We start from the raw sequence: 69,809 nt of genomic DNA, 5'->3' as shown, positions 1-69,809 counted from the left end.
CATGTCCCTCCCGCTCCTTCTCCTCCTACTTCTCTTCATTTATTTTTCCCTAAAGATGATATGGAGAAAATGATATCACTCATATGATATCACTCATATGATATCAGAGTGTTTAAAGTTCTTAGGTGCTGGTGCTGGGTTAGATTTTGTCACCCAGATTTTTCAGGAAGAGGCAAATTCTTTTTTTTAAATACATTTTTAAAAATCGTGTGTGTGTGGAAGACATACAATATTAAATTTACCATCTTAACCATTTTAAAGTGTACAGTTCTGTAGTGTTCAGTGCATTCACATTATTTGCGTGCTTGGTAAACTTTTAAAAGTCAAAGTAAAACATGCATGCAGAAAAAAGTGGCCTAAATCATAAGACATAGCATGAAAAATTATCACAGAGCGTTCACTCATAGGCAGCCTCCACTCAGGCTAAGAAATGGAATATTCCCAATACCCTCTCAAGTGCTGCTCAGGCCCTCTTCCAGTCATTAGCCGTGCCCCCAAAGGCAGCCTTTAAACTGACTTCTAACACCAAAGGTTAGTTTTGCCCATTTAAAACTTTTGAATAGGTGGAATCGCACAGAATGTATTCTGCAGCATCTGGCTTCTTTCAATTAGCAGTACGTCTGTGAGAGGCATTCATTTTATAGCGTGTGGCCGTGGTTCATTGATCTCCGTTGCTATATGGCATTCCATAGCACGAATATAGCAGTTTTATTTACCCATTCTAATGTTGATGGGCACTTGGATTTTTTCTAGTTTGTGGGCTTGTTACAAATAGCGGTGAATGTACATGTCCCTTGGAATGGAATTGCTGGGTCACAGGTTCTGCATGTGTTTGACTTTAGTAAATATTGCCAAATATTTTCTAAAGTGGTTGTACCAATTTCCATTCCGAAGAGCATTGTATAAAAGTTGTGTTGCTGTATGTGGAAGGAAGAATAATGCCCACACCCCTCTCCCTGCCCAAAATGATGTCCATGTCCTTGTTCCTGGAACCTGTGAATATGTTACCTTATGTGGCAAAAGGACTTTGCAGCTGTGATTAAGTTACGGATCTTGATGGAGAGAGATCATGCTGGATGACACAGGTGGGCCCGTGTCATCACAGGTTCTTAAATGTGGAACAGAAAGGAAGCGGGTCAGAGGCAAATGTGACCATGGAAGGGTGGACACAGAGATGCAATTTTGCCGGGCTTGAAAATGAAAGGAGGCCAGGAGCCCAGGACCATGAGGGTCTCTAGAAGCAAAAAAGGCACAGAAATGGATTCTCTTCCAGACCCTCCAGAAAGTAGTGCAGTTTCTGACACCTCCATAAGCCCAGTGAAACTGTGTCAGGCTTCTGACCCACTGAACTCTGAGGTAATAAATTCGAGTTGCCTGAAGCCACTAAATTTTTAGTAATTTGTTACAGCGTCAATAGGAATATAAGACTCCACATCCTCAACAGTACTTGATATTACCTTTTAAGTTATTTTTATTCTGATGGGTGTTTTATGGTATCTCATCATTGTTTTAACTTACATTTCCCTGATGAGAAGTGAGATTGAGCACCTTTTCATGTGTTTACTTGCCATGTGGATATACCCTTTTATGAGCTGCCTGTTTGCATATATTGCCTGGGTTCCTATTGGATTGTCTGTCCTTTTCTTAATGACCTGTGGTTTTGTGACTATTCTGAAGATACACTCTTTTCAGTTATGTGTGTTGCAGTTATCTGCCACTTGATAGCTTGTGCTCTCTTAATAGTGTCTTTGGGTAACAGAACTTCTAATATGGTCCAACTTATCTTTTTCCTGCATGGGCAGTGTTATTGTGTTTGAAATAATTCCCTATCCCAAGGCCAGGAAGATATTCTCCTGTGTTACCTTTTGAACCTTTTTATTTTAATTGGAGTATAGTTGATTTACAATGTTGTGTTAGTTTCGGGTGTACAGCAAAGTGATTTAGTTATACATATACACATATCTATTCTTTATCAGATTCTTTTCCCATTTAGGTTATTACAGAATATTGAGTAGAGTTCCCTGTGCTATATAGTTTGTCCTTGTTTATTATCTCTTTTATATATATGTGTATATGTTAATCCCAACCTCCTAATTTATCCCTCCCCCCCACCTTTCCTCTCCTTTGAAGCTTTATTGCTTTACATTTCATATTTGTGTCTCAGCTCCTCTGGAATTGATTTTTGCATATGGAGTGAGGTAGGCATCGAGTTTCATTTTTTGTCCTCATCTGACACCCCAGTTGATCCAGCTCCCAGCTCTGCTGCACTGCTTTTGTCTGTCTCTTGCTACTCTGTGTTACCACTGTTATCATAAATCAGGCATCCACATGTGTGTGGGTCTGCTTCTGGACTCTTCATTTTGTGTTGTCAGTCTGTTTGTTTATGTTCATTCCAATACCACACTCTCTTAAGTATTGTAGTTTGGATGTAAGCATGGATATCCAATAGAGGAAGTTCTTCCCATATTGTTGTTCTTCAAAATTAGTAATAGCATTTCTAATTTTTTTTTTTTTTTAGAATGGCCCTTTGTATTTTTTTTTTTTTTTTGCCTTGGCCCTTTGCATTTTTGCCTTGGCCCTTTGCATTTCCACACAGACATTTAGAATCAGATTGTCACTATCCACACACAACAAAAAATTGCTCAGATTTTGATTGGGAATGAATTGAATCTGTGAACCAATTTGGAAGACAATTGACATCTTTACAAAATTGAATTTTCTAATCTGTGGCCTTGCTGTAGCCTTATATATATTTTTTAAGAATTTAATAGGTTAATTTGTCTCAGTAATTTCTCTTGTTTTCTATATAATGGTCCTGCATATCTTTCTCTAGATTTGTTTGTAGAATTTGACTTTTTTTAAATCGAAGTATAGTTGATTTACAATGTTGTATTAGTTTCAGGTGTACAGAAAAGTGATTCAGTTATACATATATTCTTTTTCAGATTCTTTTCCATTTTAGATTATTATAAGATTTTGAATATAGTTCCCTGTGCTACACAGTAGGTCCTTGTTGATTATCTATTTTACTTATAATAGTGTGTCTATGTTAACCCCAAACTCCTAATTTTATCCTTTCCCCCCATTTAGGATTTGACTTTTTTTTTTTAATTAATTGATTTATTTTTGACTGTGTTGGGTCTTTGTTTCTGTGCGAGGGCTTTCTCTAGCTGCGGCAAGCGGGGGCCACTCTTCATTGCGGCGTGCGGGCCTCTCACTATCGAGGCCTCTCGTTGCGGAGCACAGGCTCCAGATGCGCAGGCTCAGTAGTTGTGGCTCACGGGCCTAGTTGCTCCGCAGCATGTGGGATCTTCCCAGACCAGGGCTCGAACCCGTGTCCCCTGCATTGGCAGGCAGATCCTCAACCACTGCGCCACCAGGGAAGCCCAGGATTTTACTTTTTTAAATGCTATTGCAAAGGGCATCAAATTTTAAATTTTTGTGTATAACTATTGGGTGCTGACTTATAATTATAGAATTGACCTTGTGTGCAGTGACTTTGCTAAATTTACTTCTTAATTTTAAGTTTATTTGCAGATTCTTGTATTTTCAACATATACAATCACATCATTTGTGAATAAAGACAGCTTTACTTTGGAAGAGCCACATTTGATGTAGGGGATATGGAAAAACTGGGTCTCTCATGCATTACTGACAGGAATATGAAATGGTGTGGCTGCTTTGGACAATAGTTGGCAATTCCTCAAAATATTAAAGTTACCATATGATCCAGCAATTCCAATCTAGGTATATACCCAAGAGAATTGAAAGCATACATTTACATAAAAACTTGCATGTGAATGTTTATAGTTGCATTATTCATAATAACTAAAAAGTGGAAACAACCCAAATATCCATCAACTGATGAGTGGATAAATAACATGGTGTATATCTATACAAAGAAATATTATTCATCAATAAAAAGGAATGACATACTGATCCATGCTACGATATAGGTGAAATTTGAAACCATGATGCTAAGTGAAAGAAGCCAGTCCACATGCTGTATCAATCTGTTTATATAGAAGGTCCAGAGCAGGCAAATTGGTACAGACAGGAAACAGATTAGTGGTTGCCAGGGGCTAGCGGTGTGTGGGGGTGGTAGTGGTGGGTGACTGCTAATGGGCTCAATGAGAGAGCCCGCGTGTCGCAAACTGCAGAGCCCACATGCCCTGGAGCCCGCGTGACACAACTAAAGAGAAAACCCGCACGCCGCAACTAGAGAGAAGCCTGCACACAACGAAGAGCCTACACTGCAAAGAAAGATCCCGCATGCCGCAACTAAGACCCCGTGTGCTGCAACTAAGACCTGATGCAGCCAAAAAAAATAAAGAAAATAAAAATTAAATAATAAAAGAAAGAAGGGCCTGATGTGTTAATGGAAGTAAAAAAAAAAAAAAGATGATACCAAGACCGTACATGTGAAAGGACAGAGGCTTTCCTGATGCCAGAGAAATTGGCTGAGGGACAATTTTGATGGAAAAGTCATGAGCATAATGATATACAAATCCTATTAGCATCATTTAGAATCAGGATTCCAGCGTTTGAATCCCAGCCCCCCTATTTGCCATCTGACTTTTGTCAAAATTTTAACCTCTTTGAGCTTTGGTTTCCTTTATTTGAAAAACGTAAATATCAATACCTACTTCACAGAGCTGTTTGCGTTAAATCTGAAAGTACACGAAAGCACCTAACATAATGCCTAGTACATACATCTCAAAAATATTGCAAAATGTACAATATTACCATTGGGGGAAGCTGGCTGAAGGGTACACAGGACCTCCCAGTACATTTTTTGCAATTTCCTGTGAATCTGTAATTATTTCAAAATAAAAAGTTAAAAAATGGAGTAGTTATCTTTTGTATGAATTGTGTTGTGTCACGGTGCCTATATATGTGCATATTTTATAAATAAATATATATATTTAATTTATTTTTTAAAACCAAATGAAGGAATCAAGGACCAGGAACAGAAGGAATTTTGTTACAAGGAGTTAGTTACACAGAAGTGAAATTGGAGTAGAAACTTTTGTTCTGAATCATAGAACCAGAGGGCAGAGGTAGTATGAAAAGACTTTAGAATCAAGGCATAGTTTAATCACTGAGCTTATCTGGGTTTGAGTATGTGGTTTGCTTATGGTTTTTTCCTGGTTCAACTTGACTCATCCATTCAGATTCAGAATAATAAACGTTTCCTCAAGCACGTACTCTGCCAGACATCGGGGCAGGCTCTTCCACCTTGCTTTGAACATGATTGCCACTGAGGCTTTGTGCATTTGGAGAGAAAGGCATAAAGGAAACCAACACTGCCATTTTAATTCAGTAATGCTATTTTCACTTCTTAGTTTTCCTAATAAATTTAAAATGTGTGGAACAAATTGGATGGGTGCCGTACCTCAGCTGGAATAACCGCAAGATTCCTCAATGCAGAATCCTTTTGGTTCTACTGATCTGGAGCGCTGTGAAAAGCACTGGAGTCCTTAACATGGTGGATAAGAAACAGAGGGTTTACTTTCCTTTATACTCTGTTTACAGTGGTGGTTCTAGGTTGCACTGTTTTGCTCAGAACAAGCCTATGCTAAGAAACTGGCGGTCTGGCTGATCACGGACAGAGTTGAAGTTCTGTTGCATCTATGGGCAGCCTTCAACTCCTGTAAATGGAGAAAGGAGAGCCTGAGTAGAGAGAACTCTGGACAGGGTTCAGTTCTGTAGCTATTTTCTCCCTCTAGTCTTTATTCTTTTCCTAAGGTGGTGTGAGAAAATGTATCTTTAGCCAATGTGAATAAAAAGAGATCCAATGTCTTTGAAAAAGAAAGCCAAACTATGAAAGCTCTAGTAAAAGTTAAGATTTCACAATTTGGAATGTCATCTTGACATGGAGCTTTAAAGGAGGCTTAAAAGAAGCATAGAAAGGAAAGATTAAAATTTTAAATATTTACCTTTATACAATTTATGAAAACATGTATAGGAGGCTTTGGGTAAGAGATTGGCAATTAATAAAAAAAAAAAGTATTTGTTCTTTTTACTGGAGAGTGGCAGTTTGTGGGGGACATCAACCTGGCTAAAAAAAAAAAACCCCAGAGATGAATGAAAACAAAGGTTAAAAATTTCTTTAAAAAACATTTTTATTGTATGTCTCCATTTTCAGATTCATTCATTTTTTATTATTCAAAACAATAATTAAAAGATCTGCCTTTTATATACTTTCAGCTTTAGGATCGTCCTAAAGAAAAAGTAAACGGTTCAATTACCAATACAAAAATTAATAAATGACACAGCAGCAAGCAATGTCAGGTGGGTTTTTTGTTTATTAGCAGTTTTTTCCCCATGATACTTATTATGTTTGTGTTTCAAGAGTCAAATTTATCAATGTCCAAGGCTCCGTGGCTACTCATAAAAGTTTTCACTATCGTTTGGAAGAGGACTTATTCTGAAAAATCCAGGCCTTAATAGCCATAGTCGGATAATACTTTTTAAAAGTGACTTGTGACATTCCTTCTATTTTGCAGATTTCAGGGGCAGAGCAGACTCTGGGTTGTGCTCTGACCACTAGACACACAGCTTCCAGCATCCACAGGCGTGACACTGTAAGTACAGTTGGGGTAAGGGCATAGAATAATAATGGCTGTTCTTTAAATACCATTTTCTATGAGGAGGAAACAGTGCCTTTTATAGAGTGAATACTGGTGTAAAAATTTTTTTATTGTATGTTTGAGAAAGGACTAGAGAGTGGGAGAAAACATCAAATGTAAAAAACATGCTTGTGCCAAACCGTGAATAAGAACATCCTCACTGAAATGTCTAAAAACCGAGCTGCCTCAAGGGACCTGCTGTAACATGGGATGCAGGTAAGACGATAACCAAATGCACAGCTCCTGAACAATATGGACAAAACTACCCAGCCCCTCCTCCTTGGCTGCCTTCCCAGAGAACGTGAGATAAAACTCACTGTGCAGCCTCGCTACCCAAGGCAGAGTTAGTTGATCTGTATCCCAGGCTAGCATTTGGTGCATAACCTCTGTTTTATCACCATCACTGAGAATTGTTAAGTCTGACTTTACTGGGTAGATGGTCCAGATCATTCTCTTCACCTTTGTGTGTCCAGGGGCTGAAGCCTAGTTGGCGCTCTGTCGATTTTGTGTTGCTGCAGGGAGACCACCAGTTAGTGTAAAGAGCCAAATGCTCTGTCCTCCTCCTCCTACCCAGAATTGCTAAAATGGTGGGTGTCAGCAAGGCAAAATTCTCACGGATTGAGTCAATTGATAGTTTGTGAATTTATAACTCCTTGTCATTTTGAGAGTATCAGCTGAATTCACATAAGGGTGTGAAACTAGATTGTGCCCGTTTGGCTTTTAGTTTTAATTATTCTATGTTTGAGAAAATTAGACACACACCTAGAGTTAGAGATGCTATTCCAGTTTTTATTACTCTCAGAAACCTAATACATACTATGCAATATGCGTTCCATCCTGTAACATCTGAGAGGGAAGTTTTTGGAATAGCTACGTGGGACCCATTTTATTACCCAGAATTATGAATTTCAGAGGCTCTGGTGTAATATAATGTCCTTGATTAAGACCACCGTGCAGACTATTCAGAATTTCGTCTCCTCCCCCAGAGCCCAACGTGGCATCACTTACACAAGTCCCTGTGTTGTCTCCCTTGAGGGCATCACCATCTTGGAGGCTTTGGGGAGACGGGGAGGTGGGCTGCACTCCTGGACACAGGACAGTGGGAAGTGGGTCAGAAATCCTGGGTTGGGCCCCCACTCTGCACTGGGAGCTTGCGTTCATCACTTAACACGTGTGGAATAATAGAGTCTGTGCTACACATTTCAGCTGAGCACCTCAAGGGCTACCAAAATTATTTAAAGACAAAAAGCTAATGCTAGGCGCCGTTCCCGCAGCACCTGCGGGATGCCCAGTACGCGGTGCTCGGTTCCGGCCATTCTTCATTAATCCCGACAATCCCGGGGGCGAGGGTCGCCCGTCCTCCTACACCCGGGTCGCACGCCCACCGCGCGGGCGGCGGAGCGGACCTGAGCCCGGCGCCGGGACGCGGGGGACCAGCGGGGAAGCCCGGCCGTCCCCGCGGCTTTGTTCGCGGCGCCCGGCGGCCGGCGCGGAGGCGGTGCTTCTCGCCCGGAGGTGGCCCCGCTGCCCCCGGTGCGCGCGGCCCGGCGGGCGGCGCCGGTGACCCAACAAAGCGCGCGGGAGGCCCCGCCCGCCCCGCCCGCCACAAGGCGCGGGGCTCCGGCGACGGCAGCAGCCGCGCCACCACACTCCGCGCACCACCGGGCCGGGCTGAGCCGAGAGCGCGCCGGCGGGCGGAGCGAGCGAGGCGGGAGGCGGAGCGGCGCGCAGGCGGGCGGGGCGGGCCGGGTCCGCCCGGCGTCCGGAGCCACCCCCGGCCCGCCGCCCTCGGCCCGCCCTGCGCGTCCCCGCGGCGCCGCCCCCCGCGCGCGTCCACCGGCCGCCGCGCGCACCGCCCCTGGAGCCCCGGGTCCCCGGGCGACGGCGGAGGAGGGGGCGCCGCAAGATGGCGGGTACGGGCCCCGCGGCGGGTGGCGGGAGGCAGGCGGGGGCGCGGGGCGGCGGGAGGCGGGCGGCGGGCTCACGGCCTTTCTTGTCTCCTTCGGCGCAGACCTGACGCTGCTGCAGGAGGACCTGCCGGAGGACGCGGACGGATGTGAGTGAGCGGCCGGGCCCGGGCCGGGCGGGAGGAAGGGCGGCGGGCGCCCAAGGCCTCGGCGCGGGCTCGGGGGCGGCCGGCGGCCGTTCGGGCGGAGCCCCGGCGGCGGAAGCGGGAGCGCGGCCGTTGGTTCCCGGCGCCTCGGCGGGGACGGGGGCCGCGGGCGGGTCGGGGCGCCGCCCGCCGCACGGAGCCTTCCCGAGGCCGCCCCAGTGCCGCGCCGTCCCGGGGTCCGGGATCCGGGGTCCGTGGCCGCGGAGGCAGAAGGGGCGGCCTGGGCGGGATGGTCCGGCTTCACCGACTGTCTTTCTTCGGCGCAAATGTTGGCGACTCAGCCGGGCCTTCCTGCATCTTCACATCTCGGCTTTCCCGGCGACAGTGAAGTTTTCAGGGCTTGGTCTTTTGCTTCAAGAAAAGCAGAAAGTTTGACATTGTTCCTGGAGGAGTGTCAGAAAGGAAGTGTCTCTCTTGTATGTGCTCTTCCGAGGTCGGAAGATAATTTGGAAATTGCCTTCGAGTTGAAGTGGTGACCCGGGAGGGACGTGTGTGGGGCTTAGGGGAGAGCCCGCCCGGTGCTGAGACTCACTGACCCTAATATCATCCAAGTCGGGAATTCCGAGGTAGCTTCGCTTTGAAATTGCTCTTGTAAATGCCGTGGAGTTAATCCTTAGCATGTCTAATGTGGTTTCTCGTGCCCACATGAAGCTTAATTTTTAAATTACTGGGGGTTTTGAGTGAAGTGAGGGGAATTTACTCTTTAGGAGTCTCTAAAAAGAAGTATTTCGAAAGTGAATTAACCATATGTAAACTTATCTTTTGCGAAGTCTGGGTTTATGTTTTTCAGTAAAACTCTCTGTTAAGGCAGCAGTGCACATGTAGTGAAGGACAGCACTTGCATTTCCCTAACGTTGTACCGTAGGACTCTGGGCTGCCTACGGGTAAGTTTGAAATGTTAGTTAAGGCAGCGCTTGATTTTCTGCAAAGTTAGAATGGGAGAGGTTTGGAGAGGTGACTGTCTCCAGACGGGGGCTTCTCAGGCTTGTATTTAGGTTCAAGGCTTTGCAGATAGAAGACGCTTTCCTTCAGCAGGTGTCGCGGACCGTCATTCATTTATTGTCACTTAGGTGCCATTGCACACTTAAAGCTTAAAGGATGAGCTGTACTTTGGCCCTTCACCCTTAAGGGGCACAGTCTAGAAGGGGCAGCCTACCTGTGCAGAACTCAACAGTGATTTCTCAGGACCCTCCAGACTTCTGCTGGGTACTGAGGATAGAGCAGTGTGAAGGATGGTCACAATCCGTGCCCTCTAGTGGTTTACAAGCAGTTTTAATTTAAGTGTGACAATGAAGGTGTCAGAAGCATCCTAGCACAGTTGTTAATAGACAGGACTCAGGAGCTGAACTGCTTTGTTCCGTTCTTGGCGTTGTCACTTTGGATGGACTCCTGCAGCTCAATTGAACTTTTCTGTGTCTGTGTTGTCATTTGTAAACAGCTGTAATTAATATTACCTGCCTCATAGAGTTGTTCAGAGCCTTACATAAGTTAATGCATGTAAAGCACTTAGAATAGTAGCAGGGAAATAGTGACTATTATGTGTTGTTGTTATGAGTAAAGAGTGAGGGAAGCTGGAAGGAAAGTTGAGGGAAGGGAATACTGATGTCGACCATTACACCACAGAATTTACATATTTACAGTTGCTGCTAATGCTTGCAGTTAACTTTTTTTAAGGTCCAGTTCATTCCCAGTGTGGTTTTTTTTTTTTAACTGAAGTATAGTTGATTTACAGTATTGTCCAGTGTGTTTTAATTTAGGATAAAATCTTCGACCTTTGAAGGCACAGTTTATTTACATATTTATAATTTGGTTGAAGTCGTTGTTAGAATAATTGCTTATTTTCTTAGTTGCTATAGTTTCTACAGGTGATAACCTTTACCCAGAATATTCAGGAACAAGGGATCTTGGAACATATGGCCAGCTGAAGCACCACTCGGCATCTGTTTTGAAGGGAGGAAGGGTGAGAGGGGAACCTGGCGGTGGGACCTTGGTCCAGGGCGAGATGGACGGGCAGGGAATGGAGAGGCTCTGCACATCCTGGAAAAGAGAGAGGACCAGAGACGTTAGAGACGGGCTTGGGCTGCCCGCACAACTGGGCTGTGTCTCCTGAGCCGGGTCTTCTGTCTTGGGCAGTGCTGGTGGAGGCCGCCTCCAGACCTGCCCCTTCCAGCCAGGCCAGGGCTGAGTCAGCCTTTGAGAGGGGAAGACGTTGTTCTTTGCTCCAGCTGTATATTCTTGGTCACCTTTCCTAAATGCAGAACCTAGACTAAGACGGAAGAGAGAGTAAATACTATTCTACAAGTGATGAGAAGCTGGGGCGCCGGGGGGAGGCCCTGGGTGGGGTCCAGATCTTGAAAGGGGGGGCATTGCCAGACCCTGAGATGAGGCTCTCAGGTCGTTAATTTGATCTGTTTCATTTTAAGACCCCAAGTCTCTGTGTAGAATCAGTAGAAAAGTGGGTAGAACTGGAAAAGGGTTGGTCAGAGATGGACTTGACTGGTAACCCTTGGAGAAAAAGAAACAAAATCCTAATGTGTGAAAAATGGCGCCTTGTATGTACATCTCAAAAGGTCATAAAGATAAGTAAATATCATCATCGTAAGGTACTATTAAAATTAAGTTTAGAAAAAAATTAAGTTTAGGAGAATGATGCATTGAAAAACTAAGTTTGTTTTTGGTTAAAAGGGATACTTCCAATACTGTCCAATGAAACACACTTTGAATTTCAGAGTGAAAGCAGAGCAACTTCCGACTTGTGTGAACCCTTCCTGTGCCTGGAATGATGGAAGTCAGTGCAGAATTCTGGATAGACTTTCAGAGAAAGTTTTAAATTTCTACTGTCGGTTCTTCACAGATGCAATTTTGATGTACATTGAAGTTGCTAGATTTCTAGGATAGGTGAGATGGGACTTAAGATACAGTAGGATTTGGTGAGTTAACGTTTGTAAAAATAATTTCACAGGAGTTAGATTAAAATTTAAATTTCTGTCAGTAATATGTTGAAGAAGATTATTTTAAAAGAAAGATGATGTAATGCTTAGTGGTTTGCAGTAGCTTTTGTATGCGGGTGGTTCTTCCCAGTAGCCGTGGGACGTGTAGGCTCTGGTGTGCCGATACTAATAAATAAGTCAGCTGATATGCAGAGGGACTAAATCATTCTCTCAGGGGACAAAATTCCTAAGTACCAACCAGAATTTTAAGCCAGGCCTCCTGATTCTAAATATTGTATTTTAAACACTGTTTTTTCTTAGATTGCCCAATTTACACCATCAAGCTGCCCCAGCTTGCGTAGGCGATTTGTTTGAACCTGTGCTTAGAATAAATACCCTTGAAGATGAATCTAGCATGCTGCCTGAGGTTTAATTTAACCTAGAGGGAGGGGATTCAAATGAGGCTCAGGTGTAAGTCTTTATGTTAACCTCTCTCAGCTGTGACTAGCATGCTGTGGAAGGGCTTTTGGAGCTGTGTTCTGGAATATGACACAGCACAGAATTTTTCCTGTTAAAGTTTTGGAGTCCTCTTACGTGATACTGTTTTTCAGGTTTGAAACAGTGAATTAACAATGGATCCAGAACTAATGGGGTGTAACTACCTAGACTAAACTCCGTCCAGAGCCTCTGGGCCCTCGACTGTTTCTGAAAACTGGGTTTGATAAGCTTCTTAGAGTCTCGCCACCTGGGGAAGCGAGGAGTGAAAGGTTGGGGCTGTGTCCTGTGGTGGCCAGGGAGTCGGTCGAAAACCTGAGGAAGGTGCCCTTGAAAATCATAATATTTAGAAGTGTTGTTAAATAGGGATTTGGGAGAGCAAGTCATGAGACTTGTAGCATGTTTTGATTGCTACCAGCAAGACTGGACAGGAGAAGTCTTTGTTTAGAGATAATATGGTTGGTGTCTTAGAAAAGGTGCTTAAAAATGGTTTTAGTGGTACCCACATGCATATAGAATCAGTTAATGATGCCTTGGGTCATAATTCCCCATACAGAATTTCTTAAAAAAAGAAAAAAATGGGAGAGTACTCTTTGTTCTCTGTAACCATGCGTGTCAGCCGCTTGGGCTTGTAGCTGCAGGACCGGGGCGTGGGGGATCCAACACCTAAATGCATAGGTTTTTATTCTTCTACCTGTGAGAGAGAACAAGCCCTTGCTGGGTGGAGTTCTTAGTCTGCCACGTGTTGATCACTGGTTTATATATTTCTGGTCCTTTGGCCTCATTTCCTCCTCTCATCAAAACAAAGATTTTATATTTGTTTATTAAACTACTGTTACTTCACCCCTGTGTTTGCCTTATGTTATGGAATTTTTCATTGTTCCGTCTTGATGACAGTTTTTGCCATCAGCTACATGAGAGGGTGGGCAGTTTCTGCGCTTGAATTGGGGTGTTGTTTTGCTTTTAACTTGGATCTGAAAGTAAACCTGATTTAATGTTTTGGGAAGAAGAGCGGGTGACACACCTCTGCAACTTTGGTGAAGGTGGTGAAGAGGCCAGTGCTCCCTACAACTTGTAGGAGGGGACTTTTGCACAGTCTCCCAGCTTGCAGGTCCCCCGAGGGCCACCTCCCCACGCCCGTCCCCAACTCTCTCCTTACAAGTCAGTCTTCTTAGCTCCCTTTCTCCCCAGACCTAGGAGCAGACTCCTTTTCTGGCCTAATTGGTACCAGTTTGGTTAGTATTTGAGCGTTGATCGTGCTGCGCTTCTGGAATATGTCCCGGTATAGTTCAGTGAAGGGGGAAGAGCGCTGGGCTTCATAAACTTAGAGCCAGGTTCAGGCCATTTATTCACTGTATCATCTTGAGCAAGTTTACATCACTTCTCTCAGGTGTTCTGTCTTTAAGATGTTGCTAGGCTTTTGGACTGCTTTCAGTTCTTCGCCGTCACGGCTCTCTCAGGTGCAAGTACCTGTGTGGATGTAACATTCCCTTCTCTCTGGTAGATAACCTGCCAGACTGTTTTCCAAAGTGGCTGTACGGCTTCCCGCCCCGACCAGCGTGTGTGAGTCCAAGGTGACCCACACCCTTGCCGGGCACTTTAGTCTCTTAAGTGTGTTTTTCTTTGCAGTTTGAATTTGCATTTCCTTAAAGTCTGATAATGCTCAGCTTTTTATGTGCTCATTTAGCATCTATATATCTTCTTTGGTGAAGTGTCCAAATCTTTTTTTATTGGGTTGTTTTCTTACTATGTTCTGAGAGTTCTTTGTATTTTCCGAATTCAGGTCCTTTCTCAGATATGGGATTTGCAAATATTATTTTCCATCCCTTGACTTTCTTTTCATTGTCCTAACAGTGTATTTTGAAGCGTGGAAGTTTGAATTTCACTGTTCAATTTATTATTTTTTCACAGATGCCCTTTATCAGGTTGAGAAAAGCCCCCTGGGTTTTCCTGAGACCTTTTTTGAAATTAGGAATGAATGTTGGATTTTGTCAAATGCTTTTCTGCATTCATGATATTTTTCTTTTTTAGTTTTTTAATATTATGCACTACATTGATTTTTTAAGGTAAATACTGTTCACTTTTTTTTTTTTTTTGCGGTACGCGGGCCTCTCACTGTTGTCTCCCCCGTTGCAGAGCACAGGCTCCGGATGCGCAGGCTCAGCGGCCATGACTCACGGGCCCAGCCGCTCCGCGGCATGTGGGATCTTCCTGGACCGGGGCACGAACCCGTGTTCCCTGCATCAGCAGGCGGACTCTCAACCACTGTGCCACCAGGGAAGCCCTGTTCACTTTTTAAATGGGAAATTTCGAAAATACACAAAAGCAAATGAGCCATCCTATACCCACCTTTTACTTACTCTCCTTTAACATCTGAACTTTTGTGGGTAGGGGTTGGGAGGAGGCAGCTAGAGTACTTTAAAGACATCCCAGTGTCATTTATTTTAACTCTAAATATCTCACAAGGCATACCTGCAATGTGATGTTGTAATCCACGAACAGAAGAACGTCTGAGATTATGGTGAGGTATGGTAGTTTATGAAAGTTTAAGTGATTAAATTCTTGAGACATTTTCCTTGCTGGTTCTACTGTAACAAAGCCCACCTGTATAATCACTAAATTCACTTTCATCTTAATATTGATCACCAGATTAAAAGAAGCAACATATTGCTTGTTTTTTATCATGCTAATAAGCACGTTTCACCATTTGGGGTCAGCCTTAATGGTAACAAAAGAATATTGGTAAACAAAAGTTGAATTTTATATTTTAAATTGGTTTGTGTATAATCCAGAGAATCACATAAACTTTAAAAATTTGAATTGTGCTATGCCTGTCGTGAGCCAATGATTCCAGAATTACAGAAATCAAGAGCTAGAGGACAGACTATATATTCATCCTTCTCATTTTAAGCATGAGAAAGTTTGGGCCCAAGGTCTTGCACACACGGCTTGGTGGCAGAGGGTAGAATACTATTCAGACCTTGTAGGTTTTAAAGTTTTTTCCTCAGATATCCTCTCACATAGTTCTTTAACTTGCTGCAGAAGGGAAGTGGGAGAAATTTCTGGATTTTGTTCATTTTTAAAATTACCACGTGTTGGGCTTCCCTGGTGGCACAGTAGTTAAGAGTTTGCCTGCCGATGCAGCGGACACGGGTTCGTGCCCCGGTCCGGGAGGGTCCTACATGCCGCGGAGTGGCTGGGCCGGTGAGCCATGGCCGCTGAGCCTGCGCGTCCGGAGCCTGTGCTCCGCAACGGGAGAGGCCGCAGCAGTGAGAGGCCTGCATACTGCAAAAAAAAAAAAAAAAATTACCACGTGTTGTCATACTGTGTATTGGGTGCTGTGCTATAATCTTGCTGACACTATTCCCCGGTGAGGTGTGTAGCCCCACAAATTTACAGAAGTGGCACCTGATGAGGCTTACCTGAACAGTTAAGTAATTGGCTCAGTCACCTCCCTTGCAAGTGTTGGGTTACATCTAGACCTGGCCGGCACAGTCTTTATTACTCTTTATTACTGTACTCTTCCTGCCTTCCAGTTTTGACCTCCCTTAATTTGTCCCTTATTTAGTTATCTAACCTCCTAGAGGTTCTGGGCGATGTGAAGGTCATAGCATGTTCCAAGTATTTGGTGGGTAAAATCATTTTTGTCCAGGTAGTGCCTGCCATGGGAATGTTGGAAGCACAATATACCCTTTTTCTTTGTGTTTTAAAACACTCGTATATAAGGGAGCCAGTCATTGGAGCAAAAGTGGGCAAGAACATTGGCGTGATCTGACATGTCTGATCCTGGCACTACCTGATTACTGAAGTGGGCAGTCCAAAATCTTATTGCTGAATTTATATTTAAATTTATATACTGCTTTGAAGTTGTACTCAAAGTCAGATTTGATAGAAATTATTTTCACATTTAAATCTATCAAATTAGTTTTTGGTAGAAATAAAACGTCAAGACTTTAGATAAATTCAAGTACCTCATTTATGGGGACTGGTGATTATTTGGACCTGGATTAGCTCAAGTTTTATGTTTGGATTATGTACAGAAAAAAGGATTACTAACCAAAGCAATTGGGTTAATAGGACTGCAAGGAAAATGTTTGCACACTGGAGAAACAAACACCACATCTATAATGTATGGGAGTCCACACCTGCAAACGCTCTGATGTGCTGCATCTCTGACCAGTAGAATGCTGTATAGAAAACGTGATCTTGGTACCTAATTTGAAAGTAGATAAACACGCCCCTTCCTCTTTTATGTGCATATATACTTTAGGGAAATGTTTTTTGAAATATTCATAGAGTAAACTTTAGCACATTATTCCTGCTTAAATTCAGTTGTGAAATTAAATATGCTCTAGGACAAATTTATACTTATTTGCTAGTAAAAATCATTTCTAAGAATTTAGTAAACTTTTAATATATTTGAAGAAAGGATTTCTGATAAGTATATTGTCACACATTGAAACTTGACATACCTGTTGCTTGAGGATATATATCTGGAACATTTTTATTCTTTACCCATAGCAGAGAGCCCAGCACGCAGTAGGCCTTCAGTATATAGTTGCTGAGATGAATTGTGATTTTCTGGCCAAGCTGAATAAGGCCATAAAACGTATTGTAATTTGCGGTAAAATAATGAAATGATTTGTTTTCTAATTAAATTGTTACTTTGAGAATTTTCCGAGTTACACAAAGGTTGCACAGGTGTTATAGTTAATTCCCCAAACTCTTCACCTCCATTCAACATTGTTAACATTTTGGCAGTTTGCTGTTTGTTTTCTCTATACGATTATAATTACAGACACACAGTGTAATGTATAGGTTATTCTTAATCTTAATTTCTTTGTTGCACCTTTTTAAGAAGTTGTAGACCTGACCATTAGCCTGTATCTCCTAAGAGCAAGGCCAGGCTCTCATAATCACTCAAATTCAGAAAGTGTAACATTGATACAAATCAGCTATGTAATATGTAGCTCATTCCCAGATTTCAGCGATTGTCCAATAATGTCCTTTATAGCAACTATCTTGCCAATCGAGGCTCCTGCCATTGCATTTAGTTGTCATGTCTCTTTAGTTTGGAACAATTTCTCAGCCTTTATCTTTCATGATGTTGGTAGTTTTGAAGAGTCAGCTTGGTTTTATCTGTTTCCTCGTGATTTAATTCAGGTTATGCTCCTTTCTCCCTCCCTCCCTCTTGGTGTGTGTGCAGAGATGCTATGTAAGTAATTCCGTGATTTTCTCAGTGCTTCATCTCAAAAGGCACCTGATGTCAGTTCTCCATCATTGGTGGTGGTAATTTGATTTTAACAGCTTGGTTAAGGTGTGATGTCTACCAGATTTCTCCACTTAAAGATTCTCTCTTTTTTTTTTTTTCTGTATCAAAAGTTGGTAAGAGAAGTGACTTGATGCTGGGGGATATCCCATTCCCAGACAAACATTCACCCATTAGTATTAGTGTGTGTAGATGATTCTTACCTGAATCAGTTACATTTCCTTGCTGGCTTTCTGCTTTTCAGAAGAGCTTGCCTTTCCTGTTTGTTGGTTTATTTGTTAAAATATTTAAAGCCCCAAATGTTAAGGTAACTCTTATAAATGATTAAATCTGTATGGTGTGTCTCGTTATCTTTCATTTTCTAAGATGTAAAGGACTTGGGAAACAAAAAAAATTCGGCAAGTTTATTGTGGCCTTAGCATTATCAAGGGAAAGATTGAAGGAGGACAGATCATCAGCTTTTTTCTGTTTTAGTGGATATTCCTAGAGGCTGTGTGGAGAATAGAAGGATGTTTTCATCAAGCTTGGTGAAAGTTAAGTTGTACAAATTAATCAGTTCTCTTGGGTGTAGTACTTCTCAAAGGTGCTAATATGCTAATGGTCTGTGAGTGTCTTAGGGGAGGATTAAGTGCTATTAAAAGACCCTTGTCTCCGCAGGTGTCTCTGTGGACTACCTTCTCATTAACAAATGTTAATGAATAGGCATTCTTCTGGAGAAGCATTAGACCCCATTTTTTGGATTTGTTTGTTTGTTTAGGTAATAAAAAGATTAGCAAGACAGGCTTCCTCTTCTGGGACTTTACCTGTGTTTCGGTTGCCGGGTTGGGGGTGGGGGAACAAAAAAATAAAGAAGAAAAAATAAAACGCTGCGATTGCTGGTGGAGTAAAGCGCCGGCCCCCAAGGCTGTGGGGAGTTCATAGGAGGAAGAGCTCTTCATCAGAAAGAGTAGGAAATAACTTCCTGGGTGAGTGTAGGTGAGTAGGTGAGCGTAAGCTGAGATGGTAAAGAGGGCGGGCACGGAGCAGGTGGAGAAGTGTGGGGCACCTGCAGAAAACGGCCCCCCGCCCAGGCTGTGTGCGGGGTTTGTGGGGGCGGATCAGGGGGCCCTTGGATTACTGTGGGAGAGCGGTACCTTCATCCAGACGGGTGGGGGAGGGGAGGGAGGAAGGGCTTTCGGAAGGTGGAAGTGGTTCCGATTTGCAAACCGGTTTAGGATGAGGAGACTGGAGTAAGTGGATTGACCGTTGTGATAGTCGAGAGCAGTGGTCTTCAAACTTAATGACTGGATACCTTCTAAACTAATCTCGGAAATTTTCTCTCAGACATTTTCAAGTTTAAAGGTATTTTCAAAATGAAACTGTCATAATCACTTTTAAAAATGGAATCTAAATGTAGCACTTCACACTATCATCCATTTTCAAAAATTCAAGAATAAACTTTAAATTGGGGATTTTACATTGTTCTTTTTTTCTTCTTGATCTTTCTATTTCCTGCACAAAATTTTACCTTAATATATTTTTATGCTTGCAAGTTTTATTGATCACCCTATCACGTTTCTTTGCACCAAAGATATAAGGAGAAATTGAAATTTTTAATTTCCTGTGGCCATAAAAAAACTTTAAAACTTTGTTTTCTTTATTAATACTCAGTTGATCAACCAGAATGTATTGCAAATTATGATAAACACTTGGTAAACAAAATTTTATTGAATAGGTGTCTGTTAATGGATGGAGCTTTTAAAAAGTAACATGTATTCATGGGTGAATATAATTTATTGGTAGAATAAGACAGTATTTAGCATCAATTTCTACTTTTTATTTTAAGAGCTATAAGCCCAGAGAAATTTTGTTGACATAGATAAGTGGATGGAAAGGGTTTTACTAGCGATGCCACTACTTTCCTTGAACTTCTTCCAACCTATGTGTCAAAAATTTTAAAATTACTTTTAATGAGCTATCGGTCTTTCAATTTTTTTGAAAGCAAAGGGTTGAAGAATGAATACCTGACTTGTAAAAGTATGTATTACAGCCTTTAGAGAGTTGAACTCTTAACACTTCATCAGTGTTGCAGAGGATCCCTTTGCTTTGCAGTGGAGGCTTTTCTGCATGGGGGCAGTGCAGCACTGCAGCCTTGAGGTCATGGGAGGTGGGAGGTTGTGAAGGGAAAGTCTTCGATCCACAGCCCAGGCACATTTTTGTGATGGAGTACTCCTGGAGGTTGGGGTCTGGTATAGCCCTTGGAGTTACCGGCTTGATTTATTCCTCGGGAGAGCTTCATGTACCTTATGGGGTTCAAATACCCCAGTTTGCTCTAAGCAGATGATATCAGAGCCTCTGAATTAGGGTATTGGAAACTGAGAGGTGTGGGAATACAGAGTGCTTCATAGAAGTAGAATTTCTAGTTCTTAGCAACTGATCAGATGTGACGGCAAGGAAAGTGCCTTACAGAGTAACGGAAGGCCTCAAGTTTGAGAACTGCCGGTTACTGGGGAAAATGGTAATCAAAGTCATGAGGAAGAGCTGATTTTTTATAAGGTTGGTTTGGACAGTTTGGTTTTCAGAACACACGTGACATGGAGGTGCAGACTCTGAAGTACCTGCACACCCGGCCGTGGGGGTCAGAGCAGGAGAACTTTGGGGTCCTCTGCACTGTGAGTGGTAGTGGAAGCTGTGGCTTATCGAGGGGAGGAGGGTTGTGTGTGTGTGTACAATGTGTATAGGAGGACAAAGTAGGGGGAAAGAAACTACCTACATAACAGGGTGAGAAGCAAGAATAGTCTAGAAAGGTAGAAACTATTCCAAGAGATCCAAGGAAAGAGAATTTAAGACGAGGGTGTTGGGATGGGAGAGTCAGCCTTGTCCCTAGTTTTGGCAGATTATTGCCAATCTTTGAGAAGAGTCACAAGAGTGAAAGAAATAGGACAGATTGCTTTTGTCTTGATGAGGAGGTGAGCTACAGCTTTAAGAAGTCTGATGAAAAGTCATTTTAGAGACTAGCAGGCTTAAGTTCTGGATTCAGTGTTTCAGGAAAAAGCCCAGGTGGTCAGAATGGCCCTTAATTACCTTGTGTTGCCCGTAAAGTGTGGTCCCGGCCACGTGTGCAGGGCCAGCAGCCAGCCTTTCCTTTCCCTCCGTGTGGGAACATCGTTTCTGGGGTTGAGTCCTCGGTGAGGGGCTTGGTGTTTATGGCCGTGGTGGGAGAATCTCTGTTTAGACAGGGCGGTGAGGTGCTGTTCTGAGGCGCGCGTGACAGCAGCTGAGCACCTCTGCGCCCCCTCCCGCTGCCCTCAAGCAGGTATGGGGACGGGTGACCCCTCACGCTGCTCTTCCCGTGCTCCTGTGCTCATGGTTGCTGGCACGTTCTTTTTCCTGACTTGGCATCAAATGCATGTATGGTAGTAAGATAGGAATGGAAGGTGATTTTTTGAAGGTAGTTCTGGGGACTTGGAATAGAGGTTTGGGACGTCTGAGAGAAGTGTAAGCTTTAAGAAGAGTAGGCTCAGAAGTCTTGTTGAATGAGCATGAAGTTAGCACGAATGTGGAGCATACCTGAGCCTTGTTGATGGGGAGTAGGACAGCGGCTCATGGTGCTGATGCAGGCGGAGCTGGAATTGCCTCCCTCAGGTGAGAAGTTGTGCTCCTGGCGGGGCCAAGGGCTTCCATGATGGTTCGGGGAGCGAGGCGAGGCTGGCGGTGGTGCTCTCAGAATGCCATGTGCTGACCAGCAGGCGGCTCGGCTTGGGAGAGACACCACGATCTTTGCTTCTTTCTTAATTAAAAAAAAAAAAAGGTGGTTTTAATTAATAATTGATCATTTAAATCACATTTTATTATAACATAGTTGAATAAGTATCTCCGCTGCCCGGAATTGTCACTCAAAGGAGATAATGGTTGAATTTAACTCCATTGTTGCTTAGAAAATCTCAAGCGCCAGTCCCAGTTACAGGGTGGCTGTGCGATTTCTCCAGCCAGGTGGGAGGAGTTTGCAAAATGTAATAATGTTACTCTGTTAAAAACTAGAAGGCTAAGTTGACTTTGGTTGGTCACCGTCCCCTCCTCCTCCTGCCTCACTTCTGTGTGAACCCTGTGCCCCACGTGTCCTGAACAACTACTCATTTTCTAGACATGACTTGGTTTTCCTCGACTCCCTGTCTTTGGGCTTCTCGGCTTAGGACGCCCTGTTCCGCCCTCTGTCCTGCTTGGCAGACCTCAGTGCACCTTCCCAGAATTGGCTGGGCTTTGAAGCCTTCTCTTGCTCACCAGGGCAGACCTAGAAGTGTAACAGTGGACGGCACACGTGGTGTGTATGTACTCTTACACCGTGCATCTTTCTTAGTAGCATATTTTTGTCTGTGTCTTGGCACACACATATATACACATGTGTGTACATAGATACATGCATACAATTTCTGTCTAGTTTTTATATCTGTGTTCCCTGTTGAGTGCCTGGCACTTAAACAGTAGATGTGCCGTCCTACTTATTGAATGAAATGAATGAAAACATTTAAAAACACAGGGAAACTACGATGAGATTCTCTGTATCAGAAACAAATGAATTGCCGGTTCGAGGGAACATGGATGTACTAGCCTGATACCGTGTTAGGTGCGTTATAGATGTTAGCTTTGTCTGTGTGTCTTAAAGTCTTGACAACAAACAGGTATTTTACATGTGAGGAAATGGAGCCAAATTAATTAATTACTTGCATTAAGTCCACATGCATAGTTCACAAGGAGCAGAACATGAGATTTGGACCCAGATCTGTCTTAACTTTAAAAAGCCTCTGCCCTTTTCACATCACTGTCGCTATAACTGTGTAGTGATAATCATCTTTAAAATTTCAAATGGGTCCAACTTTAAAATTTTTACATTTTAGATGCTGTTTTCCTTAAATTTAAAAGAATGGGATGTTGGTTTCTATGGCTCTGGGTTTCTGCTGGAGCTGGTGCTGGTGTGGGGAGTGGAAAGTGGATGGAGCCCTTCCTGAAATGCAGGGGTGACTCTCTCTTATGCTGCATGGTCTCTTACCTTCATGCGATGGGGGGGGGATTCAGTTTTACAAGTAACAAAGATAAATGTCCTTGTTTTATCATTTCTTTCTCTTGTCCTGTTTTTCTGGATGTTCTCTTTAATTTGCATTGTAACACATTTGATTCTTGTCCTGATTTGGAACTGGTAGGATCTGTTGAGTCTGATTTGAGACAAGATGGGCTAACCCTTCAGTATAAGACTTCAGTTCGTATCCCAGGTTTCTATTCCAGTTAGGAATTCTGTTAGAATTCACTAAAAAACACAAGATTTCACTGACACTTTTGTCATTTACCTTCTTCATGGAAGCTTTTATAACTAAATATTAAGTTTTGAAAAATGAGGGTTTCCTATGTAAGTGTAGGAATTCTGTCTCATGTTGACCTTTTAGGTCATCTTCCTTTTTCCTTTCCATCCTGGTCCCCCTTCAGCTACCCAAGACAGTAAATTTACAGGGGAAGAGGGAGCACTGGAATTTGGGGAGCGTAGATATAATTTGAAAAAACATTTCAAGTGATCATTGTTTTCATTACTTTTAAGTCATTTTGAAATTTCAAATAACACTAAAAGCTGACATGATTTCTTCACTTCATCAGTGTAGGAAATTGGATTTTTAAAGCTGTGAACACTGTAAGGGGCTCTTGCTGCTGTAACGTCCAAGAATCCAGAATCAACTTAGTGACCCAGAAAGGAGGGGTGCTGGGGCACAGGTCGGGTGATGATAGGTCTCTCTTCATCTTCTGTAATGCTCCTTGTCTTCGTCTATTTTGTCTGGTAATAAAATAGCCACTCTGGCTTTCTTATGCTTACTGTTTCATGTTTTATCTCTCTCCTTTTTGTAATCCTTTTCTTTCAACCCATGGGTTGAAATTTTGACTTTAAAAATGTGTTTCTGGTAGACAGACTATAGCTGAGTAACAGACTATAGTTGTTACCTTGTTATTAGTTTGGGATTCTCTACCTTTTGACCTAAATGTTTAGTCCATTTATAAGTAATGTAATTATTGATCTGGTTGCTTATTTCTATTTGTCTTTTTTTTTTCTCTGTTGCTCCTTTTGTGACTTTCTTTGGGGTTAACTCAGTATTTTTTAGCATTCCATTTTAACTCTCGGTTGGCTTTCTAGCCATCCTTTCTTGCATGTTTTAGAGAGTACTCCTAAGGGTTGTAATTTGCGTCTTTAATTTACCATAATCTATTTAAAATTAATGTACTACTTTGCATAAGCTATATGATTCTTGCAGCAGTATAGCTGTGTTTACTCCCTCTGTTTTGTGTTTTTTTTTTTTTTGCTGTACACGGGCCTCTCACCATTGTGGACCCTCCCGTTTGCGGAGCACAGGCTCCGGACATGCAGGCTCAGCAGGCCCAGCCGCTCCGTGGCATGTGGGATCCTCCCGGACCGGGGCACGAACCCGCGTCCCCTGCATTGGCAGGCGGACTCTCAACCACTGCGCCACCAGGGAAGCCCTGTTTTGTCTTTTTTATCTGAGGATGTTATTGACTGTACCATCATTTAATGCTGTAGGATTTTTCTTTCTTAGTGGTGATAGTTTTTATGGATTATTTTTGTGTTTCTCCTTGTAACCTGTGGCAGGCATTTGTAGGGTGGCTGGGTAAGACTTAGATATGCAGTCTGTAGCCATGGTAATCACATCCTTGCTGCCTCCATAAATATGAAATGCAGAGCCATTTAGTCCAATCAAGAATTTTTTTAATTAATTAATTAATTTTTGGCGTGTTGGGTCTTCGCTGCTGCGTGCGGGCTTTCTCTAGTTGCGGCGAGCGGGGGCTACTCTCCGTTATGGTGCGAGGGCTCCTCATTGCAGTGGCTTCTCTTGTTGTGGAACACGGGCTCTAGGCATGTGGGCTTCAGTAGTTGTGGCTTGCAGGCTCTAGAGCACAGGCTCAGTAGTTGTGGCACACGGGCTTAGCTGCTCCGCAGCATGTGGGATCTTCCCGGACCAGGGCTCAAACCTGTGTCCCCTGCATTGACTGGTGGATTCTTAACCACTGCGCCACCAGGAAAGTCCCAGTCCAATCAAGAGTTGATGAGGAAATCCTGAATTTGGAGAGGATGATTCAGGACAAAACGGCTCCACAGTTATTGGCAGGAGGCTGCAGTTCTGGGAAATAGAAGTGTACCTTTGTCCCCAGTGCCTCTGCTGGAGTGGAACACTCCCTTTTGTACAGAAGTTGTCAACCTTAATGGGTAGAGTGGTAACGTAAGTGGAAGCAAGGTATGGGTTGTAACCCTCTCAGCGTATGTTTCTTGAGTACAGTTGTTCAGCAATCTGCATTGGAGCTAGTGGCGGGTATTTATTATAAATGATTGCTCCTGGGCCTCACTCCAGACCTGCGCAACCGGGACCTGAATATGAGATCTGGGGTCTGAATTTTAGGGTAAGTGCTCCAAGCTCGTCTTAAACACGACAACGTTAGACTGTCAGTGCACTAGGACTGTTCCCAAAAGCCCCTGACTTTTTATGGACCTGAATCAGTACTATTAATGTTTATCTTCAAGATTAACAAGCGTGCGACTGATGAAACAGTTTGGTCAGAGTCATAGAATTCTAGCGCCTGCATAAAGGTGCCTTCGAGGTCATGCCAGCTCCACAGTCTTAGAGGAGGAAATAGATCAAATGAGAGTGTCTGGGTGGTTCTTACAGCTCTGATTCATAATATATAAGGTACTTTGCTATGAATTGTAGATGAGAATAACGTGTTAAAACTTTTCTGTACTATGTAAGGAATTATTTTCATGTTAGGTGTTATTTTTAATCCAGTTTGACAATCTCTGCCTTTAAGCGGGGCTACTTAGAGCATTTGCACTTAATGTGATTATTGATATTGTTTGGTTTTCCTCTCTCTTGCTATTTCCCATCTGTTTGTCCCATCTTTTCCTTTTTCCTTTTATCCTCTTTTTCTGCCTTCTTTTGGGTTCAGTATTTTTTATGATTCCATTTTAGGGCCTTTATTGGCTTACTGGCTATATGTTTTGGGTGGGGTTTTTTGTGGTGTTTAATAGTTGCTGTAGAGTTTATAATTAGTATGTGCCTTTGACTTATTACTGTCTACTTTCACGTAATATGTATAAAAGAACTTTAGGACAATATACCTCCCTGTTATTCTGCCTTTGTGCTGTTGTAAATATATTTTACTTCTACACATGTTATAAACCCCACAATACATTTTTTCTTTATTTTACAGTACATACTTTTGCCTTAAACAGTTAATTATCTTCTAAAGAGATGTTTTTACATAAGGAGAGGCTTTTGTGTTTGCCCGCCTAGTCACCATTTCTGCTAGTCTTCATTCCTTTGTAAAGATCCAGCTCTCCACCTGGTATCATTTTCTTAGTATTTCTTGTAGTGTGGGTCTGCCGCTGGCGCTGTTTGTCAGCTTTTGTATGTCAGAAAAAGTCTCTATTTCACCTTTGTGTTTGAACAATTTCTGTTTACTGGGTATAGAGGTGTAGGTTGACTTTTTTTTTTTTCTTTCAGTCCTTTAAAGATGTTGCTCTTCTGTCTCTGGCTTCTCATATGGCATTCTTTCTGATGAGATGGCTGCTGTCATTCGTGTCTTTGTTCTGTATATAATGTGAGTTGTTCTCTGACTGCCTTGCAGAATTAACTGTCAGTGTTTGACAGTTCATTTATTTACAAGTTGTTAGTGTTCTGGTTGAACATGTAAGTTCTCAGGTCTGTGTGATCACTCTTTTCTGATCACTCTGTTCCTTGATCACCCCAGACTGAGTTTCTACTGACCCCTGTGCTTCTAGGGGCAGTTAGGACATATCTGTAGAAAAGGAGAAGAAGCATCCGTCAGTCAGTCGTGGCTTCTGAACCGATTCTGAGATTCTCTCGTGACTTTTTGTGCCACTCCAAGAACAACACAGGGCAGTTTTCCTTGTGCTGCTTCAGAGAGGCGGGGGTACCTTTTAGTGCGACAGTGTTACAAGGAGTATTTCTGATGTCTCTGATAGTTGGTGTGGATGACTGCAGCTCAGAGTCTGATGTGATTGTTGTACCTTCAGCCCTGGACTTCGTCTCACAAGATGACATGTTGACGCCCCTGGGGAGACTGGACAAGTATGCTGCGAGCGAGAACGTATTTAACAGGTATGTGCGTATGCTTCCCATTAAGGTGGAAGCACAAGTGTGGCTTTTATTGCATGAATTTCAGTAAACAGAAGTATCCAGTTGAAAGTAGATGTCATTACTGCGTGGTCTGAGTCACCCAGCTTCACTGCTGGTCACAGCCGTGGCCGCCTTTACAGTCGTTTACTCCTCCGTCCTGTGAGCAGGCAGCACTCCTTCTTGACTTTTCGGCAAAAACAAGCAAACTGCTTCTTTGCTGTTAGGCATAATTTTAATGTTCATTAAAGTGACTGCTGAGGCGTCAGTTCCTCCTCCAGCAGGTGGTGGTGTGTGCCTGCCGCGGGCCAGGTGACTGGAGGCCAAGGGGCGAGGGACACGGCAGTGACCAGCGCTCACACTCTCCCTAATGCACTGTTTCTCCACCTAGGGCCCCCAGACCACCTGTATCAGACTTCTCGGGGAAATCTCAAAGTCTTTGTGAATAAAATTGTTTGAGTATAGATGTATAAAACTCATTGAGTAAAATATGTAAAGGTAACATTTTATATAATGAAGAATGATTGTACTTTCCCATATTTATGATAATTGAAGGTAGCTACTTGAAACAAATTTTCAGTGACCTTAGAAATTTGTCAGATCAGGTAAAGGTGAAACATATTTTGGTAAATAATCAATCTCATCTTGTTAAAATAAAATCCTACTGGCATTTGTCACTTAGGAAATTAGGGACTTAATATATGTTATAAAATGTATTAAGAAAAATTTTCTTTTAAACTATATGGATTCTGCCTTTTAAAGTTCTAAATACTATTAATGCCACTGAACATCATATAATTTTCTTTTTCTGTGTAGACAAATGGTGGCCCGGAGTCTGCTGGACACACTGAGGGAAGTCTGTGATGATGAGAGAGATTGTATTGCTGTTTTGGAAAGAATTAGCAGATTAGCTGATGATTCAGGTATATATTTATGCAGAGAAAGGTTTCTTTTACTAAATTACGTTTCGAAAAACTTAGTGTAATGCGAGATTTCTTTGATATATTTCCTAAGTAAATTATCAGACCCATCAGTAACAAGAAAATAAAAACCTGTTACTGGGCTTCCCCCGTGGCGCAGTAGTTGAGAGTCCGCCTGCCGATGCAGGGGACGCAGGTTCGTGCCCCGGTCCGGGAAGATCCCACGTGCCGCGGAGCGGCTGGGCCCGTGAGCCATGGCCACTGAGCCTGCGCGTCTGGAGCCTGTGCTCCGCAACGGGAGAGGCCACAAGAGTGAGAGGCCCACCTACCGCAAAAACAAACAAACAAAAAAACCTGTTACTAAGATCCAAACATTTTATAGTAGGCCCATTTAGTTTAACTTTGAAAATTTCTTGTAAGAAAAAACTAAGAACATTGTTTTGCATCATGTACATTAATACTATTTTAGAATTAATAAATTGTTTTGAAAAATTTTTTGAATAAATTAAAAGGATGGAGTGGGCTGTAAATTTTTTGGCAAATATAAAATGCATTTTTACTTAGAAAAAATGTTTATCACCCCTTGTAAAACTAAGGCTGTTTGTCTCTAAAGTGGAAAGAGGAGGAGAGTCTGCTTAAGAAAGAGGTAAACTTGTTTTGAGGCTTAGAATACGGTTTATTACGTTTTTAAAAAATTTTTTTTATGGTGGTAAAACATACATAAAATTTACCATTTTTACCTAATATTATTTTGAGCATATCTTTATATTTGATTTTAGAAACGATTCAAAAATCAAATAAAAATTTTTTTCTTAAATCCATGACCTCTTTATTAAAATGTATTATTTTTCAATTTATCAAACTTTTGGCATAGCAACAATTCTCATCCTTTAATTTTCAGATGAGCTCATCTTTTGGTAAGCAACTCACTTTATGGGAATATGTTTACTATTTATGTAAGCCTTAAATATTTTTTATTTTCTTATAGAAAAAAACATTAGTAAGCTTCCTAATTTTCTATCTTATTATGATGTTCTGTGTACATAATTACTCATGTATATGCTTGTTCCAGAATGGTTTTAGGAGGGTCTCATCAATTATGATTTTTACTTACAATTTATTTTTAGATTTAGCAGAGATAAACAATGTAACTTAAAATTTTGGCACTATTGCATTCCATTGTGTTCATTCCTTTCATAGAGATGTAGATATTCTTTAAGGTGGAATTTGTGTTTGTTTTCTTCCACCTGTTTACCAACTACAGTGCTGTTCTTTACATATATTCTACATGTGTTTTAAAATATATCTCGAGTTCCTGATAAATATCTCTCTTGACATTTACACTCTGAATTCATTCAGTAAATGTGAAAACAGTGCATACTGTATGCCAGGTTCTAGATTAAATGCTGGAGCCTTACTGAGATGAGTAAGAATCCCTGTCATCAAATTAACAGTTTAACGAATGCAGCCGACATACTAACAGTAAATTATACCAGGGAGGGTTGGGGCCCGCTTTGGACAGTTGGTGGCATTTGAGTTGGGTTTGATGGGGTGGGAGGGGAGGAGGGGGCTCAGGAGAGGAAAGGACAGGTGTAGAGGTTTGGGGAGCTCAGGACAGCGGCCCGTTTGGCCAACAGTGAGTTTACTAGGCCTACAGTTTAGAGGAATGAGACTTAAATAAGGTGGTTGAGGGCCAGATTGTAAAAATTTATACTGTGCCAAGTTGGAGAGTTTGCTTTGTTTGTGATTTAGAACAGAAACACAGCAGTGTGGGTTGACTTGAGGAAAAGATGGGTGACGGAAGGCTGGTTGGGAGATTCCTCTGACTGTTAGGAGTAGTTTGGGAGGAATGGAAGGGCCGGAGGGGTGTCAGAGCCACTGTGATGGGAACTTCCATGAATTTGAGGATTCTTGTCTCTCCATCAGATATGGGAAAGTTGCAGTCTTTAATATATTACCTCTCCTCCACCCCAAAATCCTTTTTTTTTCACTTTTTTTTTTTTTTTTTTTTTTTGCGGTATGCGGGCCTCTCACCGCCATGGCCTCTCCCGCTACAGAGCACACGCTCCGGACGCACAGGCCCAGCAGCCGTGGCTCACAGGCCCAGCCGCTCCGCAGCATGTGGGATACTCCAGGACCGGGACATGAACCCGCGTCCCCTGCATCGGCAGGCGGACTCCCAACCACTGTGCCACCAGGGAAGCCCCTTTTTTTTCATTTTTAAGTTTACTTTTGTTTGAGTATATGTTTTGTACATGGTTCAAAATACAGAACTCCTGTTAGCTACATCTGTTGTCTATAAGGAAGTCTTTATAAAGTGAAAGTAGCTGGTCTTAATTAATTTTGGGGTTTTGTTTGCCTTGAAAGGGCTTCCCACCTCAAGGTTCAACTTTTTTTTTGGCCACACCCCACAGCTTGCAGGATCTTAGTTCCCCAACCAGAGATCGAACCCGTGCCCCCCTGCAGTGGAAGCGCAGAGCGCTAACCACTAGACTGTCAGGGAATCCCCTAAACATTTTTTTAAATGTTGTCTTTTAGTGCTTTTTTTTTTAAAAGATGAGCATTTCTTTTTAATGAACTAAGTATTCATATCCTTTGCCATTTAAAAAATTTTTTTTAAATTTTTGGCTGAGTTAGGTCTTTGTTGTTGCGCACGGACTTTCTCTAGTTGTGATGAGCAGAGGCTACCCTTCGTTGCGGTGCTCGGACTTCTCATTGTGGTGGCTTCCCTTGTGGAGCACGGGCTCTAGGTATGTGGGCTTCAGTAGTTGTGGCAAGCAGGCTCAGTAGTTGTGGCACACGGGCTTAGTTGCTCCATGACATGTGGGATCTTCCCGGACCAGGGCTCGAACCCGTGTCCCCTGCACTGGCAGGCGGATTCTTAACCACTGAGCCACCAGGGAAGGCCTGTCTTTTAGTGCTTTTGATCTTAAAAAAGAAAACAACATTTGGAACTTTTTTTTTTGTTTTGCGGTACGCGGGCCTCTCACTGTTGTGGCCTCTCCCGTTGCGGAGCACAGGCTCCAGACACACAGGCTCAGCGGCCGTGGCTCACGGGCCCAGCCGCACTGCGGCACGTGGGATGTTCCTGGACCGGGGCACGAACTTGTGTCCCCTGCATCGGCAGGCAGACTCTCAACCACTGTGCCACCAGGGAAGCCCAACATTTGGAACTTTGACTCACCTAGAATTTATGTAGAGAGAGCAGTATAGGGATCTTACCCTTTTTTTCTCACATAACCTGCTGACTTTCCTACCATTACCTATGGAACAGTTGATCTTTTTAAAATGCCATATCTGTCACATTTAAATTTGCCATAAGTACTTGGGTCTTTTCAGATTTTTTTGTTTTTTTAAATCTGTTGGTTTCCCTTAGCATTCACTGACCCTTTATCATCTTAGTTAAGTCTAACTGTAAACCCTCCACTGGCTGGCTGCATTTAGATTAGGACCCAGTCGTTACGGCTTGTCCTGGAGGTTCTCAACTAGCAGAGTTTGAAGATGATGCCGTGTTATAGTCGATGTGAGTTCAGGTGAACAGACCCGGTCCTCACAGGAAGTATCGCAGGCTCTGAGGACAGAATCTGGGATGGGGTCGACCTCGCCATGACTGTGAAAAGGATCGCAGGCTGCAGAGCATTTTCTAAGCACTCATGATGTGATGCGAGGTGAAGAGTCCAGAGATTTCCTGAGGACTCCCCCGCCCGGCAAGGATCTGGTTCTGGGGAGGATGCTTCAGCTCACCTTTCTGTTATTTCCATAGAGCCAACTGTGAGAGCAGAGCTGATGGAGCAGGTGCCTCACATCGCCTTGTTTTGTCAAGAAAACCGGCCTGCGATCCCGTATGCGTTTTCCAAGTACTTGCTACCCATTGTGGTTAGATATCTCGCAGATCAGAATAACCAGGTAGGAGGGCCCTGCCCACGTTCTTACAGAAATGGGTGTAGTCTGGGGCACTCCCGGCGGCCTACTGGGTGGTCACATTGGGATGTTCCTTCCTCTTTGACTTTGTTGTTCTGTTTTTCAAAATGAGGCTGTGGAGAGTCTGGGAGGTCACAGCAACAGACAGCACCTGGTGGCTGCTGCTCACCCGCTGCCCTCCCAGGCGGCCCTCAAAAAGGTTGGCACTTGGAGACCTCTTTTCCAAGAATGGCTTTTCTGTTCCACTTCATCTGTTACAGCACAACCTACCAAGTTCTGTCTTTGCAGAATAACCACAGATTTTTATTAGCAAGGTTTTGCCAGTTGTGAACCCCCTCTAGTTGGGTGAGGAATCCGCAGATTTGTGAAATTCAGGTGTTAAGTTTTGTTACACTGTGTATGTACTTGGTTTACGTGTCTGTTTTTTCCTAGGTCAGGAAAACGAGTCAGGCGGCCTTGCTGGCCCTGCTGGAGCAGGAGTTAATTGAGCGGTTTGATGTGGAGACCAAAGTGTGCCCCGTCCTCGTAGAGCTGACCGCCCCCGACAGCAATGACGACGTGAAGACAGAAGCTGTGGCTGTAAGCAGAGCTCAGCAAGAATTAGTCACTGGCTTGACCGATAGGAGGCGCTTGTTACATATGACACTGCATTACATGTTGTAGGGTTGACACATACTGGGTCTCAGAGTAGCCACAAATCATTACATTTGAAATGTAATGCTGGGCTAGAAAGGGACATAGGCTTCCAAGGGAAAAGGTGTCTTTTCTGGGGGCCCCATGCTGTGCAGACGCACTTGGGAATTCGATGGCTCTATCAGTGGGCTCTGAGAAAGCAAGATACACAGCAAGAAAATAGTAAGTTAACTGTAAATTCATTATCAAAATGGAAAAATAAGATGGCAAAAATAACCAGTGGAATTTTAAAAACCCTGTATCGAATGAAGAAACATTTGAGCTCCTTGAGTTGCTGTCGAGCACTTTTCTAGGCACCATGTAAGCACAGTAGGAAAAAGAGGGATGCTGCTTGGCTACTGTACTTGACAGTATGGTCTTGGCAGGAAGGAATATATGATATAAATTATGATTATTAGAAAAATACACAGATTAAGTCATTATGCACATAATAAAGTCAAGTATTATAGTGAGTTCTCTGGTGTTTTGGACATGGTTAGCAAATATTTTGATTATTTGAGAGCCATCATAAATAGGGTATGAATTACATATAGTAAAATATCTGTTATAATTCACATCTATGGCTCCTCAGTTCAGAAAGTAAGAATTCTTATAATAAAATAGAAAAGTGATAAATGCATCTGAAAATTTATTCAGATCTATTTGGATAGTGAGAGTTTGCTATTTAAACCTGATATAGTTGCATTTTTGTTGATATGAAAAAAGTTACACTAAAAATAATTTTATAGTGCTTCTGGATCGTTCGTAGGGTGAATTAGGTTTTCTCTCTTGTTCCTTTCCACTGGAAATTCCATTATTTTATTTTTAGATATTCAGGTATCAGTTAATAAATTTAGATATTTTTCAGTAATACCATTTTTATTGAAGTGAAATTCACATAATATAAAATGAACCATTTTAAAGTTTACAATTAAGTAACATTTAGTACATTCATAATGTTGTACAAAGCACTACCTCTGTCAAGTTCCAAAACTTGATTTTTTTAAAAAATTTCACAAGCTTCTCAATAAAAAGGAAATCAGTTTTGGCATAAATGTTGGTTTATATTGAGCAGAGTTTAACTTGCTTTATTATAATTTTTGACGGATTTTAAGAATAGTAAAACACTATAATTATAATAAAAGGCTATATCCAGCACTAGTGTGAAACCTGTGATTCTCTCACAATTGGTTGTGTTAACTTTGTTATGTTTGGCATTCCCTCCCTTCCCAGTTGTTTGTTTTGGGAATAATTCATTCTAAGAAATTTAATTATGCTAGATCAGTGATACTGTGTATCTTTGGATCATTAACTCAGGCTTGGAGATGCCTAGAAACAGTCTGGAGTCAAGAAACAACACTGCTTTGGGGATTGGGGGATGTCAGTGTCACCTGCCACTCTGAGGAGGCCAGGGCTCTGATAGGGATGGTGCCAGCCTAACAATGCATGGGCAGATCTCCGTTTATGTAGGTCTTTTCTTCGTTTCATCAATGTTTGGTTGTTTTCAGTAGACAGAGCATGTGTGTGTGTTGTTAGATTTCATGTTTTTTTAACACTGTTGTGAATGATACTGTTTTTAAACATTTTCAGTTATTCGTTGCTAATTTATAGAAGTACATTTTTTTTTTTATTCTGTCATATGTCCTGCAAACTTCCTAAACTCACTTATTTGTTCCAGTGGCTTCTTTGTAGATTCCTTGGGATTTGGTCTGTAGACAGTCATGCATTTATGAATAGAGTTTTCTTTTCTTTCCAGCCCGATGCCTTTGCTTCTTGTCATATTTGCATGGGCCAGGAGTAGATATAATAGATAAATGACGACAGTCAGATTTCTTTGTATTCTAACTGCGTGGGGGCAGATATTTAAATGCGTTGGACTGGTTTTCAAAAGGTTCATCCTCACTTTGCCCAAAACTGTGTTATCTGAATCATGTGTGATACATATCAGATCTGTGTCCTTGTCTCCCTTGGAACCCAGGCTTTGCAGAGTAAGGACGTGGTCCCCACATGCGTGAGTTTCAGAGAAAACGGTACTTCGCAAGATGAGAACTGCTACTGTATAGTCCTTTCTTAGCAGTGCAGATACACTAAATCCAGATCCTTCTTGTGGATAATCTTCTGAAAACTCACCATTTATTTTTATCGGGAAAATGTGTAGGTCGTTTTTTTTTTGCGTTACGCGGGCCTCTCACTGTTGTGGCCCCTCCCGTTGCGGAGCACAGGCTCCGGACGCGGAGGCTCAGCGGCCATGGCTCACGGGCCCAGCTGCTCCGCGGCATGTGGGATCTTCCCGGACCGGGGCACGAACCCGTGTCCCCTGCATCGGCAGGCGGACTCTCAACCACTGCGCCACCAGGGAAGCCCCGTTTTTTTTTTTTAATCTTAAATTTATTAGGCAAAATGATTAATAAGATTGAAACTTTAGGTAAAAATGCAATTTTTAGGGTTTTCTCAGGGTTTATTGTACCTTTAATAATTATTGGTTGATTTTAATAGTAGTTAACAATAGTTTTTCTGGCTTCAACTTGGATAAATAAGATGAATTTTTTGTGATGTATGTAGTGTAATTATGTCATATTTTATATTCCCTTAAATTATATACTTTTTATAAATTAGCAAACTGGAAGAGTCTTAGTTTGAAGATATATTCAGTGTGGTTTTGTTCTTATTTATTTTAGATAATGTGCAAAATGGCTCCCATGGTTGGGAAGGACATCACAGAGCGTCTTATCCTCCCTAGGTTTTGTGAGATGTGCTGTGATTGCAGAATGTTTCATGTTCGAAAGGTATTTTTGTTGTTTAAGAATACATGGTTCTAGTGGTTACCATATTGATCTGTGAAACTTAAAAGATTATTTTTAAAGAACGCTGTAATATTTTGAAATGTCAGTGATGCTTTTGTTGTCAGGTCTGTGCTGCCAATTTTGGAGATATTTGCAGCGTAGTTGGCCAGCAAGCTACTGAGGAAATGTTGGTAAGTATTGCAGAAATTAACTATGGAGACTGGACTCGCCACAGTGGTCCACGCTTCCAGCGCCGGGGGCGCGGGTTTGATCCTTGGTCAGGGAAGTTCTGCATGCTGAGCAGTGTGGCCAAAAAAAAAAAACAACTAAGGAGAAAGCAGTGCATTGCAAAGTAGCATGTGAAGTTTGAAATACATACAGTTACCCCCAAAGTGTATTAATATTGGCTTGGCCAAAAAGTTCGTTTGGGTTTTCTGTACTATTACAGAAAAACCTGAATGAACTTTTTGCCAACCTAATACAATTCCATGGATGTACACCAGAAAGATAATATGACTTTAAGAGTTTAAATTTCTGTAATCTGGGCACTTGAATTGTGTTTGTTAAGGACGGTTTGTTAAAAATGCAGATGTGTTAAGAACCATTGATCCCTTTTTAACTCCCATTTCTATAAAATCAATTCTTATTTATTCAAATGAATCTTTTAATTTTATTGCAACCCTCAAGTATTTTAATGACAAATTAAATTTACAGCAGGTGATTTTTAAATGGTTAGTTCCTGGGATAAAAAATGCTTAATGTACAAGTTAATGTACTTGAAGAGTTTCTGAAACCATCTGTTATGAGGAATAGTTAACGTTAAGTACAAGCTCTTGGATAACATTTAAGCTGTACGTGTTCGGAGCGTTTTTGATTTTCCGTAGTCAGTAGTGGAATGAATTGGGTGTGATTTATTTAAAACTGCTAAGTATTAATATTAAATGGGTCTTCTAAATTTCATTAAGAAGATCTAATGTTTTAAATGCTGTGAAAGCAGAAAATGAAATAAAAGTAACTCCTGAAGCCTGCTGTGTGTCTGCCTAACGAAACACCATCCTCCTCGCACAGCTGCCCAGGTTTTTCCAGCTTTGTTCCGATAACGTGTGGGGAGTCCGCAAGGCCTGTGCTGAGTGCTTCATGGCGGTTTCTTGTGCAACATGTCAAGAAATTCGACGGACTAAATTATCAGCACTATTTATTAATTTGATCAGTGATCCTTCACGTTGGGTAAGGTTTTGTTTAATTACCATTTTTGTAAAAGAATGCATTTTACAGAAGATGTGATTTTGATTTCATAATTTAAGAAATAATTCATCATCTAAGTCATGTTATTGCTAATTTAAGGTATGTTATTTAAGGGATGCTATCATTTAAGGGATGTTATTGCTATCAATACTTTTAGGAGTAGACAGTAGACTACTATATTAACTTTTTTTTTTTTTAACTGGATGAAATTTCTGTTCCATGCAAATGTTTTATAGGGTCTCATATTCACATTCTCATGGTTTAAACATTCAAGCCAAGATAAAAATATTTAAAAGTAAAAAGGAGAAAATAATTGATGGGGAACTGTAAATCCTAGCTGAAGAAGGATTTATGTTTTATTCCTGTCCTTTTATTCTTCTTAGGTTCGGCAAGCAGCTTTTCAGTCTCTGGGACCTTTCATATCTACCTTTGCTAATCCATCTAGCTCAGGCCAGTATTTTAAAGAAGAAAACAAAAGTTCAGAAGATACATCAGTAGAAGACAAAACTAGGTATGATTTTTTAAAACTTTGCTTTCCAGTTTTACTGCTTCTGAGCATTTTTTTTCATTTTCAGTATTTTTATAATGTTCTTTTTGGAGAGTTTACTATTTCTCTTGATTACAAAAATTGGTAAATATTTTAATAGAGTTTTATTTTAAATACATTTGTTAAACATCTCTTTGGTTAATTACATATTTAAATGAGAAGATGAAGGCACACGTAACACAATTAGCTTGGTGCTGGGCATATAGAAAGCTGTAGTGATAGATTTGATAATAATGTTCGCGTAAGTTTATTTAATAAATAATTTATCTAGCAAGCCATCTGTTAACATTTAGAATATACAAAGTAATGGTTATACAATTTAAAGGGTTTGGTTTTATACGGAGTAAAACCTAATTTAAGAATATGCGTTACTACATAGTCAGTTTCTTACTGTTATTTTTCTTTTTAGTTAATTTTGTGGATCTTGGATTCTCTGTCTACAGAATAATGATTGTAATTTCTCAATTGAGGGGGAAAGTATTTTAATGATTAGCACCAAATTAGTGCACTTACTAACTAGAATATCAACTTTTAAGAGCATTTAATAAGGCAACCAGATTTTCAAATAAAGCTTAAAGAGGACATCTCTGATTTTAATTTTTTTTGCATTTAAAAATTTTACTTGAGTTTTAGTTTTTAAAATTTTATTTTAGTAGGGCTTCCCTGGTGGCGCAGTGGTTGAGAGTCTACCTGCCGATGCAGGGAACATGGGTTCGTGCCCCGGTCCGGGAAGATCCCACATGCCGCGGAGCGGCTGGGCCCGTGAGCCATGGCCACTGAGCCTGTGCGTCCAGAGCCTGTGCTCCACAATGGGAGAGGCCACAACAGTGAGAGGCCCGCGTACTGCAAAAAAAAAAAAAAAGTATTTTAATATATCCTTAGGGGAAAAACGGTTCAGACCTCAGTTAGTGCATGGGAAATAACGCACAGACTTTGACAGGTGTGAACTTGAGCTCAGTTAGTGCTTGTTTCTGAAACAGCCCTGCCTGTAATGCCTGAGTTACCAGAGTGCCTTGTCCTCCCTTGTCATGATGCTAATGGACATTTTCTTCTGTAGCTTGGTGCTGGGCATATTTATACAAATACCGTGATATTTGTTTTCTTGGTGTTTTGATTTGGCAGTTCTTCCTTTCTTTTCTGCTGCCTTGTTTTACCTTTTTGCCCATTCTCCTACCATCCTGCTGAATAGCCAAACAAACCTGAGGTACTGTATTTTGTAAAGGAAGAAAAATCACTCTAAACCTGTCTTCCTAGCAAGAAAAGTCCGTCGGTTCTTTTTTTTTTTTTTTTTTTTTTTTTTTTTGCGGTACACGGGCCTCTCCCGTTGCAGAGCACAGGCTCCAGACGCGCAGGCCCAGCAGCCACGGCCCTCGGGCCCAGCCGCTCCGCAGCATGTGGAATCCTCCCAGACCGGGGCACGAACCTGTGTCTCCTGCATCGGCAGGCAGACTCTCAACCGCTGCGCCACCAGGGAAGCCATTGTCCATTGTTTTGAAAACAGCTGCTGCAGGGAATGTGACAGAGTGATGAAGTGGGGAGGGGAGAGGTGTTACCTGCTCTTCAGTTTTGAAGTCAGCGACCTTTTCCCTAATGGTACTAATTGTATGAAGACTGTTGCATAGCTTTTATTTATTTTTGTATCTGGAGAGAGTCTAGGAAGTGATATAAATTTACAGAGAATTATTAGGACGGGGTCAGCAAACTTCCTGTAAAAGACCACGCAGTAAATATGTTCGATCTCCGTCAGAACTCCTGCAGTGTGGGAGCAGCCGTAGACAGTCCATGATGCATGAGCTCAGCTGTGTTCCAGTAAAACTTTATTGACAAAGACAGTTGGTGTGGCTACCATGGCCGGTAGTTTTGCTAACTGCCGGTATAGGACATTATTGGAAGAGCTATTTAAAGGCAGTTAATTATCTTTTAGCTACAAACTTTAACTCCTCTTCCATTGTAATGAGGTCTGTCTTAGTGTCAAGTCAATACTATTTGTAGCATTGGATTCTCAGTATATTATTAGACTTTATTGAATTGTGTTAATGATGTAAGGGAGACAGTTCCTGGCTGAGAAAGGAGTTCTGTTAAATATTGTAAAAGCTGTTGTGTAGTCCTAGGTATTATTAATCTCAGAGCCATTAGCTAATTTGCCCTCTCTTAAATACTGCACTGGCTTTTGTTTTGAGCTGTCTTAAATCTAGTTTCATTATTTAAGGTTGACTGATTGGTTAATTATGCAAAAATTAATTGAGCACCTACTATGAACCAGCGACTGTAGACAGATGAACCAGGACTTGGTTCCCGTTCTCGAGGTCCTCTCAGTTTCCTAGAATTCAGATTTCTCAAACGAATATCTCACAAAATAAGCAAGTTTTTGGCAATATATTTCTGCTACTGTTTATTTCTTCTGTAGGGTTTCATCTGATCCTGGAAACATTTAATATCACTTAATACTCTTTGAAGCATTTATTGATTATAAACCTCTGACTTTATAAAATACCAGGTTTATCTCTCACTCACCCTTGATCAGGCTGTTCATACTTCTTTGAAGGTGTTAATAAAAGCTGTGCTTCCAGAAACAGAGTTAAGCATTCAGATTTGCACTTTTAAGTTATGTGAAATGTGCAGCCTCTTTTCTGTTTAGTTAAACCAGCTATTACACCGCTCTCCGAATACATTGCCTTCTTTGGGTTCTCCCTCTTTCTGTCTGGGACGCCATCCTGTTTCACCCACACCTCATTTAACAGAGAGAATGTCTGGACAAACTACCTCCAAGAATCTTGGAGGAAATTCAGAGCTTTTGCATCCTGGCTGTTCATAGCACTGGTGCACGAGCACTGGTTTTAGTCATATCTCTTGGCTGTGTATTTTGCACACATTCATCCAGGGGACTGCAGGTCCCCCCGCGTAGCAGCCTGGTTTTTATCTTTGTGTATTCTGACGCCTTCACCAGGCCTGGTACATGCTCGGCACATGATAAATGTAGAATGAGTTATTGTTAGAAAATAATAGATTTTCTCTCAAAAGCCTTAAGTAACTGCACTGCTCTTGCTAGTTTTTGTCAGTTTAGCTTCAAGCTAACTATGTGTAAGTAAAATTGTTACTGGTACAAATCTGGCAGTATTTCACTGATGTTGAGACTCCATTATGAAGTCACAGCACCTGGAGGCTGTGTCTGCTCTCATCTCAGGATGCAGTGTCTGGGACCAGATGTTCCCAGGGCACTTTCCTAGGCCACAGTCTTGAGTCACCAGGTCTCTGAAGATACTGACTCTCAGCTTACGTAGGCACCGAGGAGATGCGTTTCTGGCTGACGCTCTGCCGCACTTGTTCCCTACACCTGCGAGGAGCTGGGCTACTCCGCTCCTCATGCGAGCCCTCAGTCTCCTCCATTCTCCTCAGAATAGCGTTTGCTTGTATGATAGCGTTTGCCAGACCGACCGTTAGGAATGTCAGAATTCACTTGATTGTGCACTGACTGTTCCCCAGCTCCAGGAAAAAATGTATTTAGAGAATTTATATTTTTGACGGTTTATTTTGAAGCAGACGGTTTATTTGTACAGAATTTAATACTTCCCAGAATTTCATATGAGGGAAAATGTTTTTGTCTCTTTAAAACCATACGAGGAGTTTGAACTTGGGACAAACTAGTAATTTTTCATAAGGCAAATAGAATGACTTGGCCGGTGATTCTCTTTGTTTTTCCTGCTGAGAATATTAAAATTTAATTTTAATGCTAAGATGAGATAGTGATCCAGGAACTTCAGGCCCTTGGAATAGTTTTCCATACTAAATGGCCTTTTAATTGGGTTCTTTTTGTGAATTTTAAGTGGAAGTTTCTTAAATTCATCAGATAACAAGTGAAGTCTTAAGTTTCAGCCATTTGCTCCCCACCACCACCAAACAATGTCCTGTTACTATAATTCTTATTTTTTTTAATTTTAAAATATTTATTTATTTATTTTTGGCTGCGTTGGGTCTTCATTGCTGCGCGTGAGCTTTCTCTAGTTGCAACGAGCAGGGGCTACTCTTCGTTGTGGTACGCGGGCTTCTCATTGCAGTGGCTTCTCTTGATGCGGAGCGTGGGCTCTAGGCACGCGGGCCCAGTAGTTGTGGCTCGTGGGCTCGAGAGCGCAGGCTCAGCAGTTGTAGCGTACGGGCTTAGTTGGTCCGCGGCATGTGGCATCTTCCCGGACCAGGGCTCGAACCCGTGTCCCCTGCACTGGCAGGCAGATTCTTAACCACTGCGCCACCAGGGAAGTCCCTACTATAATTTTAAAATTACAGTTTGCATGATATCAGAAAAACTGTAAAAATAGCCAAAGAATCCCATAAACACTTCTTTCAGATTCTCCAGATGTTAACATTTTACCATACTTGCTTTATTATTTTTTTTTTCTGAATTCTTTGAGATAAGTTTTAGACATGATATTCTTTTTACCTTCCTTCAATATTTCACTCCTCAAAACACAGATACTAATACATAACCAGACTCTAATTACCAAAATTAAGAAATTAACATAGATACAATACTGTCATCTAGAGATTTTATTCAGATTTTACCCATTATCCCACTCGTTTTTAAAACAAAAGAAAAAATTAATAAAGTCGTGATTGGAAAATACCACGTAATTCATACACATATAGAAGACACTTATTTTGCATAAGAGCCCTTGCTTCGGGACTGTTTTGGAGAGGGAAAGGATGCTACAGACATCAAGGCCAGTCCCTCATTTTATGAATGAGGAGTAAATGTGGAATCTGCAGCGCCAGTGCTGGGTGAGACTCGAGTTCTCGCAGTTTATGTGTGCATGTTATGTATTTCATGATTATAAGCATGGTGGAGAAACACCAGAATTTTAAATGCTATCACTGTGTGGTCATGTTTTCGGATGAGGTATTAAATATTTTTATCTATATCTAAAAAATATATTTTTTAAATAATCACGTGTTTTTAAAAAAATTCGTTTCTGAAAACAGTGTGAACATTACTATGAGATAAAGTGCAATCAGGGAAGTTGGTGATCTCCTGAGAGCACATATGGTGGCTCTGTAACTGGGATATCATGTCGGTGGTAACGTCACCTCCAGGGCACAGGCCAGGTGAGCCTCCTGTTTAATGTCTTTCATTGTGTATATTTAAGGGCCCATGTTTCAGGGGAGCACCCCACCCTCACCTGACAAATTTACCTACATATCCATCCTCAGTTCCCTTTCGTGTTTCTTAGAAAGAGCTGTCTCTTCACCCATTTAATCTGTCCACCTGTGTTCTCGAGCCCCTAGTCTTCCTTCTCAGAAAGACATTGCTTTATCAGTGATTCCATCAGTCTCCTGTGTTTTCAGTTCTTCACCTCTTCTGACCTTTTTCTCTGAGCCTGAAGAACGCTCGTCTGAGGCATCCTCTTGTACAGGAGGAATGCCGTGCTCTTCGTCACTCTGCACAACTGTCATGACACACATGCAGGCCAGTCCTTCTGAGGTGCCCTCCAGTCTGTCTGGGCTCTGACCAGTTTCCCAGGGACGTCACCGCCTGGAATTCCATGTAGATCCCGACTCAGCCCATCCAGACTGAAACCCCCTCCTCAAACTGCCCTGGTGTTTTTCACTTGCAGTCGGTGCCACCAGCACCTGTTCAGTCGCTCGGGCCAGAAATCTGGAAATCTTCACAGGTTCCTCTCTTTGCTTCTCATGCCCCGCGAGCGGGAAGTGAGCAGTCGTGTTGGCGTTGGCGTCATTTGAGTGTGTTGCCATCTTCTGTAGCCCCGACACGCCGCCCTGTTCAGAAGGGCGTCCCTGCCTCTCCTCACGTGCTCTGCTGGACTCCCTGCCACCTGGCGCACCTCCTGTCCTGCTTCCCGGCGGCCTTTCCGAAAGAACGCATCTGAAAATGGAACTCTCTTCACCCCTGCCTTGTCTCCTGTACCCTAGGGTACGTTCCGGAGGTGTTTAGTGTGGGGCGCAGTGGCTCCGCCGACTTTTCACTTTTCCATCGGTTCCCTCTCTGAGCCGTCGTAAACTCATCGCCGTTTCCTGAAGGTGTGGCACCTCTCCTGTCACCCCTGCCTTTGCATATGCTGCGGGTTTTCCCTTAGCCTCCTAAGCACGTGTTGGTTGCTCCACCCACGGCTCCTGTCATTCCCTGGAAAGCCTTTCCTTGCAGCTGGCGCATCTGCCTCCAAGCTCGGTGTCCTTGCTCCCTCCTTACCACTCTGCAGGAAGCGTTTGCCTCTGATGCTAATCTCAGGAGCAGCAGCTGCCTCTCATTCACATAGGAACCCTCACCACCAGTGTCGCTCCCTGGCTCCTAGTAGGTGCTCAGCATGCGTTTGTTAAGGGTAATTGAGTCAGATAAACTCTGAGGGGCCGTTAGAGCCTCTGTGTAGGTGGTGGATGGCGGTGACCCATGGGCTGTGGTCCCGGGGCTTGTACCACCTACCTCTCTGTCAATTAAGTCATGGCTGCAGGGGGGAAAACTTTTGGGAGTAGAGCTGAAAGTGTGGAAGGAATAAAAATAACTATTTACACTTAAGTGGACTTTAATGTATTTTGCGAGATAGTAAATAAGGATCTTTTCTAATGCTGTGTAGAGGTTTTTTTTTTTTTCTGTGTAAGCAAGGAGGTTTTAATTCTCAGCTTTTTGATAGGTCATTGGAGCACAGTGGCAATACCATGATCCTAAAAATCAGATAATTTTTACTATGTATTTAGCTTAAAATGCATTGTGAGAATTTATCTTCTTACTATTTCTTTTTAGTTTTTTTTATTATTGAAATTAGCATGGTATTATAGAATCCCGGGGTTCTTAAATGTTATCTCCTCCAACTATTACATAATATTTTAATATCTAGACTTAACAGATGTTTACATCTCTGAGCACAGAACAACTGATGGAAAAAGAAGCATTATCAGTAATCTAAATAAACTACTGAATTTGTGTGGATAATTTGTCATTTTTAATACTTGTCTAAATGCTTTATGTAGTATCTTTCATTGTTTTTTTTTTTCAGTAATTATTTTTATACTTTCACTTTCTTTTTCCCAAATAACACAATAAAAGGACCAGAGGTGAAGAAGTCCCAGAGGATGCGCAGATCAGGCTAGAGGATGTTCCTACAGACCCCACTGTTTTTAATTCCAGTGTCAAACTGGAAGGTGCGCTGGACCCGGACATTGGTGCTGAAAGCCCTAGGAAGCCTCCAGGGGACAGCTCATTACCTTGTCCTTTGTCCTCAGAGCCTCATCAGGAGGCAGCTAGTAACGAGGATGATAAAAAGCCCGGCACCTGCAGGTCTGCCTCTCGGTTGGAGGTGGGCGACAGTGCGCAGGACTCAGCTCCCCTGGATCAGGAGTTGTACAACTCCTTTCACTTCTGGAGGACTCCTCTTCCTGAAATAGATCTAGATGTGGAGCTGGAGCAGGGCTCTGGGAACAAACTCGGCCCCGAGGGGCTGGAGGGAACGCCTGAAGCCACCGCCCCGGCTTCTGCAAACATCACCATGGCCACCAGAAAGGAGCTGGAAGAGATGATAGAAAATCTGGAGCCACACATTGACGATCCCGACGTGAAAGGTATGGGAGTTGGTTCTTTATTCTGATAAAAAATGTTATTTTCTGACTTTTTCCCCAGAAAAATTGCCTTTTAAAAATCTATTTTGACCATTGTCATCATGTATTCTTGTCTGGATAAATGTGATTAGTCTGAATTTTAGGAAATAAATTCCAGATGAGCCCGTTACTGTGTTGCTAAGTGTAGCATGTACAGATGTGTTGGTTCCCAAATCGCTCTCTGACTTGTTCACGCTCACTCACTGTTTTTACAATTTTAACCCTTGAGTCCTGCCTTAACTCTTCTGCTCTGGATCTCATAAACCTTTTTATAAACAGCAGATGCAGTGCTGTGTTTTACGGAAAGACTGTAGTCTGTTAGCAGTGGACAAAGATACGTATCTTCCTGTGGAACGTGGTGTTTTAAGAGCTGTGGGCGTTTGCGAGGGGCCTGCTGGTGTCTTTGTTTCTCAGTTGGACCTTGTTCCATTGGGTTACACTTGTGTCACCTGGATTCTGCCATTGTGAACGGCAGCCTTGAAGGTTGTTGTGTGTGAAAATAACAAGTTGCTCTCACTCAGTGGAATAGGAGTGTGGGAACGAGGTCCCAGGCCACCCCACTCTGCCTGCCGGGGCCAGGGGGTGGTTTACGGTCTGGGGGTAGGAACCTGATGCCAGCGACATCAGAGCTCCTACTGAGCACGGTAACCTGTGAAATGTTACCGTAAAACAAAAAACAATTTTGAAAAATCCCCAAACTGCAAGTCTTCAGATCCTTTATCACTTTGTGGATTTTTTTTTTGTCCTTGTTCATTCTAGAAGCTAAAATTTCTAAACTGTCAGTTTGCTCAATGTTAGCAAAATACCTATTTTTAAAGCAGACAAAGGGAAACCTTCAGTGTCCTTCTAAAACACGCAAAACTTGTTGTGTTTAAACTTGGAAAATTTCATCAGTGGAGGTGATATTAGCAGTTATCTTTATTTGGCTTTAACGTATCATGATTTTTAAAGATTTCCTATGGTAATTTTATGCTTGGAGAAAAACTAAATGATTTGTTTGATTAAAGGCAAATTCATATCCGTGATGGTTGAAAGTTATTTTAATTTAACTGGCAGACAGTCACCTTTTCCAGAATGCTGTGAATAGTATCGGGCGCCGTGAGCCTCTTTTGAGTCTGTGTCTGCAGTTTATCCTCGCCATTCGTGGACCAGTAGTTCATTCCTCCTCCTTATGAGTGTTTTCCGTAGAATGTCCTATTTTCTATCCCTCGCGGTGGATTATTTTCTCTGAAAACCTCACAGCTTCACTGCTCTCGCTAGTTCCTCATTGTGGCTCCTGCCCTTGATTTTTACCACCTTGAGCCCAGAATTCTGCATTTTATGACAACCTGGTGATGTAGCAAATACTGAGGCTTGGTTTTGTTTGACAAATTAGAATGTTCATCAGAATCTTGCCTTTGCCATCTCCCTTCCACCCCAGATGAGGAGGACGGAGACAGAATTACACCTCAGATGTGCACATCTTGGGGTGGTCAGCTCTTGATAAACGTTGTCTTTACGGGTTTCTGCTTTTGTTGAAATAAATTTTATTATTTGTCAACTTAAGTTTTGTTCAGTCGATCAAACTTCAGTAACTCTCACGTCTTGTTTTTTGTACGCTCCTTAGCTTTATGGAAGAAAGATTCCTAACTGGCCTTTGGCCCGTTCTGGGAGCTCTCCCTGTACACCCCTGCTAGTCGGTTCTCTGACACGTAGTAGACACCTACTAAATATTAATGGAAATACTGAATAAGCTACTTTAAATTCTCTTTTTTTAACAAATAAGCTGAAAGTAATATGCATAGTTTGCTTTTTTAAAAGCCCTACATGGACACACATGAGTTTCAGGATATGACTTGGTGTTTCAGAAGGTGACTAACACGGTTTGACTTACACTTTACAGGCTGCGATTGAGATTTTAGTAGTAATACTATATTGTGATTTAATCAGTTCTCTTTCTAATGCAGCTCTTACACCTGTTACAGTTTAAATTTGTCATGTTGTTCTTTCTGTCCATAATGTTGAAACTTCTGTAACATATTCATTGACTGATTCATCCAGCATCACTTATCGAGCACCTATTATGTGCCAGCTACTCTTCCAGGCAGTGAATATGTACCAGCAGCAGACCAGACAGAAATCCCAGCCTCAGAGAGCACAGAGGGTGAGACACCTAATGTGAAAACTGCCTGTGTCAGATGTTCTGCAGGAAAACATCGGTGGGCAGGGCTGGGGGCGGGAGGGCTTCGGCTGCAGGATTCCTGAGCATGAGGGCATGTTGAGCCCGTGTTAATTGTAGTAACTATTTCTGACTTTTCATACTATTAGAAGGTGTTTTGGGTTTTTGAAGGGTGTACCTTAACTGGGGGTGCTTTTTCTTTCCTAATCTGTGGTTGTGAGCAGTCTGTCAGAGAATGTCTACCTTTTTGAAAGGCAGAATTAACCCCAAATTGGAAACTAAGTTCTGGCCAGGGACTCAACTAGTTATGTTGCGTGTGTGTATTCTTGACTGGGGGCAGGGGACCGTCAGGGTGGGGTGGACCCTCAGAGTCGAGTTTCTGCTTTCACGAGCCACTGGGTCCCTTGTTCTTTTCCATGCTGTTTGGTGGGAATGTCATGGGAAACAAGAGCAAGCGTTGGGTTTTTTTTTCCCTCTAAGGCAGCCTTTGCTTCACAGTCATACCAATTTAACTCTTACCTTCTTTGAAGCATTGATAGATTAATTTTTTTTTTCTTTGTGGGTCTCTAATCAAAAAACTTAAGTGTTTCCAGGAGCTAGAATGAGATGTTCCTGTCAGAAAAAGAAGGCCCTTTCTCAGCTGTGGGACAGAAGTAGATCCTATGTGGAAGGAGAGAAAGGGGGGTAGTAAAATGGGAAGAAGGTGAAAGAGAGCCCCTTTTCCAAACTCTCTGGCGTGTGGCATCGCCAGGCTGATTTAGGATTGAGCCACGGCTGAATAGTGACCGGTGCCGGTTTGATTGGCTGTGGCCAGTTCACAGACTGCAGAGGGGAGCTGGCCAGGCCAGCAAGTACAGAGCTGCCTCCAGTTTCGTTGGGGCCAGTGGAATAACTGGGTCCACTGGGCAGTTGTGGTCCGAAAAATCATATTGTTCGTTGATTGTAAGCAAGAAATTGTTAGGAACTTGTGACTAACCTCCAGGACGGTGTGCGAGAGTCAGAGATGGAAAGGGTGAGCTCAGCCAGACCAGCACTTCAGGGGGGGCAGGAAATTCCAGGTTCCAGGCTGTCTCCGATTCTGAGCGCAAGTCACCAGGGACCGCGTGGGCTCTGATCCTGGGGTTTCCGCCCGCATCGTGAGGAAAACGCAGACGTGGTGAAGGCCTGTGCCTCAGTTTCCTTCCGCTGGTCGTGGGGAGCCATCCGCTGAGTCTCAGGCAAGCCTGGGTTCTCCGGGGCCACGGGCTCTCCGTGAGTGGGCATGAGGTCGTCCTCATGACCTTTGTACCAGTCTTTTGAAGGAGGTAACCTCAGTGTGACTCACTGAAACTTTTGTGAACGTACAAACCTAAAGGTACAGAATAACATAGACAAGGAGGAGGCTGTCGTTTACTCAGGTTGGTGGCCGGTGTGAGGCGTGTTCTGTGAAAGGCTTCCCAGGAACAGGTCGCGATGCGTGAGGGAGCCCACCCTCACACCCCCCGCCTGCGTCTACGGGGGCAAAAAGCATGTTCCAGGCCGTCAGCCTCCTTTAGTTCTGCTGTGATTTCATTGTGGAAATTTGGAGGATTCTAAAAGGGGAGCTGAAGTGAGTAAAGGATTAGGTTAGTACAAATTGCAGCTGAAATCCCCAAAAGAATGAGGATGCTTTCCGTGAGTAACTTTTCATGATGAGACACCTTCAGTTAGGTCATCATCCTGTATGTTTCTTGTGTCTCTCTTGCTGGGTACCTTGTATACTTAACTAGAATTTTATAAATGCTATAGCATGGTAATAGGTTATCTTAATAAAATACTGATTGCTTTTTAATAATCTTTAAGTAGAGTGGGAGCACACTTTCTAATCTTTGTACTAAATAAACTTGCAGGTAAACTTTATAAATTCCTATATTTTGAGCATCCAGGTGGATTGTTACTTGAAGTAATGCTACACAATTTCTTTTTGCTAAATTCCTCATTTATGTTGGGGGGAAGGAAGAATGCTTTATCTTCACTTTGAATGACTTTCATAAAGAAGATGTAACTCAAAACGTAGACGATGCCATTTGCCACACTTCAGGGCTGCTGCTTGGTTATCTGTCATTTTGGTTTCCTGCGAGCGAGACAGGGCTTGTTTGGGATCCCTGTGTTTGGGACAAGTCACTCATTTCACTTTCAAAAAGAATTAGAGAAAAGTAAAATAAACCGGAATGAGATATGAGATGTTTAAATGTAACAGCCACAGAAATCTTTGTAATTCCCCTTGTTTTATGTTGGCAGGGTCTGTGTGACGGCTCTCCTGCTAAGATAGCTTAGTAAGTAAGCCTCGCCAGTCCCGCTCATGCGTTCCCAAAACATAGTTCACTGACCCTGAAATTGACTAGATAGCATCTCTCTTTTCATACTAACGCAGAATAATGTACAGTAGTGGGTAAACGTTTTTAATCTCATGAAAGCATATTAGCTTTCTACTTTTTGCCCTCGGAGAACTAATGATTGACCACAGTAGAGGTTTTTTCCAGCTTTTCGATGGCAGTGTCCCAAAAGCACTGCGTCTCATTGATCCCATAACCCTGCACAGGGAGAGCCCGGGCACCCGCGGCCCCACGCTCACAGGCCTGTCGTTCTGCCCACAGCGCAGGTGGACGTGCTGGCCGCCGCCCTGCGCGCCTCCAGCCTGGACACCAGCGACGAGGCCAGCGAGGCTGCCCGGAGGGCCCCGCAGGATGAGCTCCTTGGCTGCAGACTTGACCACGGCACCGCCGGGCCTTTGACGAGCGAGACCGTCGAGGTGAGGGCTCCGCAGGGCGTGCACAGTGAGCTGGGTGGCCCCGGTGCCGTTTGCGGGGCAGCCGTGGTGCTCGTCACGGCCCAGTTACCACGTCCTGTCTGTCGCTGGTTTTCTCCGTCTCCCTTCTGCATAAAGTAAAAGTCATCGTCACCACGTCCTGTCTCTGTGACATGAGTGTCATGTCCAGAGCTTGGAGTTAATAGTCAGCCCGGGACTGTCTACATGACCACTCCGCAGCTTCGGTGTGGGTGTGGCTCACTGCAGTGAAATAATCTTGCTGGAGACAAAGCCCTGTATCAAGAGTAATTAACTCTTCCCTTTTCTTTTTGGAGGGGTGCTTTGTTTCTGATGGGACCATTTCACTGCAGCGAGCAGCACGGTGTTCTGAGCGGAAGACCGGGACTTGAGGCCGTGTTGCGGGATTATCTGGACCCTGGAGTGTGCGGGTGGGTACTGTGACCAGCCCGCCTGCCTGTGTCCTGCACCGTCCTTCCCGAACCCCCCGACCCCCCACCAAGCCAGCACCACGCGGTGTCAGTAGTTCTCATCCCTTGTGTGTGTCGGCGGGAGAAGGAACACATGCTGGTGGCCAGAGGCAGGTGGTCTCGGGTCAGAGCGGCCTGGACGCTGAGCTCAGGGAGGGGGGCCTCATACGCATGGGGGCACGGGGGTCCCAGGGCCCCGGTGGATTCCTGGCTTGTTTTCTGTTAGGTGACACCCAGTGTAGCTAGAAATCTTGCGTAAAACCAGGGCTTCAGAATGCAACCCTGCCCACTTAGCATCATCGGAGATTTTAGTACTTTATCTGAGTTTTAGAAGGTGTTTTGTTTTCATTTTGGGGTTGGTGGGGGCTGTTACAAAAGTATTGGGTCGGCCAGAAAGTCGGTTTGGGTTTTCCTGTAACATCGCATGACAACCCCGAATGAACTTTTGGGCCAGCCCAGTATGTTTGTGAAACTAGAAATAGCCAGGAATAGAAATAGTAGAAGAAAAACTGTGTGTGACATACCATACAACAGTTGCCTAAAGCAACCTCTAAATACTGTTTTATTGATAGCTAATTTTAGATATTGGGACCTTTTCAAAATTACTTCTAAATTTACTTTTTAATTACATTTGTTCTGGAATTTATTTTCATACCTTTAGCAACCTATTCTGAAAGTTTGATTTAAGGCAAGGGAATTCTTATGAGGTCTTAGGTCTGTTTATAAATGTTTAAAAGCATGAAGAATTTGTACGTATTCTTATCTTCTGGCGGCCTTGAAAGGTGAGTAACTTAGTAAGATGGTTTAAATGAAGGGAACTCACAGACAGGACAGTTCTTCACGTGACCGTTCTCTCCCAACAGAATATGGAGTCCGCCCTTCGCTATATTCATGATGATTCAGACTCGGGCACCAGTGGTGGTTTTAGCCCCGATGAGGAAAGGAGAGCTAAAGTGCAGGTAGGTGACCCAAAACTCTTTACTTTGTGTGGGTGTTGTTAAGTCCACTTTTAAACCCATTTCTCACCAAATTTGGCCCTTCTGATAATGTTTTGAAAATGAGGGTTGATCTATCATACTTCTGATAAGAAAATTCAAGCGGTCGAGTAAAATATAAGCAGAAATCTTCCTCTTCTCACACCTGTGACCCCTTCCCCTCCAGGGTGACCGCGACCCTGGGTCCTCCTGTATGTCCTCAGCGCGCCTAGGCGGACGCGCCCGCGCGTCGGCGTGCACCTGTCTCTTTCAAAGACACATAGAGCCAGGCCATCGCGCCCGGGTCTTCATGCCTGAGTTGCCAAGGATTGTAAGGCAGAGCTTGACTTCAGAGAGGAGAACGTGGGAGTGCGGCCCAGAGCCGCTGTAAAGTGCTGTCGGCTGGCAGGGTGACTCGAATCGGAGGCTTTACGTGTGGGGTCGTTGGAATGTGGTGACGCCTGTCTTTCTTTTTTCTTTTCTTTTTTAAAGAGTCGTGTCTTGGAGCTCTTTGCACAGGAGCACAGACTGCCGCCCCCCCCGCCCCCCCAGCACAGCACCCACGCGGCCCCGCGTGAGCAGGGCTGGGACGGGCGTCCAGGTGTAGGTGTGCTGTGATATTACAAGTAAAGCCATGTTCATCGTGATCATGCCTGTGCTTTGCTCCTGGGACTGTCTGTGCATTATTATAAGTAGATTGCCTAGGTCAAAGGGGGCGAGTCCTTTGTTTTTGTTTGTTCTATTTATTAAAAATGGAGTTGGTATTCATAGTGTTTTAAAACATGCTTTTTCAAGCCAGTGCATACAGATTGTCTCATTCCTTTAATGAATTTCCATTTTATTTTTTAAAAATAGATAATACGTTTACAAACTTCAGAATTCAGCTTCCTCCTTAGCTTTTCTCCTCCAGCACCCACTTTGCTTTTCCCCTAAAGCAGCCAGTTTTATCTTTATTTTGTAGCTCCTTCCAAAGCTATATTTCGCATACATAAGCAAGATCGTAGATATGTTCTTCTTGTCCTCACATTTATACAAGTGGTTAGAGGTATGTACACTTTAAGTTTCTATAGATAATTGCTAAATTTCCATCTAAAGGCGGTTGTTGTTGTCGTTTTAAGATCCTTGTTGGTGACAGTGCAGAAGAGGGCCTGCTTAGCCTCATCTGCTAGGATAGCCTCATCCACTAGGTTAGCCTCATTCAGTAGGTTACCTCAGACTCTGCAATCTCTGCCAGCACTGAAAGGCGCTGATCTTATTTTTAATGTATCTCTTAAATTTAGTAAGCAGCTCTCATCATCCTCTAAACTGTTTTCTGTTTTAAGATCTTGTTTGTTGTTTTCCTCCTTGAAGCTGCTTTTATTCATTTATACATGTATCTCCCTTAGCATGTTTTCTTATCTCTTTTCAGTTATTGGAAACCTGAAACTTGGAGATTGGTTTTTCACTACTGTATGAGGTGCAAGTGTGCCTAGTTTACAAAGTCTGCACTCTCTCTTGGTTAGGACGTTGTGCCCCAGGCCCTGCTGGATCAGTATCTCTCCATGACCGACCCCTCCCGGGCACAGACAGTGGACACGGAGATCGCCAAGCACTGCGCGTACAGCCTGCCGGGCGTGGCACTGACGCTGGGCCGGCAGAACTGGCACTGCCTGCGCGAGACCTACGAGACGCTGGCCTCCGACATGCAGGTGCGGGGCCCCTGTCCACGCTCCCTCACGTGCAGAGAGCTTGCCGGTGACACCAGAGCACTCCCCCGTGGGTCCAGGCTCCTCCCTCCACCTGAGCAGCCTCTCTTCTTTTTTGTCTGAAGTGCTAGAATTAGCTTCCCGTTTGACCTGCTGAGGTTCCTAACTCAAAGCTGCTGTTGTCTAAAGTTTACGTGCAGATTAATTCTTGAGAATATAGGGTTTCTTTTTACCCCAGAAACAGTGTTATAAATGCTTCCTCCCTGATATTTTTCAACCTTAGCAGGACTGCAGTCGTGTTCGGGTTGCCAGGGTCTGGGCCCAGCGGGCAGCGCAGTGCGGGTGGGAGAAGGTGGATGGGTGTGTGCGTGCCCGTTTGTGCACACGTGCTCACCACCACCACCCGTTTGAGAAACAAGAAATGGGAAACATTGACCCTTGGTCGTTTGTGGCTCTTTGTGGCTGTTTTCCCAGGCTTTGCCGACTTCACCTCCCCCCGCCCTTGGGTCTGTCTTCTATACACCCAGGTCCCTTTTCCTTCAGCGACCTTCATCTCTCAGTTATTCGAAGGCATCTGCTGAGACTAATTTATACTGAGTTGTGAATGGTTATCCCTCGGTGTCTCAGTTGACTTGGCAAGTTGGAAGTCAAGAGTCCCCTTGGGAACATAGTTTAAGTCCCTCCTCCGACCTCTGGAGAAGGTGATCCCTGCTCAGCCCTCAGGGGTGGAACTGGACGTGGGACACACAGGGGTGGAACTGTGTAACATACAGACCAACGAGTGTTTCACCCTCTGTTTGAGTGGCTTTCCACCTTTATTCTGTGGACTCTCGGAGCTGCTGGTGACGGGGACGGCTCTGGATGGGTAGGGCTTATCCAAACATCCTGCCTTCTCCCATTTGATACATTGAACATGGGTACAGCATATTATCTCAAGAACAGGTTCTTGTGTTTGGGGGCGGGGATAAAGCCTTTGTTCTAAACAGCTTCTCAGCAGGTAAAGTTTTAAACTAAATAAGAAAGTAAACTTTTTAAAATTAAGGCCACATGAAGAAAAAGATGTTTTTGACATATAAAGTCTCCTGTAAATGGAGCACATTTCTGTTCCGGTGTTCTGTTCCAGGGCTGCCCGCAAGAGATTTTTCCAATCTTGTATCTCTTTAATTGCCAGTTCTTTAAAACGAGTTTTGTGGTTGTTTTTAATCCAGGGTAGTCTGTGCAGAGTCGGGAGGGCCAGCGCAGGGAGAGGCACACCAGCCAGCCTTCGATCCATGTGGGACGCCAGGAAATTGGGCATCCAGTGCTCTGAGAGCTACACAGGCTTCACCACCAGTGATCTCCAAGCATTTTTTTCCTTCCTAAGTGAAAGGGGGATAACATATACTGTGCAGGGATTTTGCATTTTTCTGCCAGTTTTTGATAGAAAGTAGGCATTTAAAACTTAGTATCAAAAAAAAAAAAAAAAAAAACTTAGTATCTATTATTACTATTTTATTCTGATTTAACTTGAGATTAATAACATTCAGATATAATAAATTAACCTTCATACATTGTGCAAAAGTTAAAGTACCAAGACTTTGTGATCAGCTTACTCACGCAGTTGTCTTTATTTCTGCAGTGGAAAGTTCGAAGGACCTTAGCCTTCTCCATCCACGAACTTGCAGTCATCCTTGGAGATCAGTTGACAGCTGCAGATCTGGTTCCAATTTTTAATGGATTTTTAAAAGACCTCGATGAAGTCAGGATAGGTGTCCTTAAACACTTGCATGATTTTCTAAAGGTAATTTTTAAGTTCTTTTGTATAAAAACACACTAAAATTCTACTGTAGAGTTAAAGTTTTGACTTTATGCTGCCATCAAGATAGGTTTCTGTATGTTCTGTGTAACAAATGTCGCCATGACTTTGATGGTACCATGTGGTTAAAAAATAGTCCCATTCTGATCAGTTTTGCTAGTGTCACCTCAGTGTTGAATTTAAAAATTACGCTAAATTTCATTTTTAAATGACATTAGATCATGGTTACAAACATTTGTACCTTTTTTCTCATAATTACTGAACTAACATGTAGGAAATTACATGGACATTAAGCCTTCTGTAGTGTGTCCTCACCGCTCTGATGTGGATCTCTGGTCTCTGACAGGAGCAGCGCTGACTTTACAAATTGTTTAATCCTGGAGAACTATTGTAGTCGTAAAGTTTGAGGTGCAGAAGTATCATAATTGAAATTGCTCTAATTGCCCCAATAATGTTCCCTCAACTCAGAATCCAGTGGGGAATTGCACATAGAATTTAAATACCACGTCTCTTTAGCCATCTTAAATCTAGGACAGTTTCCCTGACTTTTCACCTGTAATGTCATGGACCTTTTTGAAGGGGCCAAGCCAGTGGTTTTGGAGAATGCCCCCCAATTTGAAATTGCCTGAGCGCTGTCACACAGTTAGATTCAGGTTAAACAGGTGTTGTCTGCCAAGAGTATTGCCTCTCTACCTAGGTCCCTGGGTTGCGTCAGGGGTAACACGATGTTGGCTCTTGGGTCCCTGGTGATGCTGAGTCCGGTCCCGTGGCCATGGGTCAGCTCACTTTTCCATCGAGGTTATTGACTCCTCAGTGGGCGATTCTTTCAAACTCTGAACATTTCTTTCCCTGAGTCCTTCACACAGTGCTTTTGCATTTCTGCATCTGTACCTGATTCTTGCCTGAATCACTTGTTACTGTGTGAGTTGTAAAATACTAATTTTCTGTTCTTTGTAATTCCTTCTGTGTTTACTAGTTAGTATCTCCTGTAAAGATAACCTTTCCCTTCTCTTCCTCTGCCTTTTTGGAAGTTTTTTTTAATATGTGTGGACTCCAGAATTACTTTTTTATTCCGTGTAATGTAATCTATTTCTGTCGGGTTTTTTTGTTTGTTTTTTAACATCTTTATTGGAGTATAATTGCTTTACCATGGTGTGTCAGTTTCTGCTTTATAACAAAGTGAATCAGTTATACATATACATTATGTCCTCATATCTCTTGCATCTCCCTCCCTCCCACCCTCCCTATCCCACCCCTCTAGGTGGTCACAAAGCACCGAGCTGATCTCCCTGTGCTATGCGGCTGCTTCCCACTATCTGTTTTACGTTTGGTAGTGTATATATGTCCATGCCACTGTCTCACTTTGTCACAGCTCACCCTTCCCCCTCCCCGTATCCTCAAGTCCATTCTCTAGTAGGTCTGCATCTTTATTCCCGTCTTGCCCCTGGGTTCTTCTGATCTTTTTTTTTTTTTTTTTTTAGATTCCATATATATGTGTTAGCATACGGTATTTGTTTTTCTCTTTCTGACTTACTTCACTCTGTATGACAATCTCTGGGTCCATCCACCTCACTACACATAACTCAGTTTCGTTCCTTTTTATGGCTGAGTAATAGTCTATTGTATATATGTGCCACATCTTCTTTATCCGTTCATCTGTTGCTGGACACTTAGGTTGCTTCCATCTCCTGGCTATTGTAAAAAGAGCTGCAGTGAACATTTTGACACATGACTCTTTTTGAATTATGGTTTTCTCAGGGTTTATGCCCAATAGTGGGATTGCTGGGTCGTATGGTAGTTCTATTTTTAGTTTTTTAAGGAACCTCCATACTGTTCTCCATAGTGGCTGTATCAATTTACATTCCCACCAACAGTGCAAGAGGGTTCCCTTTTCTCCACATCCTCTCCAGCATTTATTGTTTGTAGATTTTTTGATGGTGGCCGTTCTGACCGGTGTGAGATGATATCTCGTAGTTTAGATTTGCATTTCTCTAGTGGTTAATGATGTTGAGCATTCTTTCATGTGTTTGTTGGCCATCTGTGTATCTTCTTTGGAGAAATGTCTGTTTAGGTCTTCTGCCCATTTTTGGATTGGGTTGTTTGTTTTTTTGATATTGAGCTGCATGAGTTGCTTGTATGTTTTGGAGATTAAGCCTTTGTCAGTTGCTTCATTTGCAAATATTTTCTCCCATTCTGAGGGCTGTCTTTTTGCCTTGTTTATGGTTTCCTTTGCTGTGCAAAAGCTTTGAAGTTTCATTAGGTCCCATTTGTTTATTTTTGTTTTTATTTCCATTTCTCTAGGAGGTGGGTCAAAAAGGATCTTGATGTGATGTATGTCATAGAGTGTTCTGCCTATGTTTTCCTCTAAGAGTTTGATGGTGTCTGGCCTTACATTTAGGTCTTTAATCCATTTTGAGTTTATTTTTGTGTATGGTGTTAGGGAGTGTTCCAATTTCATTCTTTTACATGTACCTGTCCAGTTTTCCCAGCAGCACTTATCGAAGAGGCTGTCTTTTCTCCACTGTATATTCTTGCCTCCTTTATCAAAGACAAGGTGACCATATGTGCGTGGGTTTATCTCTGGGCTTTCTATCCTGTTCCATTGATCTATATTTTTGTTTTTGTACCAGTACCATACTGTCTTGATTACTGTAGCTTTGTAGTATAGTCTGAAGTCAGTGAGCCTGATTCCTCGAGCTCCGTTTTTCTTTCTCAAGATTGCTTTGGCTATTTGGAGTCTTTTGTGTTTCCATACCAATTGTGAAATTTTTTGTTCTAGTTCTGTGAAAAATGCCAGTGGTAGTTTGATAGGGATTGCATTGAATCTGTAGATTGCTTTGGGTAGTAGAGTCATTTTCACAATGTTGATTCTTCCAGTCCAAGAACATGGTATATCTCTCCATCTATTTGTATCATCTTTAATTTCTTTCATCAGTGTCTTATAGTTTTCTGCATACAGGTCTTTTGTCTCCTTAGGTAGGTTTTCTCCTAGGTATTTTATTCTTTTTGTTGCAGTGGTAAATGGGAGTGTTTCCTTAATTTCTCTTTCAGATTTTTCGTTGTTAGTGTATAGGAATGCAAGAGATTTCTGTGCATTAATTTTGTATCCTGCTACTCTACCAAATTCATTGATTAGCCCTAGTAGTTTTCTGGTAGCATCTTTAGGATTCTCTATGTATAGTATCATGTCATCTGCAAACAGTGACAGCTTTACTTCTTCTTTTCTGATTTGGATTCCTTTTGTTTCTTTTTCTTCTCTGATTGCTGTGACTAAAACTTCCAAAACTATGTTGAATAATAGTGGTGAGAGTGGGCAACCTTGTCTTGTTCCTGATCTTAGTGGAAATGGTTTCAGTTTTTCACCATTGAGGATGAAGTTGGCTGTGGGTTTGTCATATATGGCCTTTATTATGTTGAGGAAAGTTCCCTCTATGCCTACTTTCTGGAGGGTTTTTATTATAAATCGGTGTTGAATTTTGTCAGAAGCTTTCTCTGCATCTATCGAGATGATCATATGGTTTTTCTTCTTCAGTTTGTTAATATGGTGTATCACACTGATTGATTTGCGTATATTGAAGAATCCTTGCATTCCTGGGATAAACTCCACTTGATCATAGTGTATGATCCTTTTAATGTGCTGTTGGATTCTGTTTGCTAGTATTTTGTTGAGGATTTTTGCATCTACGTTCATCAGTGATACTGGCCTGTAGTTTTCTTTCTTTGTGACATCTTTGTCTGGTTTTGGTGTCAGGGTGATGGTGGCCTCGTAGAATGAGTTTGGGAGTGTTCCTCCCTCTGCTATATTTTGGAAGAGTTTGAGAAGGGTAGGTGTTAGCTCTTCTCTAAACGTTTGATAGAATTTGCCTGTGCAGCCATCTGCTCCTGGGCTTTTGTTTGTTGGAAGATTTTTAATCACAGTTTCAATTTCAGTGCTTGTGATTGGTCTGTTCATATTTTCTATTTCTTCCAGGTTCAGTCTCGGAAGGTTGTGCATTTCTAAGAATTTGTCCATTTCTTCCAGGTTGTCCATTTTATTGGCACAGAGTTGCTTGTAGTAACCTCTCATGATCCTTTGTATTTCTGCAGTGTCAGTTGTTACTTCTCCTTTTTCATTTCTAATTCTATTGATTTGAGTCTTCTCCCTTTTTTTCTTGTTATGTCTGGCTAATGGTTTATCAGTTTTATCTTCTCAACCAGCTTTTACTTTTATTGATCTTTGCTATCCTTTCCTTCATTTCTTTTTCATTTATTTCTGATCTGATTTTTATGATTTCTTTCCTTCTGCTAACTTTGGGGGTTTTTTGTTCTTCTTTCTCTAATTGCTTTAGGTATAACGTTAGGTTGTTTATTTGAGATGTTTCTTGTTTCTTAAGGTAGGCTTGTATAGCTATAAACTTCCCTCTTAGAACTGCTTTTGCTGCATCCCATAGGTTTTGGGTCATTGTGTTTTCATTGTCATTTGTTTCTAGGTTTTTTGTTTTTTTTGTTTTTTTGTTTTTTTTTTTGCTATACACGGGCCTCTCCCGTCGCGGAGCACAGGCTCCGCACGCGCAGGCTCAGCGGCCATGGCTCACGGGCCCAGCCGCTCTGCGGCATGTGGGATCTTCCCGGACCGGGGCACGAACCCGTGTCCCCTGCATCAGCAGGCAGACTCTCAACCACTGCGCCACCAGGGAAGCCCTGTTTCTAGGTATTTTTTGATTTCCTCTTTGATTTCTTCAGTGATCTCTTGGTTATTAAGTAGTGTGTTGTTTAGCCCCCATGTGTTTGCATTTCTTACAGATTTTTTCCTGTAATTGATATCTCGTCTCATAGCATTGCAGTTGGAAAATATACTTGATACAATTTCAGTTTTCTTAAATTTACCAAGACTTGATTTGTGACCCAAGATACAATCTATCCTGGAGAATGTTCCATGAGCACTTGAGAAGAATGTGTATTCTGTTGTTTTTGGATGGAATGTCCTATAAATATTAATTAAGTCCATCTTGTTTAATGTATCATTTAAAGCTTGTGCTTCCTTATGTATTTTCATTTTGGATTATCTGTCTATTGGTGAAAGTGGGGTGTTAAAGTCCCCTACTATGATTGTGTTACTGTCAGTTTCCCCTTTTATAGCTGTTAGTATTTGCCTTATGTATTGAGGTGCTCCTGTGTTGGGTGCATAAATATTTACAATTGTTACATCATCTTCTTGGATCGATCCCTTGATCATTACGTAGTGTCCTTCTTTGTCTCTTGTAATAATAGTCTTTGTTTTAAAGTCTATTTTGCCTGATATGAGAATTGCTACTCCAGCTTTCTTTTGATTTCCATTTGCATGGAATATCTTTTTCCATCCCCTCACTTTCAGTCTGCATGTGTCCGTAGGTCTGAAGTGGGTCTCTTGTAGAGAGGGTCTTGTTTTTGTATCCATTCAGTGAACTTGTGTCTTTTGTTTGGAGCATTTAATCCATTTACATTTAAGGTAGTTATCTATATGTATGTTCCTATTACCATTTTCTTAATTGTTTTGGTTTTATTATTGTAGGTCTTTTCCTTCTCTTTTGTTTCCTGCCTAGAGAAGTTCCTTTAGCATTTGTTGTAGAGCTGGTTTGGTGGTGCTGAATTCTCTTAGCTTTTGCTTGTCTGTAAAGCTTTTAATTTCTCCGTCAAATCTGAATGAGATCTTTGCTGGGTAGAGTAATCTTGGTTGTAGGCTTTTCTCTTTCATCACTTTAAATATGTCCTGCCAGTCCCTTCTGGCTTGCAGAGTTTCTGCTGAAGGATCAACTGTTAACCTCATGGGGATTCCTGTATGTGTTACTTGTTGTTTTTCCCTTGCTGCTTTTAACATTTGTTCTTTGTATTTAATTTTTGATAGTTTGATTAATATGTGTCTTGGCGTGTTTCTCCTTGGATTTGTCCTGTATGGGACTCTCTGTGCTTCCTGGACTTAACTATTTCCTTTCCCATATTAGGGAAATTTTCAACTATAATCTTCTCAAATATTTTCTCAGTCCCTTTCTTTTTCTCTTCTTCTTCTGGGACCCCTAGAATTCGAATGTTGGTGTCTTTCATGTTGTCCCAGAGGTCTCTGAGGCTGTTCTCAATTCTTTTCATTCTTTTTTCTTTATTCTGCTCTGCGGTAGTTATTTCCACTATTTTATCTTCCAGGTCACTTATGCGTTCTTCTGCCTCAGTTATTCTGCTATTGATCCCTTCTAGAGAATTTTTATTTCATTTATTGCATTGTTCATCTCTGTTTGTTTGCTCTTTAGTTCTTCTAGGTCCTTGTTAAATGTTTCTTGTATTTTCTCCATTCTATTTCCAAGATTTTGTATCATCTTTACTGTCATTACTCTGAATTCTTTTTCAGGTAGACTGCCTATTTCCTCTTCATTTGTTAGGTCTGGTGGGTTTTTATCTTGCTCCTTCATCTGCGGTGTGTTTTTCTGTCTTCTCGTTTTGCTTACCTTACTGTGTTTGGGGTCTCCTTTTTGCAGGCTGCAGGTTAGTGGTTACCGTTGTTTTTGGTGTCTGTCCCCAGTGGCTAAGGTTGGGTCAGTGGGTTGTGTAGCCTTCCTGGTGGAGGGGGACTAGTGCCTGTGTTCTGGTGGATGAGGCTGGATCTTGTCTTTCTGGTGGGCAGGAGGTCCACGTCTTTGGTTTGTTTTGGGGTGTCTGTGGCCTTGTTATGATTTTAGGCAGGCTCTGTGCTTATGGGTGGGGTTGTGTTCCTGTCTTGCTAGTTGTTTGGCATAGGATGTCCAGCACTGTAGCTTGCTGGTCGTTGAGTGGAGCTGGGTCTTGGCATTGAGATGGAGATCTCTGGGAGATTTTCGCCATTTGATATTACGTGGAGCTGGGAGATCTCTTGTGGACAAGTGTCCTGAACTTGGCTCTCCCACCTCAGAGGCACAGCACTGACACCTGGCTGGAGCACTAAGAACCTGTCCTCCACACTGCTCAGAATAAAAGGGGGGAAAGAAAGAAAGAAAGAGAGAGAGAGGGGGAGGGAGGGAGGGAGAGTGAGAAAGAGAGAGGAAGGAAGGAAAGAAGGAGATAAAATAAAGTGATTAAAATAAAAAACAAGAAAAAAATTTTTTTAAGTAATTAAAAAAAAAAAGGACAGACAGAACCCTAGGACAGATGGTGGAAGCAAAGCTATACAGACAAAATCTCACACAGAAGCATACACATACACACTCACAAAAAGAGGAAGAGGGGAAAAAATCATAAATCTTGCTCTCAAAGTCCACCTCCTCAATTTGGGGATGATTTGTTGTCTATTCAGGTGTTCCACAGATGCAGGTACATCAAGTTGATTGTGGAGCTTTAGTCCGCTGCTTCTGAGGCTGCTGGGAGAGATTTCCCTTTCTCTTCTTTGTTCTCACAGCTCCCAGGGGCTCAGCTTTGGATTTGGCCCCGCCTTTGTGTGTAGGTCGCTGGAGGGCGTCTGTTCTTTGCTCAGACAGGACGGGGTTAAAGGAGCAGCTAATTTGGGGGCTCTGGCTCACTCAGGCCGGGGGGAGGGAGGGGTACGGAATGCGGAGCGAGCCTGTGGTGGCAACAGAATCCAACGTGAGGTTGCACCAGCCTAAAGCACGCCGTCCGTTCTCCCGGAGGAGTTGACCCTGGATCCCGGGACCCCGGCAGTGGCGGGCTGCACAGGCTCCCCGGAAGGAGGGTGTGGAGAGTGACCTGTGCGAGCACACAGGCTTCTTGGTGGCGGCAGCAACAGCCTTAGCATCTCATGCTTGTCTCTGGGGTCCGTGCTAATAGCCGTGGCTCACGCCCGTCTCTGGAGCTCCTTTAAGCAGCGCTCTTAATCCCCTCTCCTCGCGCACCAGGAAACAGAGGGAAGAAAAAGTCTCTTGCCTCTTCGGCAGCTCCAGACTTTTCCCCGGACTCCCTCCCGGCTAGCCGTGGCACACTAACCCCTGCAGGCTGTGTTCACGCCGCCAACCCCAGTCCTCTCCCTGGGATCTGACCTCCGAAGCCCGCGCCTTGGCTCCCAGCTTCGCCCGCCCCAGCGGGTGAGCAGACAAGCCTCTCGGGCTGGTGAGTGCTGGTCGGCCCCGGTCCTCTGTGCGGGAATGTCTCTGCTTTGCCCTCCGCACCCCTGTTGCTGCGCTCTCCTCCGTGGCTCCGAAGCTTTCCCCTCCACCACCCGCAGTCTCTGCCCGCGAAGGGGCTTCCTAGTGTGTGGAAACCTTTCCTCCTTCACAGCTCCCTCCCACTGGTGCAGGTCCCATCCCTATTCTTTTGTCTCTGTTTTTTCTTTTTTCTTTTGCCCTACCCAGGTACGTGGGGAGTTTCTTGCCTTTTGGGAGGTCTGAGGTCTTCTGCCAGCGTTCAGTAGGTGTTCTGTAGGAGGTGTTCCACATGTAGATGGATTTCTGATGTATCTTTGGGGAGGAAGGTGATCTCCGCATCTTACTCTTTCGCCGTCTTGAAGCTCCTCCTGTCATTTGTTTTGACCATCAAATCTGGCAAATAAGAGCCCCTTAAAGCCACTCCTGTGTCCTTTCGATCGGCCCCCTCACTGCCAGGCACGTCTTACTTTCAGGCCTACCTTCTCCTTTGTCTCCAGCTGGGAGTCAGGATCTCCCCAAGGAGCCCAGGTCTTTTCTGGTGGAGAGTTGGGATTTAGAAGCCAAGATCCAGGAACTAGATGTGCTCATTGCTCCTGGACGTCGTTTCTTTTAGGCTTTTTCAGGGGACAGGAGCTAGGAGGGGGTTTTTTGGTTTGGGGAGTTTAAAAAATTATTTAGTTCATATTGCATCTTCCAGTCCAGTACCATTTCCTCTCCTTTTTTCACATTTTTTTTCTTTTCTATTGTGGTAAAAACTCTTGTTTTCAAAAATGTTAAATTATTTAGTCATTTGCTCAATTCGACGTTTTAGAACTATTCCAACATCAAATTAACCAGGTAATGGTCAAGATTTCCTTCAGCACTTTCTGTCATTGGAACATGTTCCATGAAGATATATGGTCAGAATACTGAGTTTAAACTTAGACTTTTTCTGTGTGACTCTTATCTGTTTGATGTACAGTTAAATTTATTTGCTTCTGTTTATATCAACTTTTAGGGTTCTCCCCCTTGTTAACTATAAACCTACTCTTAAATATTTATAGAATGGTTATTGGGATAAATTTGTTCTTTTCACTCAGATATTTATTGAGCACCTACAGTGTGGCATCGCAGTGCCGTCCACGGGGCTCACACCATGAGCAGGGGCATAATCCCTGTCTTCAGAGGGTGTGTGACAACAAGGATGTCACAGAGTGTTCTGGTAAAGCTTTGCCCGGGGACAGTGGACAGTAGAGGCCACTCACTGGCTCAAGAAGCAGATACTTCAAAAGGGGAGAACGACTCTTGAAGACAAACGGGATTATCAGGGAAAATGGACTTAATACCAATTTTTAAAACAAATGTACCTACTACGTCTGTTCTCCTTCAGAAGAACTAACCATGTGATTTAGAGGTTTTTTAAGCAGTAAAGGCAGGTAAAGGAAATAATGTCTCTGCCATGTCCTAGTGAATATTTTTATTTGTTTCTTCAGCTTCTTCATATTGACAAAAGAAGAGAATATCTTTATCAGCTTCAGGAGTTTTTGGTGACAGACAATAGTAGAAATTGGCGCTTTCGAGCTGAACTGGCTGAGTAAGTTCTCATACTTGATCAGACTGTTTGGCGGGGCGGGTGTTGCTTCATCTTTACCTTTCCTGGATTTCTTCATCACTTTGTGTGGGTCCAAGTTTCTGCCTGGTATCCTGTTCCTTTAACACTGCCTGTAACACAGGTCTTGCTGGCAGTGAATTTTCTCAGCTTTTTTTTTATAAGACCACGTCACCTTCACTTGTTTTTAATTGTGGTAAAATACACATAACCACTTTTGCTGCTGGTGCAGTGTCCCCCCATCTAGTTGTAGAACATTTCGTCCTCCCAAAAGGACACCCCACGCCCATAAGCAGCGGCCCCGCAGACATCAGTCCGCTGTCTCCGTGCGTGCTTGCTTTTCTGAGCGTTTGCTCCAGGTGCGCCGCGTAACCCCCGGCCTCTGTGCACGGCTCCCTCACTCAGCACAGTGTTGCCAGGGTCCATCCACGTGGCAGCTGTGAATAATACTGTGATGTGAACACACCACCTTTTAAGCCATTCGTCTGGGTTGTCTCTGCCCTCCGGCTGACGTGAGCAGTGCTGCTGTGAGCACTGATGTACTGATACAAGGTTTTTGAGGTGGATTTGCTGGGTCATCCAGTAATTCTCTGTTTAACTTGTGGAGGAACTGCATGACCGTGTCCACAATGGCTGCAGTGTGTTACATTCCCACCAGCAGTGGATGAGGGTTCCCATTTCCCCACATCCTCCCTGGCTCTTGCTGTTTTCCTTTTTTTTTTCTTTCTAATTGCAGCCAGTATTACAGTGGGTGTAAAGCAGCGTCTCACTTTGGTCTTGATGTGCATTTCTTTAATGTTTAGTGATGTTTAGCACCATTTCATGTGCTGTTGGCCATTTGTATATATTCTCTGGAGAAATGTCTATTCAAGTCCATTGCATATTTTTTAATCGGGCTGTTTGTCTTAAATTGGGTTGCTGAATTGTAAGAGTTCTTTATTAAATATTCTGGATTCTGGACCTCACCTGCATTTTCAAAAGGTATCTTTGCTGGGTGTGGAGTTTAGGGCTGAGTTTCTTTCGGTGCGTGACAGGATAACTGCCCTGAGTTCTGTCTTGCCTGGCCTCCTCTGCAGCTGGTGTGGACGGCAGAGCCCGTCCAGGCAGCAGGTGCTGGGTTGGGCGGTGGTGTCTCCATATGACCTTCTGTGCCCTCTGCACTTCATCTCGTCCCGCCGTGGGTTGCCACTGCCTTTTGCTGATGATGGGTGCTGGGGCTGGGGGCCTCCTCGTCCCGTTCTCTGCGCACCCTCTGCCCCTGTATCCCTCCACCCCTCCGCCGCTGTATCCCTTCGGCTCTCCCCCGCGTTCCCCACTCTCCTCCGGCCCTGCGCTTCGGCATCCCTTTACTCCTCTGCCCCCCTCCCCCCCCCCCCACCGCTGCACACGTGCCCCTCCTTCCTTGTGCCCCTCCACCCTCCCAGCCCTGGGCTGCGGTTGCCCCATGGTGGAGGCCGCCGGGTGGTGGGCAAGGGGAGGCCCTCTGCCCCTTGGTTCGGCCTTGGTCTTGGGGAGGCCTGTGTGCTGGGCTCCCCAGAGCCTCCACCCGCCCCGGGGCTCGTGTCTCTGCCCTGGACCCGTGCTCGGTCAGGGCAGTGCATCCCGCGCCTCCGCAGCAGGACGAGGCTTGCGCTTGGCTCCGAGGCTCTGCGGCCCCACGCCGGGAACGGGCTTTTCCTATCCCCTGTCTCCGGCTGCAGCCTGGCCTTGCCCGGGCGGGGGCGCAGACAGGCTTTGCTGACCCTCCACTGGCCACAGGAGACTTTTGCTCGAGAGCAAGGCCTCCCTGTGCGCCCCAGGCTGGGAGGGGGTCTGCGGGGCGCCTCCCGGGGGATCCGCGTGCCCTTGGGCAGGGCGGCTCATCGCTGCGCTGGTTGTCTGTGTTGTCCGCCTCCTGCTGGTGGCACACGTAACCCGCCACAGACACACAGTCCGGGAGGTGGGAGTCTCAGCGGGTCTGTGGTCCTCCTGGGAGGGTGTCGTTGCCTCCTCCACTCAGGCCGCTGGGGGACGCCCTGGTCCCCGGTTCTCGGTGACTTGGTGGGAGTAGGTGCAGGAGGGGCCTCCCCGTGTCCCCCACCCCTGGTACCAGAGCCTCCCTGAGAAGCTGCCCGGAGCCTGACTGGTACACAGCAGGCTGCCTGAGGCTGCTGGCACCTTCTCACTAGACGGCTGCTGTGGGGACGGGAGTTTCCCAGCAGGTCCTCAGCAGTCACCGCGGGACCGTGTCCCGTGTCCCCATGGAGCCAGCCGGGACGTGCTTTGCTCTGTGTCCGTCGCCGTGGATACAGTTCCGCAGTGTTTGTGTCCTGAACGTGTGTGTTGTTTAGATGCAGATCCAGACACCCAGCGTCCAGGCCAATCGCTGGTCTCTGCATGTGTTCCTCTCACAGACACGACCTTGGTGACTCACGCTTCAGACGAGCAACCTATTTTCATTTGTCGTGTTTATTGTTGAGTTGTAATTGTATTTTTATAATTCACTTTGTAGACAGCTGATCTTACTTCTAGAGTTATACAGCCCCAGAGACATTTATGACTATCTACGCCCCATTGCCCTGAATCTGTGCGCAGATAAAGTTTCTTCTGTTCGTTGGATTTCCTACAAGTTGGTACGTGTTCAAGTTCTTACAGCCTTAGCCCAGCACACGTTTGGTGAGAACACCAGGCAGAGGTGTGGCTCACCAGCGCGTGCCCCCCTAGGTTGGCGAGATGGTGCGGAAGCTGCACCGGGCCGCGCCGCCCACCTTCGGGGTGGACCTCATCCGCGAGCTGGTGGAGAGCTTCGGCCGCTGTCCCCGGTGGTCTGGGCGGCAGGCCTTTGTCTTTGTCTGCCAGGTGAGTGCGGCCACACCGGCTGCCTGTCTCCTTGGGCCCCTTGCCCCCCTCCACACCCTCGCTCTTATCCCTGAGGGCAGAGCTTCGCCATCTGGCTCACCCTTCCCCGCTCCGTCCCCCGAGCTCCCGAAAGCGGTGCTGCCCTGGCCGTCGTCCTAGTCCACGGAGCTTGCGGGTCTGCGGCTGTGAACGTGACTGTGATGCCAGGCCTCCGCACAGCTGTGCGTCTCTGCGGGGACTTAACTATCATTTTGTTTTGAGCTCCTGAGTGCCTGGAATATTGTTTTAAAAAGCTGTAACTGAAACCTGAGGCACTTAAGTTGTTTCTAAAAGGTTTTGCGAGCTGGTATTACTTACGGCCTGGTCGATTGAGCCGGCAGATTGAAGCAGGTCTTTCTGTCCCCAGACCGTCATTGAAGATGAATGCCTGCCCATGGACCAGTTCGCTGTGCATCTGATGCCACACCTGCTCACCTTGGCAAACGATAGGGTTCCGAATGTCCGCGTGCTCCTCGCGAAGACGCTGCGACAAACTCTGCTAGAAAAAGGTAGGCGGGCGACCCATGAGGAGGAGGGTAGGTGGTGGGGACACAGGGCAGGTGGGCGCCCGAGCGGAAGGGTTGGGGTCATAGGAATAGTCTGGTCCGAGAACGTGCTGCGACTTGTCAGTGGTTGTTTGTGTCGAGAAGGGACACAAAGACGATGAAGGGGTGAGGAGAGCGATGTTGAATTTTCACTGTTCTGTTCTAGATGAATTTTTCTTTATAATTTAAAACTTAGTAGTTTGAAAAGTTGGAAATTCAGTGAGGACCGTGTGACGAATACTGCCTTTGGTTCGCCCCACGTGAAAGTCTGTCGCTGCCGTTGGGGTGGGAGGCGTGTTTGAGTTTCCTCCTGCGTTTCATTCATTAGGCGGAAGACGTGCCCCTTAGCGTTTGCTTTGCTGCAAATTATGAGCACCTTAAGATTCAGGTTGTTTTACTTATTGTAATCCCCCAGAAATGCCTAATAAATATCATTTGAATGCGTGAATTCACGAACAAAGCACAGAAAGAAGTTTGTAATAGACTTCAAAGAATATGGGCAAATTAACGTTGCTTCTTTTTTCTCCTTTGGAATTTATCATATTGAACAGACAGAGAGGACTCTGGTTTTGTGTGTGTGGTTTGTACTTGGAAATGTTTTTCCTTTTACTGAGCTAAGTAATAGCTGTAACAAGTACAAGTTTTAACATATTTACTAACATTGCTGCCATTAAACATCATGAGATTTAGACTTATTAAAACAAGATAGGGGCTTCCCTGGTGGCACAGTGGTTAAGAATCCGCCTGCCAGTGCAGGCGACACAGGTTCAAGCCCTGGGCCGGGAAGATCCCACATGCTGCAGAGCAGCTAAGCCCGTGCGCCACAGCTACTGAGCCTGCACTCTAGACCCCGCGAGCCACAACTACGGAGCCCACGTGCCACAATTACTGAAGCCCGTGCGCCTAGAGCCCGTACTCTGCAGCGAGAGAAGCCACCGCAGTGAGAAGCCCGTGCACCGCGATGAAGAGTAGCCCCCGCTCACTGCAACTAGAGAAAGCCCACACGCAGCAACAAAGACCCAACACAGCCAAAAAAAAAAAAAAATCTTCTAATTCTCCTACATTTGGGGATTTTTTTCATAGAACACAAATCAATTTGGGTTACTGTTTATAATCCAACAAAGCTAATTTCATTTGTGATTTGCTCTTCCTGTTTCCAGAGTATTTCCTAACCTCTGCCAGCTGTCACCAGGAGGCCGTGGAGCAGACCATCATGGCTCTTCAGATGGACCGTGACAGTGACGTCAAGTACTTTGCAAGCATCCACCCGGCCAGCACCAAGATCTCTGAAGATGCCATGAGCACGGCCTCCTCCACCTACTAGATGGCGTGGACCGGGGTCTCCCCACTCGTGGGGAGCTGAGGTTTGGCTCGTGACCACACGTGGCCTGGGACAGCTGTGGGGGACCTTCCTCCCTTGTAGACTTGATTGCAGGTGCAAGTTACCTACACCGATACCAGGGATTTTCAGAGTCAAGAGAAAGTACAGTAAACATTATTATCTTGACTTGAAGGGAAAATAATTTCTCAGAGGATTATAATCGTCACCGAAGCCTTAAATCCTTCTGTCTTCCTGACTGAACGAAACTTGAATTGGCCTAGCATTCTCCTTGTGGAAGGGATGGGACTCCCAGAGGCCTGCGTTGCTTTCTGCTGGTTTAATTTAATGACTGAGAGGTGGAAGTGCAGCCAGAAGGCGGCCGCGAGCCGGGATGGGGAAGAGACCTCCAGTATTAACCCTCGCTGTGTCCACACGGGCAAGGCCCTCGTGGGGTCTGCGGCCAGCTGCCCAGTCCAGCCCCAAGTGTGTGAACGGGAAAGGAGATATGTTCTGGATTTCTCCCGAGGGCTTGACGCTAACACTAAGTAGAGTCTGATTTCAGCTCTTAAATGCAGCATATTGCTGTGCACATTTAGAGCCTTGGCTGAGTATCTGTGTCCTGATTGTTTTTCATGCTGGTCATGACCTGAAGGAAATTTATTAGCACGTATACTGTATGTCAGGTGTTTTTGACTTGATCATGATCAGCTCTGAGGTGCAACTTTGTCTCACATACTGTACATACCTGTGCCTCCCCTGGGGAGGGCTGCAGTCTGTAATCATGCTGTTCAACTCTTGTGCACAAGTTCTCTTGTTCAAATAAAATTTATTACTAAGATCTATACAGAGAGATAGATACACTTTTGACTGTTTTCTAGATATCTGCGAATAAATGCAATTTGTGATCTGTATTAATGATTTTAGTACAAAACGGGAAAACTAGATTAAAGTATGTCTTTTAACTAGTTCGGTAATTTCTTTGAAATCTGCGCACACCCCCGGGCCAGTTCTGCTCTTGGCTGGCAGCGGGGCCTCCTGGGCAGCCCCCCACCGAGGGCAAGCGTGCACCTGGGGCTCACCCTGGGGTCTTCACTCCCAGGAGAGGCCTCCGAGCCCAGGTCTGCCTGTGCAAGGGGCGGTGGTGGAGCCTGCCTGCCCACGCGTGTCTGCATCAGGTGAGATGCTGTGTGAATGTGCTTTTATGAAGGGCTGTGGAGAGATGTTCGTTGCTTTTTTGAGCCCAGGT

At 43.7% G+C, this 69,809-nt stretch overlaps 1 protein-coding gene across 1 annotated transcript; it reads left to right on the top strand.

Annotated features, from left to right (window-relative positions):
- The first annotated feature begins 26,557 nt into the window (after positions 1 to 26,557).
- Positions 26,558 to 68,566, top strand: PPP4R1 (protein phosphatase 4 regulatory subunit 1). The gene is made up of 17 exons (XM_065889881.1): positions 26,558 to 26,585; positions 31,284 to 31,426; positions 31,874 to 32,020; positions 34,792 to 34,899; positions 35,022 to 35,087; positions 35,965 to 36,123; positions 36,525 to 36,652; positions 43,740 to 44,251; positions 49,061 to 49,215; positions 50,564 to 50,659; positions 52,177 to 52,362; positions 53,978 to 54,139; positions 63,705 to 63,805; positions 66,312 to 66,432; positions 66,524 to 66,658; positions 67,065 to 67,206; positions 68,403 to 68,566. The coding sequence occupies exons 1-17, from the start codon at positions 26,558 to 26,560 to the stop codon at positions 68,564 to 68,566; spliced, it is 2,553 nt and encodes an 850-aa protein (XP_065745953.1).
- The last annotated feature ends 1,243 nt before the right edge of the window (positions 68,567 to 69,809 follow it).

The sequence above is a fragment of the Phocoena phocoena genome, chromosome 13 (assembly GCF_963924675.1).
Source record: "Phocoena phocoena chromosome 13, mPhoPho1.1, whole genome shotgun sequence".
Taxonomy (NCBI): domain Eukaryota; kingdom Metazoa; phylum Chordata; class Mammalia; order Artiodactyla; family Phocoenidae; genus Phocoena; species Phocoena phocoena.
The sequence above is the reverse complement of the archived record's forward strand: the minus strand, read 5'-3'. Positions and strand labels throughout refer to the sequence as shown.

Bases quoted from the DNA above. Each gene is read 5' to 3' on its own strand.
- PPP4R1 (XM_065889881.1), top strand. From the start codon at position 26,558: ATGCTGCGAGCGAGAACGTATTTAACAG. The intron at 36,124-36,524 runs GTAAGGTTTTGT...TATTCTTCTTAG, and splicing joins TCAGTGATCCTTCACGTTGG to GTTCGGCAAGCAGCTTTTCA. The intron at 52,363-53,977 runs GTGCGGGGCCCC...TTATTTCTGCAG, and splicing joins CGCTGGCCTCCGACATGCAG to TGGAAAGTTCGAAGGACCTT.